Source organism: Suncus etruscus, chromosome 9 (genome assembly GCF_024139225.1).
Source record: "Suncus etruscus isolate mSunEtr1 chromosome 9, mSunEtr1.pri.cur, whole genome shotgun sequence".
Taxonomy (NCBI): Eukaryota; Metazoa; Chordata; class Mammalia; order Eulipotyphla; family Soricidae; genus Suncus; species Suncus etruscus.
Window position 1 is genome coordinate 9,981,687 of NC_064856.1, and position 67,357 is coordinate 10,049,043.

At 47.3% G+C, this 67,357-nt stretch overlaps 2 protein-coding genes across 2 annotated transcripts; both read right to left on the bottom strand.

The window, feature by feature from the left end:
• Positions 1-10,675: 10,675 nt before the first annotated feature.
• BPIFB4 (BPI fold containing family B member 4) lies at positions 10,676-36,676 on the bottom strand. The gene is made up of 16 exons (XM_049779229.1): positions 36,377-36,676; positions 34,863-34,925; positions 33,617-34,121; positions 32,703-32,807; positions 31,881-32,024; positions 29,427-29,490; positions 28,906-28,966; positions 27,874-27,965; positions 25,520-25,723; positions 23,535-23,588; positions 20,183-20,353; positions 18,819-18,886; positions 18,123-18,165; positions 16,882-16,945; positions 15,933-16,009; positions 10,676-10,829 (listed from the first exon to the last, which is right to left on the bottom strand). Exons 1-16 carry the CDS (start codon positions 36,480-36,482, stop codon positions 10,806-10,808), a joined length of 1,845 nt encoding a protein of 614 aa, XP_049635186.1. The 5' UTR covers positions 36,483-36,676; the 3' UTR covers positions 10,676-10,805.
• Positions 36,677-44,514: 7,838 nt separating this feature from the next.
• Positions 44,515-60,564, bottom strand: BPIFB3 (BPI fold containing family B member 3). The gene is made up of 15 exons (XM_049779301.1): positions 60,453-60,564; positions 59,632-59,788; positions 57,246-57,350; positions 56,876-57,016; positions 55,527-55,590; positions 53,847-53,907; positions 53,116-53,207; positions 52,673-52,855; positions 50,725-50,778; positions 49,196-49,366; positions 48,210-48,277; positions 47,108-47,150; positions 46,162-46,225; positions 45,840-45,916; positions 44,515-44,544 (listed from the first exon to the last, which is right to left on the bottom strand). The coding sequence occupies exons 1-15, from the start codon at positions 60,562-60,564 to the stop codon at positions 44,515-44,517; spliced, it is 1,422 nt and encodes a 473-aa protein (XP_049635258.1).
• Between the last annotated feature and the right edge of the window lie 6,793 nt (positions 60,565-67,357).

Here is a 67,357-nt window from a genome sequence, read left to right on the forward strand (position 1 = left end):
AGTGCTGTTATGCCAGCAAAGAGTTAGCCAAGAGTTTTCTAAGAGCTTATCATGATGCCAGACTCTGAGGCCAACAAGTTCTCAATGATGTTCTGATCAATGTGAAAAGTTGGGCAGGGAGATCACTAGATCTAGCCCCATCATTCCCACTGCAACAGTTTTAGAAAGCCAGGCCCTTTGAATGCATGGCTCAATTTCCCTATTTGTGACATGGAAGCCAAATGTTTCGCATTTCCCAAATGTGCCAAATGATATCACATTCACCACAAGCTTCAGAGAGCCCTCCATTGTAAAAAGGCTTCCTAAGTTTGTGAGGGATGGAGCACTGCAGTCTGCTCTTAGCTCCCTGGAAAAGACCAAGAAAAACGCTAGGACCCAACAGTTTAGAAGGTTTGTGGGGGCTAAGGTCCAAGGACTCATACCTTAGCATGGCTTTCCTAGCTTAAACCTAGCTTTCCCTACAGTAAAACTGCCCAACTCAGGACAGGAATGAAGGAGGCTTTCTGATATTCCTTAACCCTGGAACATGCTTGCTGCTCAGAAAGCAATAGTTGACTGAAGGACCAGATGTTCAGCCTAGGAGCAGCAGAGGGAGAGTTGCTGGCCCAAAACCCAGAGGATACGGTCAGAGGAAAGTATGGTTCCAGTATCAGTAGTTTGAAGAACTTATTAGAAGTGGCTGTGGCAGTGGCGATTTGGGACTGAGGTGATAAAGGGCAGAGGAAGGGCTGAAGATTGGGAAAGACACAGAGCAAAGATGAAGCAGCAGGTGAGAGGTCAGCTCAATGCTCAGAACAAAGGCTCCTCAGAGCCTGCCCCACCATGCCCCAGGGTAGCCCTCTGGTTCATTGTTATCAGGCCCTGGCAGAGTCTGGGTCCCCTCTTATCAGAAAGGTGACTGTTACTGGAACTGAGATCTGAGTTTACTGTCGTCACTAGCTTGAATGGAGGCAAGGAACAGGGCAGACTTCCAAGGGTGAAGATTCCCTAAAACACCCCACAAATAAGTCAGGGGTTCAGGGCTGAGAATCCAACACTGGTACTCTAAAACCAACTTTATCCTCTGCCCATAGTGAGGCCATGTATCTCTCCTTGCCTTTGTTTTCTTCACTGCACCCCACAAGGGGGAGAACAAAGCCAATGCCTCAGTCTTGACCTGGACAACTCACATTTCAGGTCCCTAGAAAGGGGTTCTCAGATAGGGGGTGCACACTGGTGTTTCCAATCACTGAGCTATGTGCCATGAATTGGAGGCAATAACAGAAAGTAAGAGGGTTAGACTTACAACCCTACAATATGTGGCCCTGATGAATGTGGGAGGGTCTCTGTGTCCCCTTCACTGAATAAGTAGAATAGAAGAAAACCCTGTGGCTTCCAGAACAAGAGCATCAAAATGCCATTCAATCCTATCTTGTGCCCTTTTGTGTCAAAAAGATGCTCCTATGCACTGTCCAGGTATGCACTGTCGAGGTATAGAGGTAGTGGGTGAAAGCTGACACCTACAATCAGTTGAACCATGAAGCATCTAGATGAATCCAGTCCCCACCATCAAGTCAAGTTTCTTCCTAGCTGAAACCTGAAGCATCAGATATACAAAGATACAAAACTGTCCTGAATCACAGATCTGGAAGATGACACTATTTTAGGCCACCCAATTTTGAGATTATATAGTTCTTAGGATTAGTAGCAGAAACATCTACTATGTAAACTCTTTGAAGGGTTGCTAGAGTCTCTCAACTAAGACCAATCATGTAAGAGGTCCCTAGCATGTCCTGTCATGAAATCTGCTGCTACCCAAGGTTTTCTGGAGCCTTCACTCCACCCCTAACTCAGAGGCAGTGCAAGAACCCCTGCAAATTGAAGGCATCTTCTTGGTTTATCAGGGAAACCTCAGAATCATCTGGAGTTGGTAGGAGAGCTTGGTTAAGGCTAGCCTCACTTCTTTTTTTTAATAATTATTTTTACTTAAACACTGTGATTACAAATATTATTGTAGTTGTATGATTTCACTCATGTAAAGAACACTCCCTTCACCAGTGCAACATTCCCACCACCAATGTCCCAAATCTCTCTCCTCCCCACCCTACCCACACCTGTACTCGAGACAGACTTTCTATTTCCTCATTCATCCACATTGGTAGGATAGTTCTCAATGTAGTTATTTCTCTAACTTCACTCTTCACTCTTTGTGGTGAGCTTCATTTATGAGCTGCACCTTCCAGCCCTCATCTCTTTTGTCTCTGAGAATTATTGCAAAAGTATCTTTCATTTTTCTTAAAACCCATAGATGAGTGAGACTATTCTGCGTTTCTCTCTCTCTCCCTCTGATTTATTTCAATCAGCATAATAGATTCCATGTACATCCATGTATAGGAAAATTTCATGACTTCATCTCTTCTGACAGCTGCATAGTATTCCATTGTGTATATGTACCATAGTTTCTTTAGCCATTCATCTGTTGAAGGACATCTTGGTTGTTTCCAGGGTCTGGCTGTTGTAAATAGCTCTGCAATGAATATAGATGTGAAGAAGGGATTTTTGTATTGTATTTTTGTGTTCCTTGGGTATATCCCTAGGAGTGGTATAGCTGGATCATATGGGAGCTCAATTTCTAGTTTTTGAAGGAATCTCCATATTGCTTTCCATAAAGATTGGACTAGACGGCATTTCCACCAGCAGTGGAAAAGAGTTCCTTTCTCTCCACATCCCTGCCAGCACTGCTTGTTCTCATTCTTTGTGATGTGTGCCAATCTCTGTGGTGTGAGGTAGTACCTCATAGTTGTTTTGATTTGCATCTCCCTGACGATTAATGATGTGGAGCATCTTTTCATGTGCCTTTTGGCCATTTGCATTTCTTCTTTTACAAAGTGTCTGTTCATTTCTTCTCCTCATTTTTTGATGAAATTAGATGTTTTTTTTTTTCTTGTAAAGTTCTGTCAGTACCTTGTATATTTTGGATATTAGTCCTTTACTTGATGGGTATTGGGTGAATAATTTCTCCCTCTCAGTAGGTATTTATCTCTACTTCCACTTGTTTGGAGAGTGCTGTCTCCTCCTTAAAGATGCCTTTAGTCTCAATGTCAGGGAGTGTTTTACCTATGTGTTGTTCTATATACCTTATAGTTTCAGATCTGATATCAAGGTTTTTAATCCATTTGGATTTTACCTTTGTACATGGTGTTAGCTGGGGGGTCTGGGTTCGCTTTTTTGCAAATGGCTAACCAGTTGTGCCAACACCACTTGTTGAAGAGGCTTTCCTTACTCCATTTAGGATTTCTTTTTCCTTTATCAAAAACTAGGTGCTTGTATGTCTGGGGAACATTCTCTGAGTACTCAAGCCTATTCCACTGATCTGAGGGTCTGTCTTTATTCCAATACCATGCTGTTTTGATAACTATTGCTTTGTAATACAGCTTAAAATTGGGGAAAGTAATGCCTCCCATATTCCTTTTCCCAAAGAGTGCTTTAGCTATTCGAGGGTGTTTATTGCTCCAAATGAATTTCAGAAGTGTTTGATTCACTTCTTTGAAGAATGTCATGGGTATCTTTACTGGAATCACTTTAAATCTGTACAATGCTTTTGGAAGTATTGCCATTTTAATTATGTTGATCCTGCCAATCCATGAGCAAGGTATGTGTTTCCATTTTCGCGTGTCCTCTCTTATTTCTTGGAGCAGTGTTTTATAGTTTTTGTTGTATAGATCCTTCACATCTTTAGTCAGGTTGACTTCAAGATATTTGAGTTTGTGTGGCACTAATGTGAATGGGGTTGTTTTCTTTTTTTTGGAGTGAGAGGGAGAGGAGGAGAGGAAGAAGGGGAAGAAGAAAGGAGTAAGAGGGAGAGAGAGGGAGGAGAGAGAGGAAAGAAGAGAGGAGGAGGAGAGGGAGCAGGAGGGAGAGGTAGGGAGAGGGAGAGAGAAAAGAGTGACAGGGAGAGGGAGAGAGAGGGAAGGAGAGGAGGAGAAGGACAGGGAGGGAGAAGGGGAGGGAGAGAGAGGGAGAGAGGAAGAGAGGGAGGGAGAAAGAGAGAGGAAGAGAAGGATTGGAAGGGGAGAGAGAGGGAGAGAAGAGAAGGGAGGGAAGAGGAAGAGGGAGGGAAAGGAGAGAGAGAGGAAGGGGAAAGGGGGGGTTGTTTTCTTAATATCCATTTCTTCCCTGTCATTATTGGTGTATAATAAGGCCATTGATTTTTGTGTGTTAATTTTGTAGCCTGCCGCATTGCTATATAAATCTATTATTTCTAGAAACTTTTTGGTAGAGTCTTTAGGGTTTTCTAAGTAGAGTATCATGTCATCTGCAAACAGTGAGAGCTTGACTTCTTCCTTTCCTATCTGGATTCCCTTGATATATTTTTCTTGCCTAATCACCATAGTAAGTACTTCCAGTACTATATTCCAGTACTATGTTGCTTATCTTGTACCAGAGTTTAGAGGAAAGGCGTTTAGTTTTCCTCCATTGAGGATAATATTTGCCACTGGCTTGTAGTAGATGGCCTTAACTATATTGAGAAAGGTTCTTTTCATTCCCATCTTGCTGAGAGTTTTCATCAAGAATGGGTGTTGGACCTTATCAAATGCTTTCTCTGCGTCTATTGATGTGACCATGTGATTTTTATTTTTCTTGTTGTTGATGTTGTGTATTATGGATTGTGTGTATGGGGATTAAACCATCCATGCATTCCTGTGATGAAACCTACTTGATCATAGTGAATGATCTTCTTGATGAGGCACTGGATCCTGTTCGCCAGGATTTTGTTGAGGATCTTTGCATCTGTGTTCATCAGAGATATTGGTCTGTAATTTTTTTTGGCAGCATCTCTATCTGGTTCTGGTATTAAGGTGATATTGGCTTCATAAAAGCTATTTGGAAGTGTTTTTTTCAATTTCATGAAAGAGCCTGATCAGGTTTGGTAGTAGTTCCTCTTGAAAGGTTTGAAAGAATTCATTAATGAATCCATCAGGGCCTGGGCTTTTGTTTTTGGACAAATTTTTTATTATGGTTTTAATTTCCTCAATAGTGGTGGGGGTGTTTAGATATGCTACATCTTCTTTATTCAACCATGGAAGGTTATATGAATTCAAAAATTTATCCATTTCTTCCAGGTTCTCATATTTAGTAGCATAGAGTTTCTCAAAGTAGTCTCTGAATACCCTTTGAATCTCTGCAGTATCTGTAGTGATCTCCCCCATTTCATTTCTAATACACGTTATCAAGTTTCTCTCCCTCTCTTTCTTTGTGAGTTTTGCCAATGGTCTATCAATCTTGTTTATTTTTTCAAAGAACCAACTTCTGGTTTTGTTGATCTTTCGGATTGTTTTTTGGGTTTCCACTTCATTGATTTCTGCTCTCAGCTTTGTTATTTCCTTCTCTCTCCCTATTTTTGGTTACTTTTGTTGATCATTTTCTTTTTTTTTCCTTTGGGGGGGGCACACCCGATGATGCTCAGGGTTACTCCTAGCTATGAGCTCAGAAATCGCACCTGGCTTGGAGGACCATGTGGGATGCCAGGGGATCAAACCTAGGTCTGTTCCAGGCTAGTGCAGGCAAGGCCTTAGCTCTAGCGCCACCATGCCGGCCCCAATTGTTGATCATTTTCTAATTCTATAAGCTGTGTCATTAAGCTATTCATGTATGCTCCTTCTTCTTTCATGATGTGTGCATGCAAAGCTATAAATTTTTCTCTCAGTACCGCTTTTGCTGTATCCCATAGGTTCTGATAGTTTGTGTTTTCATTGTCATTTGTTTCCAGGAAAGTTTTGATTTCCTCTTTGATTTCATCTCGGACCCACTGGTTGTTCAGTAGTAGACTGTTTAATTTCCAGCTTTTAAAATTTTTCTTGTGTGTCCCTTTGTAGTTCACATCTAAATTCAGAGCCTTGTGGTCAGCAAAGGTAGCCTGCAAAATTTCTATCCTCTTGATTTTATGGAGATATTTTTATGTGCCAGCATGTGATCTATCCTGGAGAATGACCATGTATGTTGGAAAAGAACGTGTATCCAGGTTTCTGAGGATGGAGTGTCATATATATAGTAGGCCTCTTTCTTCCATTTCTCTTTTCAGGTCTAGTATATTTTTGTTGGGTTTCAATCTGGTTGACCTATCTAGTGTTGACAGGCCCGTGTTGAAGTCTCCCACAATTATTGTATTATTATTGATATCCTTTTTCAGATTTGTCAACAATTGTATTAAATACTTTGCTGGTCCCTCATTGGGTGCATATATGTTTAGGAGAGTGATTTCTTCCTGCTGTACATATCCCTTGATTAGTACAAAATGTCCATCTTTGTTCCTTACAACTTTTCTGAGTACAAATTTTGTGTCATCTGATATTAGTATGGCCACTCCAGCTTTTTTAAGGGTGTTGTTTGCTTGGATGATTTTCCTCCAGCCTTTGATTTTGAGTTTATGTTTGTTCTGACTATTCAGGTGTGTTTCTTGTAGACAGCAGAAGGTTGGGTTCAGTTTTTTGATTCATTTCGCCACTCTGTCTCTTAACAGGTGCGTTTAGTCCATTGACATTAAGAGAGATAATTTTTATGGGATTTAGTGCCATCTTTGAGTAGAAGTTTGGTGTGTTTGTTGGTCTGTCTTGTCTTAAAGTAGACCTTTCAATTTTTCTTTTAAGGCTGGTTTTGAGTCTGTAAAGTTTTTGAGTTGTTGTTTATCTGTGAAGCTATGTATACTTCCTTCAAACTTAAAAGTGAGCTTTGCTGGGTGCAGTATTCTAGGTGAAGCATTTATTTCATTGAGTTTTGTCTCTATATCCCACCACTGCCTTCTGGCCTTAAGTGTTTCTGGTGACAGGTCTGCTATAAATTTCAAGAATGCTCCCTTGAATGTAATTTCCCTTTTTGATCTTGCTGCTTTCAGTATTCTGTCTCTATCTGTGGGATTCATCACAGTGACTAGGATGTGTCTTGGGTGTTTTTCCTAGGGTCTCTTTTAGCTGGTACTCTTCGGGCATGCAGGATTTGTTCACATGTATTCTTTAGCTCTGGTAGTTTCTCTGTGGTGATGTTCTTGACTGTTGATTCTTCCTCGAGATTTTCTTCTTGGGTCTCTGGGACTCCAATGATTCTTAAGTTGTTTCTCTTGAGCTTATCAAAGATTTCTATTTTCATCTGTTCATATTCTTTGAGTAATTTTTCCATTGTCTGATCATTTGCTTTAAGGCTTTTTTCCAGTCTCTTTTGCTGTATGGAATTGTTATGCATTTCCTCTTCCAGCACACTAATTCTATCCTTAGCTACTGTTACCCTGTGGGAGAGCTTATCCATTTTGTTCTTCAATTCGTCTACTGAGTTTTTTAGACCTGTTATTTGACCTGATATTTCAGTTTGGAGTTTTCTGATTTCTATCTTCATATTCTCTTGATTCTTATTAGTGTTCTGTTCTATACTTTCTTTGAGTTCTGTGAACATCCTCCATATTTCTTCTCTAAACTCCATATCTGAAAGACTAACTAGGTGGTTCTCCATTGTTGGGTCATCAGTGTTGCCATCTTCATTCTCTACACCTGATGTTGGTCTGCGTAGTTTCCCCATTGTCACGCTTGTATTGTGGGTTTTTCTACGTGTTGTGATGGTATTCATTAGCTAGGTGGAGTGCTCGACCTTGAAGTGAAGCAGAGCGGCCATGCTCCTCTGCTTCGATCCCTTAAGAGTTTGGTTTAAGTGGCCCAGCAGAGTCAGCTTTATCCACAGTCTCCAACCCCAGAAAGACTCGCCTCAGCTGAAGCAAGCCCTCAGGGGATGAATGCAAGAGACGATCAAAGTTCCCAGGCTGAAGTAAGCCAGGGAAAGCCTCAAAATGTCTGCCATGATTAGGGGGCCCAGCAGAGTCCGCTAGCCTCACTTCTAAATCTAAAATGGTCATTTATTTGGTTTTATCAGTATTCATGCAAGATGCAATGATGGTTGATAAAGTTCATAGTAAGCACCAGGAGGAGGGGCGGTGTGACCCAAGGTGTTGTATAGAAGATCTGCTCTTGAGCAGCATCACTCCCTCTCTATAAGCATTTGGTCCAAAGTTCAAATGTTCTACACCACTGATTACCATTCAAAGCTTAGGTCCAAGAGAGGCAGTAGAGGAGCCCTTGGTCGTAAATTTCAAGGAGAAACAAAAAGCCATAAAATTACCAAAATATATTTGGATGCATGTTCATATGTACATGTACATACATACATACAACAATATTAAAAATACCTTAGAAAGGTTTAAAGCAGGAAAGAGAATTGACTGGATATGCATCTCAAAACCTAAAGGAGTTAAGTTCCAGAGCAATAGCACAGTGGGTAAAGCATTTGCCTTTCACACAGTCAAGCTGGGCTCAATCCCTGATACCCCAGATGGTCCCCTAAGTCTTCCAGGAGTGATCTCAGATCACAGAGCCAGGAGAAAGCCTTGACCCTGCTGCTAGGTGTAAATCGACACCCTCCCCACCCCCAAATAAAAAACTAAAAAAAAAAAAAAAAAAAAAAAAAACCTGACCACTTCATGGAGAATGAATAGAAAAAGCAAAAATAGAAGACCCTTTGAGGATGTGAAAGCAATGGCCAATGGGATGTGCTGGCAGGGTATCCTGCCACAATGGAGATAGAGATAAAAGCAAATAGATATATTCTTGTTTCTAGAAACTGAGAACTTGCCCAGAAAGAACTAATTTAGGAACTTCTTGCTTGAGGACAGTTGCTATGTCTTTAGACCTCAACCTCCATCTGAAGGCAGAAGTGCTTAGTATTTTCTACAGAATCTCTATGGCAAATAAAACTTATCCCCACCACTGCCAGTCAGGTATCTAGCCTCAACTGCAAAGAGGAAATGAAAAAGTGTGAAAGCAGGACCTGTACTCATAGATGGTTTTCCTCACCATCCTAGACAGAGAATCACACTTCTCTCCTCCCTCTTGATATTAAACAAGCTCATAGGATTGGGTTTGGCCAATGAAATGTGAGCAGAAATTATAGCCCTTTTTTTGGTAGAAGCTCTACAATGCTGGTGCATCTATGCTTTATATATCTGATATATTTACATATATATTGGTACTCCCAAGTAGTGCTCAAAGGAATTGAAACCACTCCTGGTGCTGGTCAGCTAACTGAGATGGACAGTTCCATGTCAAGGCTGATGAGCCTAGTATGCTGAGAGGGGACCAGAGCCATACCATTCGGTACTCAGGGGACCTACATTTCCCGAGATTAAATTCTGCCCCTTCACATGCAAGCATGTGGCCCTGAACATCACTCCCTGAGGGAACCTCAACATACAGGAACAGAGGGAGTGGACCAGATGAATGTATGCAGAAGGCCTCTTAGGTAGAAGGCAAATAGAAGTCACCTGGTGCTGCAAATCTAACTCATCCTTGCACATGCAAGACGTGAGCCCCTACTCACTGAACTATTTCTCCCAAGTCTTCTATGCTTTCTGTCCTCTACAGATTGCACAACTTTGAAGCCAAGTATAATACAGGGCTTCTGACCAGAGATAAAGTGACAAGTGGTTAAGAGTGCTAGAACTAAATCATAGATTCAGCTCCCCTGCTATGCCACTTTACAACTATGTACTATGGGGCAGGTCTCTGCATTTCTCCACACCTCCCTTTCCCAATAACAACATGGGCGCCATCTCCACCCTGTTGATTTAAGGAGGGGATACAGGCACAATCCCAAAGCCTTGGGGCAGAGCCTAGCATTCAACCAGCATGAACTTAGGGTGCAGGGCGAGGCAGGGTAAAAGAGCATATTGTAATTTCCCCCTTCATCAGTGGTCCCCAGGGTATGCTTGTTAACACTTCTGGACCTGGGGGAAGTCACAGTTGCTGAGTGGTTAATGCTGGAAAAGGGCAACAGAGTCTCTGGCCTTGGTCCCAGGTGCTAGGCTGCAGAAACCTATGGAATCTGCACTGCTCTTGAGCCTGTTTTCCATGTGTGCTGAGAAGTGGCTACGAAACAGGGGTGGTATCAACTAGCCAAGATTGGATTTGAGGAGAAGTAAATTTAACCTCTCACCTTCCCATCTACAAAGAACTTAAAAATATGTGCCATATGCCATTTTTCAGTCATATATATTTTGCAGCAATGTTTAGGAAGCTGGGGGAACACTTCCCTGAAATTCTCAGCCACCCAGGCCAACAGTTCAATGCAATAGTCAGAGGATGTAATGCTGCTCATGTCCTGCAGTTCTGGGGACCACCAAGGCCACCCCAATGTGCTAGACCTGGGTGTGCTCAGTGGCCTCCTGACCTATCCTCACCAACATTGAGGGGCCAGTGTAGTGGCAGGAATGCTACCAGCCTAGGCACAAGTAAGCCATGTATCCTAAGTCCTGGGCTGTCTTCTCAACCCCTGACCGTCTTCAGTCTTGAATTAAGCCACCACAATCCCCAACCTGGTCAGAACTACTTCTTCACATGCCCCAGGTGAAGTTACAGATGGAAGAATTCCTCAATCCCAACCCTGAGGAATTCACCTCAACTGCAGAGAAAGTGGAATCTTTTATTGAAAATATGGTGTTGGTAGTATGGAGTCCATGTTGGGCTGAGGCTTGTGGTCCTCAAGGTAACCATCTCCCCCCTGCTGGGGGAGCTGGCTGGGAGCTGAATATGGGTGAGAATATTTGCCAATGGTGGCCAGAGCTAGATTCTTCCTTGGCCTGGGGACAGGTAAGAAGAGGACGAGGGGCATTGGAAAGCTTATTTCAGGAACTGAAGACATGTGGAGCAAGGGAGCAGGTCCTGGCAAGTCTTTCCAAGGCTCATTGTGGCTGCTTCCAGGGCTGCTTCCAGAAGCATCTGTACCTTCATCATTCAGGTGCTGAGCACCAGAAGGTCCTTGAGAAATAAAAGAGGGATCTGGTTAGGGCTGGTTTGTCATCCAGCTGCAGTTTCCGGAGATGCCTTTGCCAATATTGAGCAAGTCATGCTTCTAAACAGTAATGACAATGGAGTCACAGGGGCCCCACAATCACCTGGGCCTCCTCATTAACTTGACTTGCAAGGAGCACCTGGATCAAGAGCCTTCTGGCCTCTTTTACTTCCTTCTCAAATAAGGAAAACCTAAGATCCTCTCCTCAGTCTTTGAAAATCTGTTTTTTACCATTTTTAAAAAGAACCCAACAAATAATAGATTGCACCTGTGTTGAATTTAAAAATTGAATAATTAGGTGCGGGTGGAGATAGGAAAGTTTTTCCTTCAAGTCAAATTCTAACTAATCAATGTAAAGTAAATTATAGAAACAAAAAATAAACCCTTCAATAGGCATCACATTAATAACTGTTGCAGGCGAGAACCATTCATGAAAATGAATAGTAGTGGCAGGAAATGTGATGAAAACAGGATTTTTCATAGCTCCAAAGTTGTTCCCCATGAGATATTTGCTAATGAAGAAGGGAAAAACAGGAACTTCACAATGGAAACACCTAGAAGGAACCACCTTGGCACCTCCATAGGTTCAAGACAACATCTCAAAATTAAAGTCAGCATCTCTAAGAAGAAATCATCAATATCCCACTCCCTGATTCAGAGGGCATGTTCTTACCTCCATCTACTATGTCTACTACAAAGAACCCATCAGTCAAAACCAAACGAGGGAGCCCTTACAAGAAAGCCAGAGCTGGAAGTGTCAAGGTCAGAAGACTCAAGGATCATCAGAGATGCAAATCAAAACAACAATGAGATATCATTTCACCACAGAGAATCACCAAGCACAAGGATAATCAGTGCTGGCATGCGTACAGGCAGGAAAGGGACTCTTATTTACTACTGGTGGGAATGCCATCTAGTCCAGCCTTTCTGGAAAACAATATGGATCTTCCTCAAAAACTGAAAATTGAGCTTCCTTATGATCCAGTTATACCACTCCTAGGGATATACCCTAATACAGGGGTCCTCAAACTATAGCCGGCAAGCCACAGATGACCCACTGAGGACACTTATCTGGCCCACCAAGTGTATTTGCTACTGCTGCCTGTCCTGCTTAGCAGCCAACTCATCCCGGGCCTTCAGTGCATATATGAGGAATGTGCACCTCCCTCTCCAACTCCCTTACTTCTCTCTGTTTCTCGACTCCTCTCAGTCTCAGGCAGGGGTCCTCAAACTGCAGCCCACCAACAGCAGATCCTAAAATACTAGAAAGTGTGTTGATTTATCTTTCCTTGTTTTTCACTTTAAATACTGTATTTGTCCCCATTTTGGTTTTTTACTTCAAGATAAGGTATGTGCAGTGTTCAAAGAAATTTGTTCATAGTTTTTTTAAACTATGGTCCAGCCCTCCAACAGTCTGAAGAACAGTGAACTGGCCTCCTGTTTTAAAAGTGTGAGGACCCCTGTTCTAGGACCACAAAACACCATGCAAAAATGCCCTCTGCACCCCTATATTCATCGCAGAACTATTTACAATAGCTAGAATCTGGAAGCAACCCAGATGCCCAACAATAGATGAGTAGCTAAAGAAATTGTAGTACATCTACACAATGGAATACTATGGAGCCATTGGGAAAAAATGAAGTCTTGAAATGTGCTTATTTGTGGATGACATGGAGATTATTATGCTGAGTGAAATGAGTCAGATGGAGGGGGATAAACAGAATAATCTCACTCATCTGTGGTACATAAGGAAAATAAAGACAGTGTGGGAATAATATGCAGAGACAATCGAGATGAAGGTCAAAGGACCAGTTCAAGGTAGGAAGCTTGCCACAAAGAGTAGAGAGTGCAGTTAGGGTAAATAAGTGTCTACTTTGAAAGGTAATAATTTTATTAATTATTAACTTAATCATGAACGATTTTATCTGTGAAAAATGACTCTAGTATAAACAATATAGTAACCATGGTATTTAAATTAAAATTTTAATTAAAAAAGGAAAGAAGACTCAAGGAGGAGCACACTGAGAAGGTAGCTCAGTGGCAGAAGTTGTGTCTGATATATGTGAGGCCCCAAGTTTGATCCTCTGCACTACCAAAGAAAGAGCATAGTTTATTCCATCCTCTGGATGGAATATAAAACCAAGATAAATAGTACTAAAATCACATATATTTTGAGACAATATACTTAACTGTAATTATTCAGGAAAGAGGAAAGAGAAGTCTATTCATCCCATTAAAGATGGAGGTAGGGGCGTTGAGCCATACCCAGTTGTGCTCAGAGTTTACTCCTGGCTCTGTGTCCTGAGATTACTTCTAGCTGGACTCAGGGGAGTACATGGGATGCCAAGGATGAAACTGGATTCAAAGTGTTCATGGAAAGTGCCTTACCCACTATACTATCACTCTAGTCCCTCATCTCCAGTAATTCTAAAGGACTCCCCAGTTGAGGTGGATTTTGCAGTACAACTTTGCCTAATAAGCATGGATTTGAATTGCCTCAGAGATTTCAGGGCAAGCCCTACCTTTCACTACCTTTCACTTACTGGGTGACTTTGGACAAGCAGCCTATTCTCTCTGGGACTCCAGTTCTCCACCTGTGATATGATAGTAAGCATCAACCAGGGCTCTGAAGAGGCCCGTGTACATATGAAATCATGCAGGGGACACTGCACATGCTTGGTAAGTGGCAGAAATTGTAATAACAATAATAATCAGGTTTAGGGGCCGAAGAGATAGCATGGAGGCAAGGTGTTTGCCTTTCATGCAGAAGGTCATTGGTTCGAATCCCAGCATCCCAAGCCTACCAGGAGCAATTTCTGAGCGTGGAACCAGGAGTAACCCCTGAGCAATGCTGGGTGTGACCCAAAAACCAAAATAAATAAAATAAAATAATCAGGTTTGTTGGAATTCCATAGAAATTTCCTACCCACTTTTCAAAATTCAATAATAGCAGGTATCATAGAATCTACGCCTCAGTTTCTCACCACATGCTCCACCAAGTAGATAATAGTTATCCCCATTTGAATTTTTGTTTTGCTTTGATTTTAGTTTTGGAGTCACCATCAAATAGTGCTCAGGATTTACTCCTGGATCTGTACTCAGGAAATCACTCCTGAGTGAGACTATATGTGTATTAAATCTGGGTCAGGAACATGTAAGGCAATTGCTATACTATCTCTGTAGACTCAAACCCTCATTTTCTGATGTAGAATCTGAAACTCAGACATTGCTTGCTAGGGTCCTACAGAAGTTTGGAACAACCTTCCTCAGCCAAACCTACATCTGGCCCCACCCTCAATATCTATATAACTTCTCTACTCATGTAGTGGGAGCCACCCCTGGAACTGAGGGCTAAGCTTGGCATGATAGTGAAGCTGGGTTCTCTGCCCACTGCTGTTGCAATGCAATAGGGACCACCTTCAAGACAGGAAGTCATCCACCTGGGGTCTATCCATTTCACTTCTGAAAGTATGTTCTAAGGAACAAACTCCTGAATTCAGAAACAGTTTGGGCATCACCATGTTCACAGTAACATTCCTTATTATAATAACTATTTAGATAGTGATGGGAACTTCTAGAATGTTTACTGTGTGCAAGGGCTATACGAAGCACACGTGTAATTTCACTGTGTCCTAAAATTAGTCTATAGGTACATTCTATGATTAGCCCCTTTCTAAAGCAGAGAAAATGATACTGAATGAAGTTAAGTAAATCAGCCCTTCAAGGGTCACCCAGATGGAAATAGCTGGGCAGGATTTGAATTAGGTCTTTGAGTTCCAATGTCCTTCTTTTTTGTGTGTGAATTAAAAACCATTTTATTTAGAGATTATGACTTTGGAATTTGAGAGTAACACAAGAGTGAACACAAGCTTCTCCAAAGTGTCCCCAACTCCACCAGGAATAATCCCTGAGCACAGAGCCAGGAGTAAGAGCTGAGAATTACTGGGTATATCCCCCCAAAAGAAAAAGTTCATGGTTTTATTTTTACATTGTATGCCTTTCTTACCACCTATTATTTCTGATGTTACTGTTGTTATTATTATTATTATTTTATATCCTATTTAAACACCTTGATTACAAATATGATTAAAGTTGTATGATATCAGTCAAGTAAAAACCACCCCCCTTCACCAGTGCAACATTCCCACCACCAATGTCCCAGATCTCCCTCCTCCCCAGCCCACCCCCACCTGTATTCGAAACAGGCTTTCTACTTCCCTCATTCATTCAACCAATGTCCTTCTTTAACTCTAGGATCCCACTAATTCCTTGCTTGAAAATCTTGGTTTTAAAAAAAAATTTTATCAGGAAGATTGAAATGGGGCTGGAGTAATAGCACAAGGAGGTTATTTGCCTTGCATGCAGCCAACTTGGGTTCAGTCCCCATCATCCCGTATGATCCCCTGAACCTTCCAGGAGTGATTTCTAAGTGCAGTCAGGAGTAACCCCTGATCATCACCAGGTATGTCAAAAACAAAAACAAAAATGAAAAAGAAAAAGGAAAGATTGGAATGAAAAGTTTGTAAATGGTTCTCTTGGGTTTGTAAACATATATTTGTTTATATATATATATTTCCTATATTTTCCAAATTTCAGATAAAGAACACAAGAGGCTTTCTAGAAACAAGATCCCCTTCATTATGGCATTATAAGGCACCTGCCATAGCTATACTTTGCAGTTACTTCTGGAATATTTAATCCAAAGTCCATCTGCCTACATGAGCATGACAAGAGTTAGAATCCAATATGTTCTGTTCACTGCTCTATTCCCAACTCTTGGAATACAGTAGGTGCTTAATTTTCATTTTTATAATAAACCAGACCATGAAACCTCCACTCTCATGAAACCTCTAACTGCTCTGAGTTCAGTATTCCCACCTGTAATATGTGGGCCCTCACATCAGTCAGGAGGACTAAATAAATTCAGGGAGGTAAAAACATACTTTAAGAGCTTTGTATATTTTTCTTTAGCCCCATCCTTCCTTCTTACTCCCACCTTTTTAATTCCCTCCCCCTCTCAACTTCTGGGCATGGAAGAGAAAGCAGAACCAAATTCCATTTCTCCTTACCTCCAAGACATCAATGTCTGCATTGCTGAAGTCAATGTTGAGGATTTTGGGAAGGGGGACACCAGAGCCCAGCATGGCTGTAAAAACAACCAGTCAAGTAAAGTCAGTATGACCAAGAGATATCTGTCTTCATGAAGCCTCTAATATTTGCAAGAAGATTGCTTCAAAGGCCTTTGTCTATGTCATTGGTCCTTCCCAAAACACAGTCTCTCCACCTGCTTGCTGAGTTCTGAGCCTTCCCTGAGACTGGAGTCACCTCCTCAGTGAGGCTTCCTTAACCACAGACCATGAAACTTTGGGCTCCACTTTTTCTCCTGAACCCCTCTGCTTCAGAAAACACAAAATATTAGTGATATGTCCCTGTCTCTGTACCACGCAAGAACTGTTTTCAGCCTCACTTAGTCCTATTCTGAGCACAGAATAAAGGATAGATACTTAGGGAAGGGTACTGAGACACCCCCAATACATGATCACCAGTGGGTGAATTTGGGGGCATTATATAGTCAGAGTCTGTATAGACCTAAAGACTCATGCTCCAGAAAGAAATATACTAGAGAAAAACAAGGCAGATAAGGAGTAAAACATTTCTGAGGACAGATTTCCTGGATCCATTTGGCTTCTTTGAAAGCCAAGGACATTGTGAATCATGCCCCCCCTCCCAAGAAATCTATTCAGCATTTTCAGAACTTCCTTGGCCATGGAACCCTTTTCTACGTGTATCTCATGGAACTGCTTTTCTATAGGATTCACTTTGAGACTTGTGGATCTAATCTAATCTCTCCCTTTCTGAGAATAACAAATAGCATGGTTCTGAGTTCAGACTTGCTAACAAGCTCATGCCTCCTCTCTGTGACCAAACCAGAGACTCTTATTAGTCTCTAAAGTCAGAGTCTCTATTACTCTGAGTCAAGCTTCTATACCATCCTTTCCCACAGGTACCAGATCTCACCGTTCATTGCAGGCATAAATGCCAGGTCAAAAAGCTTTCCAACCAGCATCTCCATGAGGCTAACCTACAAGGAAAGCAGAAGTTAAATAGGCCTTGGGTTGACGCTGATCTCAAGAGCTCCTTGAGTTCTATCCTGAGCAGGGAAAGGCTTGTTGGAGCAGAGAAAAGCTCTGAGAAAATGAGAGAGCTGGTGGTCCGAGCCTCTAGGGCTTTAGCACCCCCCAGCTGAATGGCTCAGAGGCACATCTCTTTCACTTTCTCTGCAGGAGAGTAAACACTGAGGCTAAGGACTGGAGCACTGGTACATGGCTTCTGGTGAGACAGGGACTAAGGGAAGCTCAGTTTCACTTTAAGAGGTCTAGAGCAGCTCATTCTAGAGCCAACAGGGTTACACACAAATCCTGTGACCAGAACTCCAGGTTCTCATACCTTTTTCTCCCTGACCTTCTATTTCCTTTTCTGTGAAATGATCTAGCAAGAGAGGTTGCACGGCTGCAGCAAGGATTGGAGGTTGATGAAATACCTGGCTTTTAGCCATTGCAGGTAATTTCCCTTGTAGCACCCTAAGTTTTGTGTTCTGTATCCAAAACCTGTAAGCCACCAACTGTTCTCTAGCCACAGTCTTCCCACCTATGCAATGAAACCAGTGATGCCATGCCCAAGGGTTGCATCTGTTTGAGTTAGAAAGTTTTGACTTTCTTATCAGAGCCTGTTCCAGAGAGAAAGCATCTATGTAGTGTCCATTTCTAAAAGAAAATAGGGTTTTCCTGAAGTATTATATAGAGCATGGAATCTAAGATGTACAAAGAACATGTTTACAGGACTAAAATCTAGACTTGGAGCTTCTCAGATCAATAAACAACTGAGAAAGCAGAATTCCATATGCAGAGTAACAAGAAATAAAGTCAAGTGTTGATGTGATAGATGAAGAAGTTGAGGCTGGAGTTGGTTGGCATTGCCCAAGGTTATACGGTATGGGTGGTGAAGGTCCTGCCTCTTCACACCCTATGCCCACTGATCTTTCTGGGCAGTCAGTTAAAAGGGGCAGCACCATGGACAGCACAGAGAAAATCCTGAGTTTATGCTTAGGCCCTCCCAGGCTTTATGGGCCTCCTTCCTCTTGGGTGTGCCCAGGCTTGAGAGTGAGACCAGTGCATGGAATTCACACCCTTTCCAGGTCCCCATTTGCACAGGGGCTGCCACTCCCAGATCTTGTCATGGAGCCTGAACTTGGTACTTACATCAAAATTGCCCACATTTGAGGTTCTGAGGTTCAGGCTGGCCCTGAGATCAAGAAAACAATCTGTTAGAATCAGTGGTTGTTTGAGAGCCATAAGGGACTCACATTTCAACAAAATAGTGGAGCTTCACCACCCCAAATTTCATAGGAAGTCTACCTCAATCCAGGAGGATTTAATAAGAGCAACGCTGCCCTCCTTAGAGTATGCTCTAATCATATACCAGGGGCCAAGGCTCCACCATCTACCCAAGAGTCAAATGGGAGCTTTGCCATCTTCTAGTTATGCATTCCTGGCCAAAGTACTTAACTGCTGCCTCCCTTTTCTCCTCTGTAAAATGAGTGACTCTAAGAATTCAGTGAGTCAAAATCAAGTCCTGCCCTTAGAAACAAGCTTGGCACGTGATGGCTGCTAATTCTGGCAAGGAGGAAGCAAAAGCTGGGCTCCATTGTTGGCACTGAAGTGAAAGTGGTTGTCTATAGTCTCTGTGCATTGAGCTCACAGCTTTGCCCACAGTTCATGCCAATGGCCTTGGCAGTGACACACTCATTTCACTTTTACTATGTTTTAGATTTCCCCACCAGGAGGTATCCTCACACACACACACACACACACACACACACACACACACACACACACACACAAAACCTTCTTGAAAAACAGGCGCCCAAGCTGCAAACCACCCCCCCCAATCCTTACTTGTCCAGCTTGGCATCAATCATGAGTTTATCATTCTCCACGGAAAATGTGGCCAAGAGCTCTGTATCCTGGAGTGAGGAGAGATAAGGGACCATCAAGGTTTCGGGGAGTCCCCAAGGTCTTGGCCAATGTTCTTTCTAAAGCAGAGCCCCACATTCTCCAATGCTTAGCTTTCGAGGATAGGCTGAGAGCTACAGTACTGCTGGCATTAGTGAGATAGCTTTCCTGCTGGGCATAGCACAGGCAGAGCTGGCATTTCTTAGGACATTGAGTCCCAGGAAACCAAATAAAGATGTTGGACACTGTCTCAGAGAATGTCCAGTGGGACCCTCTTAGAAGATCCTCTTCAGATGAAAACAGGTGCCACTGCCCCTGTTTATCATAACTCTCCCCCACCCCTGGAGAGGGAATCCAAGGCCCAGACTCACCCTCCTCACAGAGCAAGAAGCTTGCTGCCTGATAAGCCCTCTTTGCTTCTTGATATTCCCCAAAATAAAGTGAGGAAATTGATAGAAAATTCAGGGCAATGATGATAATCAGGATTGGGGCAATGGAGGTACTCTGAGAGCTCAGGGGCTACCTAGACCCAAAGGTATGGGTGGGAGAGAAGGCCAGATCAGGAGGTGCTATCCCACCTGGGCCTGAAGAAAGAGCATTTAAACAAAGCCCTGAGCCTTAAGATAGGCCATGTGACAAGGGAGTGTGGACAGATGGTCAAGGAAGGTTTCTGAGGGCTTGTAGACTAACATTTGACACGAGAGTAATGAGAGAGAAAAATACCATGGAAGGACGTTTCAGATGAGGGAATAGCATATACCAAAACCACATAACCCCAATACATGGGAAAGGCAGGAAGTACCCTGAAATGGTCTGAGGACTTAGGTTAGAAACTGGCCTCTGCTTTGGGATTGAAAGAAAATGTTTGAGATTTTAAGAGTATTCCTCTTTAGGAAATCATTTCAGAAAGTCTTGTTTGTAGTTTACTTCTGTCAGGTGCCAGGGACAAGAGCCATGGCATCATTTCTCCTGCACCCAATTGAAAGCACAACATAGGTGCTTGATAAGCACCGCTGAGTGCAGGACCAATGCCTACTTTTCTGCCAGACATGCTGTACAGCTGGTGAGACTGAGTCAATCCTGAAAATCTACCCACATCATAACAGTCCCAGCCCTGCCTCCATCCCCATCTGGTGGAAGAGGAGGTCAGCCCAGATGTCTCACTGAGCTAGGTTGGGCTAGCAATGAGAAGGCCCTAGTTTCAATTAGACTATCTGGCCCCATCAGTGAGCTCAGTCACCAGATGGTTGGAAGGGGCTCTTCACACTCTACAAAACCACGAAGTCACTCATCCCCCAGGTACTCACCACATCGATGAGGCAGATGGTGGTCTGGACATCATTGGGCTGGTCCACTGTGACCTCGGCTGTGGCAAGCACTTTCACCACTGCCTCATCCTTCTGCAGCGTCACTGTCGGTGGGGTTGGCACCTGGATTCTGATGGTGAGTGGGCGAGATTCGGGGTACTGTTGGAATACCTGGGGGCCAACACCAGATTAGGGTGAGCAAGATACTCGATAATGGGGAGGAGGAAATGACAAGAGGCCTACAGGTTGGGCCGAAGGGATAGCATGGAGGTAGGACGGTTGCCTTGCATGCTGAAGGACAGTGGTTCAAATTCTGGCATCCCATATGGTCTCCCAAGCCTGCCAGGAGCGATTTCTGAGCATAGAGCCAGGAGTGACCCCTGGGTGTGCATAGCACAGGGCTTCATCCATCAGCCAGCGCAGGCAAATAAAACAGTAGGCAGATGGGTACTGCTCCAGGCCACATATATCCGATTACTGTTGAGTTCAGGGTGATGGAACCAGCAACTTTAACCCAACTCGCTGTACATGGAACTGCTCCAAATGCCACACAGTGAAATGGTTCCCCTGGAACCTTGGGGTGTGCTAATGAGTTATAGATGGAGAAACTGAGGCCCAGAGGGAAGCATCAAATCAACTGTCCCAGCCAGCAGCAGAACAGAAGGCCTGGCTCAGGTCTGTGTGAGTCTCAGGCCCATGGCCTCCACTCTCCACTAATTCTGGACACCCACCCTGGAGCAAGAATGTCCAATATCTGGATACCTCAGTGACATCCTGCCCCTCCAACTTAGATTTCCCAGGGTCTCTGGAGACTTCTTGGGGGGAGAGAATGAACCTGAGTCTACCTGCAATAGTGATTCCTCCAAAAGATGATTTACTAAAGGGACAGGTCTGTTACCTGTATTTGCTGATTTAATAATTTAATAATCAACTTGCCCCCAATTTTGCCTTAAAGAATGTTTTTCTTAAATTCATCAAATGAGCAGCAAGCAATATATGAGGAGCCTTACTGTGTTGGTTTTATATTTTTTAGTTTCATTTTTGTTGAAGTTCTGTGATACAATACTGTGAATGATGGCTCCTTAGGCACATAAATCCAACACACGATGTTGATTTTTTTTTTTTTTTTTGGTTTTTGGGTCACACCCAGCAGTGCTCAGGGGTTACTCCTGGCTCTATGCACAGAAATTGCTCCTGGCAGGCTCGGGACACCATAACGATGTTGGTTTTAAAAGAAACACATACCAGACAGTCCTGGGTCCCTCCTGAGATTTCACTTTTTTTTTTAATTTTTTTTTCTTTTTGGTTTTTCAGGCCACACCCATTTGATGCTCAAGGGTTACTCCTGGCTAAGTGCTCAGAAATTGCCCCTGGCTTGGGGGGACCATATGGGACGCCAGGAGATCAAACCGCGGTCGCGATCTTTCCTTGGCTAGCGCTTGCAAGGCAGATATCTTAACTCTAGCACCACCTCGTCGGCCCCTTCTTTCATTTTCTTTTTTTTTTTCTGTCTCATTTTCTTTTCCTTCCTTTCTCTCTTTCTTTCTTTCTTTCTTGCTTTCTTTCTTTCTTTCTTTTTTTTAACAAACTCTTGGTCATTCAGCAAATCTAGTCAATTTATCTGGGTGAACACTCAGTGAACCCACCCTTAGCAAAGTGACTTTCAGCAAATCAGTGGCTTGCTGACCTAACTTTTCCCAGGAAGATTTTCAGGATACTTTTTTGGGGGTCAGTGCTGAATGTCCTAATCACTTCTACCCAAATTCCAGAGTCTTAAAGGATGAACAGCTCTTTTCTTTTGGGAGCATTTCAAATTCTCTACCCATTGAAGCAAAAGACGGGATGACATACCCCCCAGCCTCCTCTGGGTACTCCCCCCCAGCCTACTTCCCAAGGGTATATTTTTCTGTGTCTAGCCTTAGTCCCCTACCATCACCCCTCCAAAGCCGAACCAGCCCCACATCAAGACCCAAGCCTCTGCTCCAGTCCACCTATGCCTCCTGTCCAAGCTATACATGAAGTGCTTGTTCCTTCTGACCCCACAGAGGAGAGATTGATTAGGATGCAAGAGTGGTTTCTAAATTTTAGGTGCAGTATAGGCGGGCAGTGGTCCTGTTCATAAAAGGCCCAGTCTTTTCATAAAAGGCCCAGTCTTTTATGACCAAGACCACCTTGTCTCGGAGCTGTTTCGAACTCCTGCAATGCAGTATTTAGCCACCAGAGGGCAAAAGCGACCGTGCCCAGATGCCACCATCTCTCCAGTCTCTTTTGGGTTCCACTCAGCTCTGAACAAGCCAGGGAAAAAAGAAATGTTTTGGTCTAAGATGGCTGTGGCTAGCAGCCCTCTTAACCGCCTCTCCAACACTACATAAGAAGCTCTGTGATGCTGAGTAAAGGGTCAGACTGGGGTGATAACTAGGATCAGAAAGGCCTCTACTGGAATCAAAGCAAAAGTACCATTCGCCTTGTACACAGTTGGATCCAGGTTCTAAACCCAGCATCCCATATGGTGATCCCTTGAGCAGCACAAGGAGTAATTTCTGAGTGCAGACTCAAGAGTGACTTGACTCTGCATTAGCATTGATGGGTGTCACCCCAAAACAAAACAAAACAAAGCAATAGGTCACTGTCGCAGCCCTGCACTATCCCTAATCAGACAAGAGCACATTTGCTTTGCTCCTATTCACAAGAATAATAATAACATATTTTTTTTGTTTTTGAGCCACCCCCATTGATGCTCAGGGATTACTCCTGATTCTGCTGAGGAAACCATATGAGATGCCAGAGATTGAATCCAGGTCAGCTGAATGCAAGAGCATACAGCCTTACCTGCTGTACTATCTCCCTGGCCCCAAGAATGGAAATAACACTTCTAACTTCTCTGTGCCTTGAGCAGATCCTCAATCTACAGCTACCCTGGAATGTGGGCATCATGACGCATGTTTTCCAGGTGAGAAAAATGAGACTCGGCCAGATGTGCCCATTCCTCTGAGCTATGCTGTGAAGACTCAGAGTCCTGTGTGTGTTGAAAAGGTCCAGGGCTCACCTTCTTAACACCATCACTCAGTCCCAATTACCCTCCCAGGTGAGCCTGTTGGAAGCCTTTGACAATAGAAAGAACTAGAGTCAGACCATCAGAGCCTGGCATGGACAGGAGCAGGCTGTGGGAAAATCCACCACAGGCCTCCAGATCTTTCCATCCCAGGATCCCTATTGTGGCCTGGCTTCTAAGCCGCTGTCAGGGTGGCTTGCAATGAGGAGTTCTCAAAATCCCCCTCCTAAGTGCTAAGCATCAACCCTTCCACTGAATCCCAGACTGAGGCTGCAAGTAGATATATCCCTTTGCACATACCTTGGGAATCAGGGCTCCCAGGGTAGACGTGGTGAGTGGAGGCAGGTCCTCAAACTGCAGAAAAGAAGCACCAGTGAGTCCCCGAGGCATCTGTGATGTGGTCGTCAAACACCGGCACTCTCGGCCCACCACAGAAACCCATTGCCCATCGTGGCTGTGTGTTTCACTGAAGCTGGCAGGCAGACTCCAGGAGCCATGTTGTGGTTATGTGAAGCACACAGCCATGTCTGCTCCCCATCAGTGGCCTGTGTCCTCCTCCAAAATAGTGATACTCCATTAAACAAAGGAAGGCCTAGTTTTGTCCTCCTAACACCCCAGCATCATCTCCCCCATGATTCTGCACCCTGGTTTCCGTACATCCACTAGCTCCCCCACTCACCCTCCCAATATTCTCTTCATAAAGACTAAAATCCATATTAAGTCACAAGTTCCCTCTCTGTATAGTGAGATGCTAATGGCAACGTGTGACTTGTGAGCAAGCCTGGAGTCCCAGCAGGTCTGCCTCCTTTAGACTAGCCCAAGCCCTTTATAAATATTTGACACCAACTAACTTTTTTGGGGGGGTGAGGGTTGGGGTCACACTCAGTGGTACTCAGGGTTTATTCCTTGCTCTGTGTTCAGGAATCACTCCTGGTGGTCTCAAGGACCATGTGGGTTGCTGGGAATCAAACCCAAGTGGACCACATGAAAGGCAAATGAGGGCCGGGCGGTGGCACTAAAGGTAAGGTGCCTGCCTTGCCTGCGCTAGCCTTGGACGGACCGCGGTTCGATCCCCCGGTGTCCCATATGGTCCCCCAAGCCAGGAGCAACTTCTGAGCACATAGCCAGGAGTAACCCCTGAGCGTTACCGGGTGTGGCCCAAAAACCAAAAAAAAAAAAAAAAAAAAAAAGAAAGAAAGGCAAATGAGCTATCCCACTGACCCCAATATATGAACTAACTTTTACCACCACCACCCCAGTTACTATAAATCAGGAAACCAGTGCTAGTTGACAGTAAGAGCCATCCAGGCCAGGCCACTCTGTCCTGCTCATGTACCAACATCTGGAGGAATTGGGTAGTGAGCTGTGTTCTCTCGGAGTTAGAAGGATATTTCCACGTGTGGGAAAGTTAACAATGTGCCGGCATCCAGGCAGGCTTCCCTCCTGAGGGGCTGGAGACTGGAAGTTAATTCAAGAACTTCCTGCTCTGAGACACTGAAGTGGATCAATGAAACATCCTTATCTCCCTAAACACTTGTTCAACAAAAGATGTCAGACAGTGCTCAGGCAGGCAGACAGGCAGGCAGGCAGGCAGGCAGGCAGGCAGACAGACAGACAGACAGACAGACAGACAGACAGACAGACAGACAGACAGACAGACAGACAAGCAGGCAGACAAGCAGGCAGGCAGAGAAGAAGGTAGCTGGATGATTGGGTGGAGGGAAGGAGGAATAGATGGGTGACATATGGAAGGGAAGGAAGTGGGAGGGTGAGCTGAGCAACAGACCTGAAGAAAATAAAGTCCGACATTGGTGCTTCCAGGAAAAGGCTATTTGGGTGCTAATTATGCTCTTTCATGATTTGCAATCTTCTTTAAAAAAAGAAAAAAGGTTTGAAGAGGAATTATTCTGGATCTTATCCCCAAGTGTGGTGCTTTATTGCTTATGAAGCTTTAATTACTTTGGATCCACATTTACAAGATGAAAGTATCTAAATATTCTCAACATTTCTCGCATGATAAATGTATGTAGATAGGCTACACTTTCTAAAAAGGACTGGAATAAAAATAAAATGGGGTTGGGCTAAGGTCACCTTTATCCTCACATGACTGGAGAGGATTTTATGCTGAATTTGTAGATACTGTAATGTCCCCCTATCACCACCCTCCCAGACCACTAATATTACCCACATTGTTTAAGCGAGTTCCTCCTGGTCATGAGGATCAGAAGAAGCCCTGGAGAGCTGTTGGCACCCATAACCGCCTCCATTAAGGAATCCTGACTCACTGTGCCATCGGTAATGTCAATGTTCAGGGCCCCTTGCTTCTGCAGCAGAGTCAGCACCGAGCCCAGGAAGTTGGCAGAGATGGCCAGTTGAGAGTTGGTGTTGTCACCCATGGGGGGCAGTTCTGGCATCTTCTGCCTGGGGTCCACAGCTGGCCGCCCCAGGGGGTAGTCAATGAGCTCTCCTCCAGCCTCCCCAACCAGACTCTGTGGGGAGCAGAAAAGAAAGTGCTCATGGAAGTGATGCTGAGAGAAGCCTGGAGTCAGGGGTAAGGCTTTGACAGCCCCAGACAGCTTCCTAGGTTAAACCCACTGGATTGGGAGCAGGACTCACAGACCCTCCCAAATGCAAAAAATTAGAAGAAGACCCCCTGCTGCTTCCCCACTTGTAATGGCAGTCATGGCTCTCACCTTCCATTTAAAAAATGTGGAACATAAATTTCCTCTTGGCCCTACTGGACTGAGTCAGAACAACTCGCTGGAGTGAGTCAGCATGTCTGTGTGACTACCCAATAGACACTGGCAATTGATCTGCTCTTTAAAGGTCAGAGACCTCTCCTACAAGTCAATGTGTGGTCTGTCATATTTTGCATCACCACCTGTCACCACCTCTGCACCCTCACCTTGCTGCTTCCCACAGCTTTTTCCCTCTCTCCCTCCCAATTCTATAAGGCTTATTCTTTTTTTGGGGGGGGGGCACACCCAGCGGTGCTCAGGGGTTACTCCTGGCTGTCTGCTCAGAAATAGCTCCTGGCAGGCACGGGGGACCATATGGGACACCGGGATTCGAACCAACCACCTTTGGTTCTGGATCGGCTGCTTGCAAGGCAAACGCTGCTGCGCTATCTCTCCGGGCCCGTAAGGCTTATTCTTATAGCCTCTCATCAGGCAGTTTTCATTTCAGGTCACCCCTTCCAGGAAGCATTCTGTAACACCCCTTGTTACTTCTCTCCCTTAAATTCTGATAGCCCAGAACCCTCTTCCACAGGGCTTATGGTCTATAATTATATACTTGATGGAGTGGAGGCATCCTGGGATGGCCTCTTCCTTCCACTAAATTGTAAACTCTGTTAGAGCAGAGAATATACCCTTTGTTTACCACTGCTCCTCAGCCCCAGAGCACAAAAAGTAACCAGCAAATATCTCTGGGCAGGCTAGTGCTTATACATCTATAAGGTGTGACTGTACATGTGTGTGCAGGTGTGCCAAGTACATGAGGAAAGGGGGGTGCATCTATACCCTGATGAGGTAAGGGGGAGGCACATAGCTCATGTAGCCAGGGGAAAAAATGCATTTATGTTGACACCACAGCCAAGGGCCAGATTCAGTGGTGCACTGGAGTCAGTTCACACCAGCTCAGAAAAGCCAATCCCAACTCTGCAATACATAAAATTGAAACTGGCCAGAGTGGGTACGTTTATACTATGAAAATTAGCAAATGGGCCCGGAGAGATAGCACAGCAGCGTTTGCCTTGCAAGCAGCCAATCCAGGACCAAAGGTGGTTGGTTTGAATCCCGGTGTCCCATATGGTCCCCATGCCTGCCAGGAGCTATTTCTGAGCAGACAGCCAGGAGTAACCCCTGAGCACCGCCGGGTGTGGCCCAAAAACCAAAAAAAAAAAAAAAAAAAAAATAGCAAACACTACAGTAAAGGAGCATTTTAAAACATGGAGAGCCATATGTTGATGCTCACAGCACACTACTGGCCAGATGCCCTCCACCAGCCAACCCAAATTCCTAGCAGCAGCTATGCCAGCTAGAAGTTTGTCTGTTTTCAGGCTCTCACTTGGAAGCTGTGTGGCCTTGATAAAGTGGCTTAACTTCTCTGGGGCTTGGTTTCCTTACAAAGTTGACTACCTCATATGGTTCTTGATATGAAGATAAATAAAGCTCATCATAGAACACAGAGGATTTGCCTGGCACAGGCTTAAATCCTCGGGAATTGCTGATGGTGGTTATGTTTTTTGAGGGTTTTGTGGGGTTTTATGTTTGTTTTTGTTTTTTGTTTTTGTTGTTTTTTTGTTTGTTTGTTTTTGGTTTTTGGGTCACACCCAGCAGTGCTCAGGGGTTCCTCCTGGCTCTATGCTCAGAAATCGGTCCTGGCAGGCTCAGGGGACCATATGGGATGCCGGGATTCGAACCACTGTCCTTCTGCATGAAAGGCAAACGCCTTACCTCCATGCTATCTCTCTGGCCCCTATGTTTTTAACACTAGTTCCAGAGGTCTTCATATCATTATAAAGAAGAAGTATTCTTGTTGAAAATTTCTCGGGCTTTCAGCAGAAACACTGGAGGACTCACACTCTTGTCTTTGGGGGGAACAATGACTTTCCCATTTCCCAAAACCCAGCACTCACATTGAGGTCCAACTCCAGGAATTCCCCGGTGACAAGCGGAAGGCTGGAGAACGTATACTGCACACTCCCCAATATTCCCAGAGGAACCAGAGCTGCAAGCAAAGATGGGGAGGTCACAAGGAGGTCCCTGTCATCTTTCCAGCTGCCTTCCCCCCATATAGCCTAACGGTGAGAGTGTAGCAAGGTTCTAGCTCCAGACATCATTAGAAAGAACCCAAGTTCCAAGTTCAAATCCCGCAAGTGTTCCTTCCTCATTGAGTGGTCTCAGCCATGACACTGCCCCTCTCTGAACCTCATTTTCCCTTTTGTCAAATAAAAACTTCATTGAACTCTTGGACAATGATGGGGAGACAGGCCCAGGCAAGAAAGTCCTGGCTACAGATAAGCTCTGTAAACTGTGAAGCAATTTAGGGTTCCACAACACAGTGCTAAACTGAATCTGGTGTCACCCAGGCTGTGGGTGCTGAATGCTCCCCCTTCTGGGCACTTCCTCCCCTGAAGAATTTTCCATGCCTGGGAAATTCATTCAAAAAAAAAAAAAAATAGGAGCACCCTTAGGGAGGACTGCCCCGTACGACTGTGGAAGTTGAGCACATACTCACAACCCTATGGAACAGATTTGCCTTCAAGAAAATTCCCTCTGATCCCAAACTCAGCAGGTGTGGGAGGCCTGGGAAGCCCTGGGCTGTCCCCGTGTTGCTTGTGCTGCTCTCTTTGTGGCAGAGATCAACCCATCATTCTAGCATGAGAAACTCAGGGGAACCTCTTCAGTTTTGGCATCAGAAGGGCCAGGGCTCCAGGGCTGAACCCATCCTCCTGGCCCATAAGTTGACATTGGGGATTTGGGGTTTAAGAGAGAAAGGCAGGTGGGCCCTCTCACATCACATCAGCCAGACAGCACTTCAGAGGCCTGAGAGCCCTTTGTCCCCTTCATCACATGTGGCCCTCTTCCCACACAGTATCCAGTCCCCAGGAAATCTCTAAGACTGGCCCGATTAGTCAGGTTAGATCCTTGCATCACCAAGTACTTACAATCCACAAGACCCAACTGGTCATTGACAAGACCTAGCACCACGTCCACGATGGGGCAGAGCTGGAAGAAAGAGACAACACGAAGTGGGCCCGGTGTGTGGTTGGGGGTGAGGGTGAGAGTGAGGGGTGCATGAGCAGTAATATCCTAATACACCAATGTTAGTGCTTAATCCCTGCTTGTGCTCTGCTTGCCATTGTCCTCCTCACTCAGAGAAGGCCCTCTCAGAACTCCCGTTTTACAGACAGGAAAACTGGGATGTGGAGAAAGGTTAGGACCTTATCATCTGGAGTGCAGTGCTGAGGTGCACAGCATGGTTCTGACACCCATTTTCCTCTCCCTTCACTAGTCTATTCCTCTGTGCCCCTTGGGCTCTTTCCCTGGCCCCTCAAGAACCTACCCCGGTCTGTTTGTTCCCCCAACCCTCCAGGTCGCCTGCATGCCCATAGAAGAGAAGCTGAGTTGGAAACCCTTTATCCAGGGAAAGTCTGGACTCCTATTTCATCCCGAAAGAGGTGCTTACCAAGTCAGGGAGTACATTGGCTAGAACTCTGTTCACTAAGTTGTCCACAAGGTTGGGGAGAAGTCTAAGGAAAGAAGACTGGGGTGAGTGAGGATACATTTTTGTGCCCTCAATTGGGGTCTCAGCCCAAGAACTGTCTGAATTGTGAAGGCCCTTGATTGTTAAAAAAAAAAAAAAAGCTGGAATGATGCTGCAAACTTTTCATTTATCCATTCATTTATCTATTCTCTACCCATCCATCCATTCACTCATATATCTTTCTACCCATCTGTCCATCATCCATCTATCTACTCTTCTATCTATATATCTACTCATCCATCCATCATATATCTACTTATCCATTCATCCATCCCTCTCTCCCTCCATTCAGTTAGCAACCTTTTCTTGAGCTCCATAATGGAAAAGGTCCAGATTGGGATATGTCTTATTCTTAAATGCAGAACTTGGTCCCTGCTGTTCATCTTTCTAGGGTTTTTGGCTCTGCAGCTTTGTGTAATCTCCCCGAAGGGAAACTGACCACATTATCTTACCCACACAACTAACACAGTACCAGGCATATTTTAGAGCTAAAGAGCACAGTGAATGTGTGCATAAGAGAGGGAAGGAGACATAATGGCCAATAAAATGAGCTCATTTGTTCATAAAAGAAAGTCAAGTAGGAAAAGTAGAAATGATGGGGTGAGGTGACCCACTCTAAAAACAAAACAACTGTGGCCCAGAAGTGCCCAAGATTAAATGTATCTGAATCATTAAGAGGGGAGATATCCTTGGTGCACAGACAAGACAGAAAGCTGGACAGAAAGCGAAACTTGTAATCCAAGTATTAGTTCCATATGTTCGTGCAGTAAAGAGGAGATGAGAGAATGTGGGGCTGATCAAACACAAAGCAGAACCTTAAAAAAAAAATTCATTTTCTCAAGACTAGAGAGACCACATGGGGATTAAGATCCTATTCAATCCCCAGCACCACGTGACCTCCTGAGCTTTGCCATCTCCTGATCTGGAAACCCTAAGCACTTCTGTGTGTCCAGGAAATCCACAGCACCAAGGACCCAAGTAGCACCACATCCTCTTTCACTGAACCACCAGCCCAACTGGCCTTACCAGAAGGGTAGCATCACCCCAGCCTCTCAAACACCCCTTGGGAGATGGCCTCCCTCAAAATCTCTTCTCCTACACCCTCATGAATCATTACCCTGTCTATGCTTTATACTACCCACACCTGTTGCTGGTTCAGTTTAAGAAAACAAGATATACCTCTCTCTATTTCTCTCTCTCTTTCTCTCTCAGTGTATGTTGGGGATGGGCACTATATCAGGCAGTGCTTGGGGGACCATTTTTTGGGGGGGTCACACCCTGTGGTGCTCAGGGGTTACTCCAGGCTCTTTGCTCAGAAATAACTCCTGGCAGGCACAGGGGACCATATGGGATGCCGGGATTCGAACCACCATCAGTCCTGAATCAGCTGCATGCAAGGCAAATATCTTACCACTGTGCTATCTCTCTGGCCCCCAGGGGGCCATATTTGACATTCAGGGATAAAGCTCAGGTCAGAATCAATGTGAGTGCCTAATCTTTTGTGCTATCTCTTCAGTACCACAAAGAAAATCTTAAGATTGGGGCTGGGTGGTGGCGCTAGAGGTAATGTGTCTGCCTTGCCAGTGCTAGCCTAGGACGGACCGCAGCTCGATCCCTGGTGTCCCATATGGTCCCTCAAGCCAGAAGCGACTTCTGAGCGCATAGTAGGGAGTAACCCCTGAGTGTCACCGGGTGTGGCCCAAAAACCAAAAAAAAAAAAAAAGAAAAGGAAAGGAAAGGAAAGGAAAGGAAGAAAGAAAAAGAAAGAAAGAAAGAAAGAAAGAAAGAAAGAAAGAAAGAAAGAAAGAAAGAAAGAAAGAAAGAAAGAAAGAAAGAAAGAAAGAAAGAAAGAAAGAAAGAAAGAAAGAAAGAAAGAAAGAAAGAAAGAAAGAAAAGAAAGAAAGAAAGAAAGAAAGAAAGAAAGAAAGAAAGAAAGAAAGAAAGAAAGAAAGAAAGAAAGAAAGAAAGAGAAAGAAAACCTTAAGATTAAGTCCTAATAAGAGCTTTTCTGGGGCCGGAGAGATAGCATGGAGGTAAGGTGTGTTTGCCTTGCATGCAGGTCAGTGGTTCGAATCCTGGCATCCTATATGGTCCCCTGAGCCTGCCAGGAGCAATTTCTGAACCTAGAGTGAGGAGTAGCCCCTGAGTGCTGCCAGGTGTTACCCAAAAACCAAAAATAAAAAAGAGCATTTCTCCTGCATCTATAATCTGGCAAGAGCCAGGGCTCAGAGAGGATGCAGAGGTGCCCCCTTATTGTCCAGCAAGGAAGAGAATTAGAATCAGCCTTGGCTGATTCCAAGGCTTAGGCTCCTAGTGGGGGGTGTTCCAGATCATCCCACCACTCCCCTTTGCCTCCTTCTACCCACTGGTCCTCACCCTCTCAGCAGCTTGACTTTGATGCCCCCCAGAAGAGTGTCACATCGCTCAATCACCAGCCTTGGGTAGCCCGTGCGGTCCATGGTCAGCCGAACCTTGGCTGTGATATTCACCTCCACCGCAATGTCCAGGAAACCTATTAAACTGTGAGAGGTCATGGGGTTAGGAGGATTGAATCAGACCCCCAGGAGGTCATGGAAATAGGGACAGTGAGTCAGACCCAACTCCCTGGCTGCCAGCTTCTCCCAGGTGGACCTGCTGCCTTCTCAGACCTGTCACCCTTCGTGACCCTTGCTCATGACTAACACCCCAAAAACCAGTGGGTTTCCCTGAACCCTGAAGATACCTATTCACCACTCTCTCTTCCCCATCATGAGCCCTACTGAGGCCAGGACAGAAGTCAGTTCTGGCTTCCCAGGGGACCACCCACTGACACACCCAACTCAGAGGAGATGCCCTTGTCTCTCAGGGATAAATTTATGTTCATGTGCCCCCTTCAGGGTTCTTCAAGAGCACCAGCCATATCGGGTGGCTTAGGGTCACGAAGCTCTGCTGTCCTTCCTTGTGCCCACAAGAGTCTGATGACCCTCAGGGAGACCCTATGGCTCAGATAGGTCACTCACTTATAAGAGGGGGTCAGGATGGAATCCAGGATGCATATGGCTCCAGACTCCCAGACTCCCCCAACCTCTAGGGGCTGGTTCTGCCTGCACTGGGACCCCATTAATTCATGGTGGACAAGAAGTTGCAGTGGAAAGAGAAGACCCCATATCTTCCCAAGATCTCCCAGCCAGGACAAGGTTGGAGGCCCAAGGCACTCACCTCTTCCCGTTGATGGCCACGCGTGTATACAGGCTCAGGTAGACACCCACGCCGGGCAGGAGCCTCACGGACACACGGGGCAGGGTCAGCTCCACGATGCGAAGCCTGTGCAGAGGCAGTGGTCAGAGCAGGGCCCCCCACACCAGCCCCCAGATCACTCTCCTATCATGGCCCTGCACCCCACTGGGTTCCCCTGACTTTGTAGAGACCAAAGGCTTGTTAATAGAGCTCGGAAAACAGATTCTGCAAGCAAATAATACCAGTACAGCCTTACTGATTCCCTGAGGAGCTTTGTTTACTTTGTTTCCTCCCTTCTGCCCAGTTCCCTCCAGTGCCCACTCAAGTCCCCCTCCTCCAGGAAGCCTGCCCGCTTCTTGCTATGAACACCCTTATTTCTCCAAGATCAATGCCTGCCTGGATCTATGCTAACTCTCTGGCTTCTTAGTAATGCCCAGATAAGCCTCCCTGTCCCCAGCCTACTGGCCAAGGGAAACAGGCCATGGGGTACATGTCCTCAAGGTGTGGTCCTAAGCACCCAGTGCTGTCCTAGTGGAAACTCAAACCATCTGTTGCATGATTTGGGGAAGAAACCGGTAGGGGTGAAATGGTAAACATGCAGAATTCTAAATTCTCCAGCTTTCTCCACTTAACTATGCCAGCTATGAAGGTTCTGCAGATAAAGGAAACTGAGATGCAGAGAGATGGAAAGAATGTGTCAACGATGCACACATCTAAAAACTCGAGTCAGGACTCAACTCCTGGACGATTTAGGGATGAGATTCCTAAACCATACAACTGGACTGAACCTTAAAAACTGTCTCTCCTCAAACCCCAGGACTTTGAGTCAAGAAGAAGCACCCCTCTTTGGAGGTCTACTTGGGGAGCGTAATGGAGCATCCCGATCCCCTCCTTACCCTGTAATGCCCTGCACGGTGCTGAGGATGCCGCCCTCACCGAGCACGCCCAGGACACCCCCTCCTCCAAGAAGTCCTCCGTCACCAAGAAGACCACCTCCTCCAAGCAGGCCACCTTGGCCTGCCAAGATGCCATCCGCTGCCAGCATGCCGCCGGTGCCCAGCAAGCCACCTGGGCCCAGTGCCCCGGTGGCCACGCCAGGTGGAATCTCTCCGGGCCGTAGCTCTCGCCGGTGGAGCCGGCCCACGTTGTCTGTCCTTTCAGCTGACCTATACCGCCCACGGTCCCTGTGGACGCCATATGCATTCTCGCCACCTCGGAGGTCCCTGACGCTCCCGTCGGACTCTAGGATCTCTCCGTATCGGTATTTGCCCCCCAGCTGGGCTGTGTTGTCGTTGGTCTCGATGTGACCATACTTGTAATTACCACCAAGCTGGTAGCCATTGGTGTATTTGGGAGGGGGGTTGCGGACGTGGAAGTCATTGTAGGGTACACCACCGACACCTCGGGGAAAGTCAGCGCTTCTGTAGTCATGGTAGCGATGCCGGCCACCACCCAGAAGACCGCCACTGCCACCCAAGAGGCCGCCACTGCCACCCAGTAACCCGCCACCACTGCTGCCACCCCCTAGCAATCCACCGCTGCCCCCCAAAAGTCCCCCGCCACCACTGCTGCCGCCCCCTAGCAATCCACCGCTGCCCCCCAAAAGTCCCCCACCACCACTGCTGCTGCCCCCTAGCAATCCACCGCTGCCCCCCAAAAGTCCCCCACCACCACTGCTGCCGCCCCCTAGCAATCCACCGCTGCCCCCTAAAAGTCCCCCGCCACCACTGCTGCCACCCCCTAGCAATCCACCGCTGCTGCTGCTGCTGCCTAACAATCCACCACTGCCCCCCAAAAGTCCTCCTCTACCACCACCGCTGCTACCACCCCCCAACAATCCACCACTGCCCAAAAGCCCACCACCACCACTGCTGCTGCTGCCCCCCAACAATCCACCATTGCCCAAAAGCCCCCTTCCACCGCTGCTGCCACCACCTCCCCACATGTCCTCACTACTGCTGCCTCCACCCAGGAGGCCCCCACCACCACCACCACCCAGTAAATTTCCACCGACCCCACCCAGTAAGTCGTCACCCCCTCCACCACCACCACCAAGCAGGCCCCCCAGAAGCCCGCCTCCCCCTCCACTTCCACCAAGCAGCCCCCCCAGGAGCGGCCCGCCACCGTCTCCACCAGCTTTACCCATGGGCACCTCTCTCAGGGCCGAGCGGAGGGCATCACTCTGCTGCAGGGTGCCTGCGATGGCTGTGGGGAGCAAAGAGGGGGTCGGGGTCAGGGCTGCCACTCCTCTTCCAGCCCCTTCACCCTCAGAGCACAGCGCTGCTCTCCCAGAGTCAGTTGGGAACATGCTGAGGTCTTTGGATGGCACCCCAAAGGCCTAGGTGCCTCAGGTGCCAGCCCTGACCTACTGGTACCTTCACCAACTTTCCAGCCAGGTCGGGAGGGGTTGTCTTCCTCACTCTCCCTACCACTGTTCCATGACTGATCATTGGCCGGAGGGATAGCACAGTGGGTGGGGCATTTGCCTTACATGTGGCCAACCCAGGTTCAATCTCCAGTAACCCATCTGGTCTCCTGAGTCTACCAGGAGTGATTTCTGAGCACAGAGTCAGGAATAACCTGAGCACTTCCAGGTATGGCCCAAAAAATAAATAAATAAATAAATAAATAAATAAATAAATAAATAAATAAATAAATAAATAAACAAAAATAAACACAGTCCCATGCCCCAGATGTCCCTTCATGGACTGGAGTTCATGATCTCCATGCAGGAGGCCCAGTTGAGGTTTCCCAACCACGTACAGTCCCACAGGATGGGTGGGAACAACTCCAGAGCACCGAGCCAGGAGTACACAGGTAGCAACACCAAGCCAAAAATATGCTTTTAGTTGTTGTCATTTGGTTTGGGGCCCACACCCAGCCATACTCAGCATTACTCCTGGCTCTGCACCAGGGCTCTCTCTGGTAGGCTCCTGGGAACTATTTGGAATGCTGGGATCAAACCTGGTTTGGCTGCATGTAACACAAGTGCCTGCCTGCTGTACTATCTCTCCAGCACCCCCAATCTTTTTTAAGTGAGAAAACACTCTTCCTCATGCATTTTCCCTGTCAGGCAATTAGGGCCAGATTATTGCAGCCACTAGATAAAGAGGTTTTGACAACCAGGTAGAAATTCTATTTTATTTTTCATTCTCATAATAACTTCAGTTGAAAGCCAGGCCGAGGCATGAGACTACTTTTGTATATGACGGGAGTGTAGACTCAGGAATAGAAGTCAAGATTAATAACAGCTCCAGTGCCTTCTGTAGTCTAGGAATGGTGCTCAACATTCTCCAACCCTCCCATCCCTCCATGAGATAGATTATAGCTATAGTCACTTCATAGATGAAGACACTGAGACTCAGAGAATTCAAAACATTACTTAAGGTCCATTAGTAATTAAACTTCAGGAAAGCTGACCTCAGTCTCCAAGATCTTAGTCACTAGTCCCTCCTATCTCCAGTGGAAAGTTCCAGACAGGAGTTTAGGAAATGATTGTCCAAAGTAAAAGAGGAAGTGGAGTCCCAGGGAGAATTTCCTTATCCATCTGCCTCACAGAATCTGGGGCAGTGAGGAGGAAGGTGCTGAGGGTACCAGGGTAGGCTGGATTTCTCTGTTACCCCCTACCAGCCCTGCCCCAGCAGCCTGAAACTCACCATCGCTCAACACATTTTTGGTAACCCTGAGGACAGTGTTTGTGTCTTGGCGGACACCATACACAACCGCCACGGTCAAAGCAGCCACTAGCCACGGCGTCCACATGCTGGTACTGCTTCTCTGTGAAGGAGACAGTGAACCCTGTGCCAGGTTGCTATCCCAGGCTAGAGAGTGAAACTGGGGCTCCCTGCTAAGAGTTATGGCAGGATGTCAAGGCCCTGAGGCAGGAGAATGGGGCCCAAAGTCATACCTGGGCTGAGGGCCCCAATTCTGATACACCTCTACCTCTTTTTTCATACTAATGACTAGAAACATAACAAGAAGTAAACTGTTCCAAAACATTATCATTAGTTCCCAAAACGAAATTTCCAATTGGAACTGGAGGGGCAATTAAGCATTGCTCCCTCCAAATAGTGGATTATTGGCTGACAGGCATTGAAGAAATCTCTCCAGCATCTACTCATCTATCTATCCATCCATCTATCTGCCATCCCTCTGTCTATCTATCCACCTCTCCAGCACCTGCACATGGCCCAGTCAACCAACAACCATCCACTGGACAAGACAGTTCTGCATGCTGCATTTCAGACTCGGGACCAAATACAAGAGCTCTCTGGATTCTAATTCTCAGGCCAGAGACCCCCTTTTTGCTCTGCTTTTTAATCATTGGGTCTTTGATATACAACAAATGCCCAATAAGCAGAGGCTGTTGGTGTCATTTATATTATTTAGATTATTTCATATCCCTAAGAAGTGGGAGTGACGTGCTAAGAAATTGGAAGGATGAAGCATGCATTTTGGAGTGAGCTTATCAGGCTCTATGAGACCTTATTTTGCCCACCCTAGGCCCCTGCCCATTTCTCTCTGTCCCATTTCCCCATTGACATCCTCAGAGAATCAGCTCAGGACAAGGCTTTCATATGGGTCAAACTGAAAATGCTGACCTAGGTCCCCACCCCACCCATGCTCCTTCTTCCTTTTCTCTGCCTCTACCTCTCTTTCACAAAGGCCTTAGTTTTCTCTACACCCCAGAAGTGTATAGGGTTCTCATCGAGTATGAAATACTGCTGGTATATGAGAATTCTTTATTCCTGATCCCCTCACATCATCCTAACCACAGTGCTCAGAAAGTTCTAGGTTAGGAAGCCCCTGGTTAAAGTGAGGGGCACTGAAAGGGGGATTTGGCATCAGCAAGCAAGCACTGAGCCAAGGGGAGTAGCAAAAGCCTCAAGACTCCCATGTGCCCAGGGTCCTGCGCTGTTCTCTCCTGTGGGTCCCCAGACAGTTCTCCTATAAAGCCCATTTTACAGGCAGGACAATTGAGGCTTAGACAGGTCTCTTGTCTGGGGCTCCCTGGATGCTGCCTCCTCCCCGCCATCCCTGACAATAAACAGAGAAGGGGTCTTTCTTACCCCCAGGAGGTCCCTGCTGCTGTCCTGAGAGGTCCCGTTCGCGGGCCCTCTGCTTTTGGCCAAGTCTGGTCACCTTTGGGCCTTATATAACAGCTGGCACCTGAGCCCAGATCCAGAGAGGGCCACACCGTGTAATTATAAGACACCAGAATCCAGACTGGCTCCTCGAATCAGGCTTTGAGCTCCCAAACCACAAAGGTTTGCGGTTTGCACCTAATTCCGAGTTACGCTCAGCCCCGGATGGCGTCACATGAGCCGGGCTTTATCAGTCCTGGTCTGGGCACATTCCTGGAGACCCCAAAAAGGCCCCCAACAGGAAAGCTGGAAACATTCTCCCCAAGCACTTTTGTTCTCGCTCCAAAGAGGACTTGCCTGCACCCAGGAGGCCTGGACAGGATCAAACCCATAGACCAGAATCCAAACTAGGCTGAAATAGAACCAAATGCTATTCAGCATCACCACTCACTGCATGACTCCAGCCAGCAGCCACTTCCCTTCTCTGAGCCTCTCTCTTTCCGTCTGTTCAATGGGCATGAGGCTTACCTTCCAACATCTGTTCATGGCTTAAGAAAATAACTCAGACTCTACTCCTCAGAGTGGAGGCCTGGTGGAAAGAGAATGACCAGATGGGCTCTCATCAGTTTGTTCATCTGTTTGGTTTTCTGTTTTTCTGTTTGTTTGTTTGTTTGTTTGTTTACTTGCAGCAGGCTTTTTCCCACTATTTGCAATGAAATGTTGAGAAATATACAGGGAGCACCAATTACTTGCCCCTCAGCTGCTCTCTCTCCATCAATGCTTTCTTCTACCTGCCTTCCTGCACATCTTTGTATCTTTACTCATGCATTTCAAAGTAAGTTGTAGACTTCAGGACATGTCCCTCTGGATACCATAGGAGATACCACAAATTCCTTTCTTCTGTTGCAGAAATCACACATAACTCCCATTATGAATCTTACGCTGAGTTTATTAGCTGAATTTATGCCATTTCATACAGCCCTACAGGCTACAACCAGTCTAGAGCATTTCTATCATCCCAGAACATTTCCTTCTGTCCCTTCAAGTCAGTATTTCTCCCTTCTTGACACCAGACACCAGATAGCAGGGGGCCGGAGAGATAACACTGCATGCAGCCAAACCAGGACAGACTGGAGTTTGATTTCCTGTATCCCATATGGTCTCCCGAGCCTGTTAGGGGCAATTTCTGAGCACAGAGCCAGGAGTAATCTCTGAATGCTGCTGGGTGTGGCCCAATAACTAAATAATAATAATAATAATAATATAGCAGGTAAGGTTGCACTTACATTGTATGAGGTTGGCCTGAGTTTGTTCCCTGGTACCTCATATGGCCACTTGAGGTCTGCCAGGAATGAACCTTGAGAATTTCTGAGTGCCCCCCAAAAATGAAACAAATACTTCTCTCAGCTCTCAGAAGAAGTCACTGCCCTCTCCAAGGCCCCTTCTTTCATTCAAAAGAGATGTGGTATCCATACTAGGTCCTGTTCTCTCTCTCTCTGTCTCTCTCTCTCTCTCACACACACACACACATACACACACACATATACACACACACACACACATCCCTCTTTTGCACAGGCAGTTCTTACATCTGTTCTAGAACACACTTCTCCAGTAAACAGTAATGTCAGTCACGCAGAAAGACAGCAGCTGCATGAAGCAAAATTTTGTGCTGAGTCCCAGCCAGAGTCCCCCCAGAGGGACAAGGACCCTCTGTATCCACGTGAAGGTGGTAAAGTTCTATCAGTCAACCAAGCTTGTGTCCCTTTGCCACAGGAACAGATACCAGTGTGACCTGGAGACAGAGGGCAGCATTCCATCCTCTGGGCAGAGGGCACTCAGAGAATCTTCCAGCCCTCAGCCCCAAACTAGGTACCCACTGCCTCTCACCCTATGGGACTGTGACCCCCCTGATTCCACCTGTGGGCCGAGATTCATTCCATTCTCTCCCCCTCAGAGTCCACAATCAGTGGGGTTCAGCCTAGATGTGTTCCACATACAGACTCTCTCCCCCTGCCTGGGCACCACAGGGCTCCAAAGACAGGCCAGTTGGCATTTGCCCTGCCCTGAGCCAGGCTCTCTCTGGGCTGAGATCTGCCCAGCACAGATTTGCCTTAAAAGCCAGCAAATTCTGGTGTGAACGAGTTTTGCAGTCAGCTCTCTCCAACCCTTTGCAAAGGCTCTGCCTCAAACATTGTCTCGGTTATGCAAAGTGCAGAGAACAGGACCTGGCAGACTCACCAGTAGAGTTTTGCCTAGTTCTGATGTGCTTTGGTTGTTGTTTTATGTGGTAACTGCCAGCAGAACTTGGCTGGTCACTGTGGGCCTTTGTGTGTCTCCCCTATCCTATCTCAGACACACACAAACACACACACACAAACACACACATACACACACCAGGCATCTCTCCAGGCTGCCAGGGCCATACCCTGCAGCACTGAGGGGAACAGCTGGTGTTGTCTTCAGCACTCCAGGGCCCCGCAGGAAGTGCTAACCTGGCCTTTTCTTCAGTGGGGAGCAAGCAGTCTCCAGGATGGAAACTCCCAAAGTCACACACACCTGCATTCTCACCTGCCATCTACCAGCTCCTCCTAGGCCTCGATCTGATCATTTGAAAAATGGGCCTCTGGGCGTTTTCCCAACAGACTATGGAGGATCCCAGGAAGCATCTGCAGGGTGCATGGAGCTTCGTGATCACTCAGTGAACTCAGCCCTCCCCATTGCCTGCACTTCTTGATGGAAATCCTTATTAAATTAAGATGCTCGTTTTTGTTGGTTATTTTTTGTTTTTGTTTTTGTTTTTGTCACACCCAGTGATGCTCAGGGGTTACTCCTGGCTATCTGCTCAGAAATCACTCCTGGCTGGCACGGGGAGGGGGGGAGGAGGGTGCCCATATGGGACACCAGGACTCGAACCAATCACCTTAGGTCCTGGATCGCTGCTTGCAAGGCAAACACCACTGTGCTATCTCTCCGGCCCTGATGTTACTTCTTGGAGACAGTACATCTGGTGTTTCTGAAGTGGCTCCCTCCAGCACGCAAACAGACACTCTCAGCCCTTTGAGCTAACTATGGGGCCTCATGTTATGTTTTGCCACTGAAATTCAAAAGCTACATACTATAGAAATGATCCCTGAAAGTATAAGAGGGAGATATGAGATGCATGCTGGGAACAGGGGTAGAGGGAGGACAATACTGGTGGTGGTAATGTCCCTCATTCATTGTCACTATGTGCCTTAAATATTACTGTGAAAGATTTGTGATTCACTTTGGCCACAATAAAAAAAAAAAAAGGCAACAAAGGTGCCCTTCCTCCAGTGAGAGCGATACACACTACAACCTCTAGGAGGCGATGTTCACACGAAGATGACTATCACCCAACGAGGGGGCTACGTGCTTTTCCTCAGAGCTAAGGCCAACCAAGTCCTGGGTCCTCAAGGTGACCTGCCCCCTGGAGCTGAGAGGATTAGCTTGGCTTTGGCGCCAGGGAGATCACTAGCCTGAGCTTCCAAAGGCTCCATTGTCTGGAGCAATAGGACCAGGTCCTGGGAGGTGACCTACCTGAAGGTCACTTGGCCACACAGGGGATCACATGGGGACTTAGGCAGGGAGCTATAGAACCAGCCTGAATACCAAGCCCTCCACTCAGCCTCCACCACTCTCATGAACAGTCAGTCACTCGGGTCGCAGCAAGCTGTTGAGTACAGCCTTGGGGCTCCTTGAACCCCTGTCTCAATCCCCACCGTAAGGACAGCTCAGAGTATGCACTCTGAAGCCGGGGCTCTGGGGTTATATCCTAATATCACAACATCCTGGCTGCATGGTCTTGAGCAAGTCATTCAATCTTCCTGGGTCTCCTTCCCTCTCTTATGAAATGAGGATAAAACTGCTAGAAAGCAAGTGATTCAAGAGTTGCAGACATCATGTACCCAGTGCACTTGGCACAGTGCCAGGCATGTAGCAAGCATGCAGAAACATAGCAAACTGGGCTTTTGTTTTGTTTTTGTTTTTGTTTTTTTGTTGTTGTTTTTTTTGGGGGGGGTCACACCTGGCAGTGCTCAGGGGTTACTCCTGGCTCTAGACTCAGAAATAGCTCCTGGCAGGCTCAAGGGACCATATGGGATGCCAAGATTCGAACCACTGACCTTCTGCATGCAAGGCAAATGCCTTACCTCCATGCTATCTCTCCAGCCCCAGAAAACTGGGACCTTCATGAGAAGGTCAGGCTTTAGAGTCAGGGACGGAAGAAAGACACTGGTTCAAATTATGGCTCTACTACTTAGAAGCTGTTCAATCTCATTTCTCTGAACTTGGTCTCCTCCTACAGGGAAGTGATGGCCCAGCTGTGATTGTCTTCAGGTTCTTTTGACTCTAACACAATGAGTGCTCTCTGCAGCCATAAGCCCAGCAGTTGAAGCTGAATATGCTCCCTGACCCTGTAAGCAATGAAGGTCAAAGGGGTGGATGGTAAATGCCTTCTCAGATGCCCAAGGCACAGAAAGGCAGAGGTTGGAGTGTCCTATGCTCTGAGCAGTAACAAGACTGTCAGGCATACTCAGGAGAGGCAGATGCCCAGGACAAGGGAGGAGCCAGGCTCAAAACTGGTTCCACATGGCTAGGCATTCATTGCCCATGTGCCAGCCACTCTGTGCAGCTGCTTACAAGGACACTCTCTTGAATCTTCGCACAGCTGACAGGACCCCCATTTCAGAAAAAGAGCCTCTGGCACAGAGAGAGGTTAGTCTGCCTCTTCGTATTCCCAGAGGAATTTGCAGAGACTCGGTCAGAGGCAGCCTTCAGGGTCAAAAATCTGGGGGCCTAAAGGACTTTCTGCTGGCTAGAGAAGTTGGCCACTAAGGACCATCAGAGTGATGAGGGCTCATCAAATGAATCCCGGATGAGCTGGAGAATGGGGAGACAGGAGAAATGAGGTGGGTCACTATGCTCAAAGGAAAGGTCATAGGTGAAGGTGTGGCCAGGAGGAAAAACCATGCAGCAGTAACCCAAGCACTTCTATGTAAATCACCATCCTTGGGCTTAGTTGAAGCCTCAAAACCTTATCACTATCACCTTGAATTGCTTGTGAAGAAATCAAAGCTCCAAAGAGTCCATGACTTGCCAGAGGCTACATCAATAGTCAACAGCAGGGCTATTGAAAACAGGCAGCAGCCACTGCACTGTCCTAGATGGGAATTGAGAGACATTAGAAGCAAGAAAAAAGTCAAAGAACATTGAGTCTGGCGCACAGTATTTGACACTATAGGAGAAGCAGATGCATAGGAAGGAGGGCAGAAGGAGGGAAAGAGAAAGAAGGAAGAAAGGTTGGGTGGAAAATGAATGCTGGATGGATGAATGAATGGATAATATGTGAAAAGATGGATGAATAGATATTCAAAGGATGGGTGGATAATGAGTAGAAAGATGGATGATGGGGAGTGGATGGATTGATGAATGGATGGGTAATGAATGAATGGGTGGATGGATGGGTAACATGTGGGAAAATTAATAAATGAGCAGATAGAAAATATTCAAAATGTCATTCTTTTTGGTAGTTTTCCAAATGGGTCCAATTCTCTGTACCCTTGATCCAAGTCCTCTGAGCAAGTTACCCAAATTTCATGAGCATCTCTTTACTTCAGCTCCCATAGTATTAACTGAGACAATTCCCCAGAATCAAGGATGTTCATCCTGAGTAACTGAGAAGAGTCCAGGATACATAGGCAAGATCACAGTTCCCCATTCTCACTATCCCACCCTAATGTCTTGAACCAGACCAGCCCCTCTATACTTCAATGTCCATGTCTGCATTTTTAGCTCTTAGTGCAGTTGTGTTGTGAGGCCCTTTCTGAGGTGCACCCCTGGTGATGAACAGTCAGGTGGACTCCTTAGAGGGCAAGATGTCCTTACTTGACCTTGCTTCCTGAAGGCCGGCTCCTTGTCTTTCTGGAAATCTCCTAGTCGCCATTCTAGTTATTGTGGATGTCACTTCTTAGAGTATTCCAAAGCCAGAGAGAAACTCAGAGACTCAGAGGTATGGGGAGAATAGAGAGAAAAGTGGGGATGCAGGGCTGGAGAGATAGCATGAAGGTAAGGTGTTTGCCTTTCATGCAGAAGGTCATTGGTTCGAATTCCAGCATCCCATATGGTTCCCTGAGCCTCCCAGGAGCTATTTCTGAGCGTGTAGCCAGGAGTAACCCTGAGCACTGCCAGGTGTGACCCAAAAACCAAAAAAAAAAAAAAATAGTGGGGATGTAGACAGTTGTGATACCACAAGCTAGAGGCAGGACAGAACACAGAAGCTGCCTGGTTCAAATAGACACAAAACTACAATGACTAGGTTCTGAGTCTCCTCACTGCCCAGAAATCCCTGCTTGGAACTAGGGAAGGCACTGAGGATCAGACTACAGTGCCCTTCATGGGACTCAGAAAAAACCAGCCAGAAGGTGCTGAGATAGAGGAGGAGTTTATTGAAAGCTTAGGACATGCCCAACTATCTCCAGTGCACAGTCCCAGAGAAAGTTTACTGCTCCTAACCGAGATGGAGGGGAAAGTGGTGGGGTCATCCATAGCATCTTGGTGAAGGGAGAGGAGAATTGGGTAGGTGAGGGCCACTTAGACTGTCATAAACAAAGGCTAAAGTCTTGGAGAGAAACTGAGGCAGAGTGGGCAAGTAGATTGCAGACAATCAAGTGGAATGACATCTGGTAGCCTCAGGATGCCACGGTCAGCACAACTGCATTCTGCAAGAAACAATGATCTCAATTAGGTCCTTCAAATCATGTGCCCATATCCCTGCCATCTCACCACCCCATACCATGGAGTGAACACTGGGCCTGGAGTCCAGCAGGAACTCGCTAACTAAATTAATGAAGAAATTGATGAATAATCAATACATATGACATAGGTCACTAAGACGGAGATAGCAGAGACCAAGTTCCAGGGCCACTTCCGCCGCACATTTATTGTGTGACCTCAAGCCACAAGTTTACTCTCTGGCTTTGGCCCTCGTCTGAAAAATGGGTCCAGCCCACCTCTAACAGTCATCCCATATTCAAAGTAGAACTGGCCAGACATGTCTTGGAAGGCCATGGTGACCTTCAAGCAATAATGAATGTCAAAATCTACAGATTGTGGCCAAGATATAGTTCAGTGTGTAGGGCTTTTAGTGGGTGGGCACATAGCCGACCCAGGTATCACTCCTGGCATTCCATATCATCTCCTGAGCACCAACCAGGAGTACTTCCTGAGTGCAGACCCAGGAGTAAGCCCTGAGCACTGCTGGGTATGATCCAAAATACCAAAAAAAAAAAAAAAAAAAAAAAAGGGGGTAGAATCATAGTACAGATAGGACATTTGCCTTGCACAAAGCCAACCCAGGTTCTATCCTCAGCATTCCATATGGTCCCCCAAGCACTGCTAGGAGTAATACTTGATTGCAGACAGAACCAGAAATAACCTCTGAGCACCACAAGGTGTGGCCCCCAAACCAAAATATATGTGCCTCCTATAGAACATCTAGACCCAGAAACAAGCCAAAAGAGAGACAGAACATGAGCATAGCCATGTCTCTGAAGGAACCATGTCTCTGAAGGAATCCAAAGACTCAACTTAAAAGCCCGTGTGTGTGTGTGTGTGTGTGTGTGTGTGTGTGTGTGTGTGTGTGTGTGTGTGTGTGTGTGAACTAAACAGGTGGCCGTGTCAGCTCTTTGCCACTCCCAAGGGAAGTAACTTGCAATTTAGAAAACAATGTGTTGGGCCCGGAGAGATAGCACAGCGGCATTTGCCTTGCAAGCAGCCGATCCAGGACCAAAGTTGGTTGGTTCAAAACCCATTGTCCCATATGGTCCCCTGTGCCTGCCAGGAGCTATTTCTGAGAAGACAGCCAGGAGTAACCCCTGAGCACCAGGTGTGGCCCAAAAACCAAAAAAAAAAAAAAAAAAGAAAAGAAAAGAAAAGAAAAAGAAAGAAAACAATGTGATACTTCTCTCATGAATTTGAAGCAGGACGTATGGGCTCCTTCTTCTGGGAAACTAACCTCTATGATATCCAGAACAGCGTTGGCAAAATTGACATTCAGAACTTTAGGCAGGGGAATTCCAACATCTAAGTCCACTGTAAGAAAAAATGGTTGAAAGTACAGTCACATTAAGGGCCAGAGTAGAGTCGAGCCTATTACACCACCTTCAATTTAGACAGTCTGCAAGGCCCTGAGTCTAAAGTGAAATAGGTTTTAATCAATGTCATATGAATAGAAATATCATTGTCTTGGTTCCTGCATCTTACAAGGGGAAATCAGCCCTTCTCCAGCCTCATTGTCTCTATCAGAACAACGGAGAGAACCATGTTGTTCTCCTTACCATTAAGCTTGGGCACATAGGCCACCCGCATGACCTGGCTGAGCCATTCCTCTAAGCGAGATGCCTGTGACAAAGCAGAGGGAGGTAAGGTTTTGGGAAGGGAAATCAGGGTCCAGCTCCCCAACCACCTCCAATCCTCAGGACATAGCTTCTGGTGGACACAGGGTCCACTGTAGTGGATTTAGCCACTAGTGACCACCCTGGACTCTCCATGATTTCATCTGGCTGCATCTTGGGCCTCAATAACTTAGTCAAGCTGAGATGCCTTCCATGAGATGCTGTGGACACAGAGCAGGGCAGAGAAAGCAGAGAAAGTTTCCTGCTCCACTGTGACTCCATGTGGTCTCATCTTAGACTTCCACCAATCTAAAACCCCTGAGAGTGTTCCGGAACCAGAAGTCATCATGAGATTCCATTTCCTCAGAACTCTGTGAAAGGACTCTAGAAGTCTGAGTACGAACACAGAGCTTGGGTAAAGTTCTAGAATTTTCTATCTTTATGAAGTTCGATAGTAGAGATTTCCAAACTTATGTGAACTATGTCTCACTCCAGAAGTAAAAAAAGTATTGAGACCCCTGGAAATGTACCTTCTTTAAACAAATGAAGAGAAAACACCCCCACAATTAATGCCAGACTAATGCTAGACCCTGACATGTTTCCAGTGTCCCCCACCCTAGGGATCAACCACTTTGGGAAATATTTCTCCTGACACATGTAATCTGGTGAGTCTCTAAGACTTTGAAAACACAGAGAGAATGCGATGTAATACACATCACACACACACACACACACACACACACACACACACACAAACCTGTCCAGTTGTCTGCCCATTCTTATGGGGTGAGAACTGAGATATCAGTCCAGTCACATGGCTTATGGCTTATCATACCTCCTTCCCACGAAAATCCTCACCCACAAGTTACTAGTTCCCCCAATAACTTACATCGAAGGAATGAGCAAAAGAGGAAGCCAGCTTGGCACTGAGTCTAGGGGAGAGAAGAAAAATAGTGAAGGCCCAGCTCCCACCCCCATCTGCTTTGCACCCCAAGTCTTGGGGAGCAGAAAGCAAAGGTCCTGTCTGTCTGCTCTCAGTTCTTCTGCCAATGCAGTAAACCTGGGTAGGTGTGGGTCAGTGAACATCACAGACACCTGGGCTATGCTGTCCTGGTCTCATGCCCTGCACACAGCCCAGCTGCTCAAGTGAGAGGTCTCCACTCAGTACAAGGTGCCCTACACTCACAAGTGCTCACAAAAGGCAGCAAGCCCGCACCAGGGTTTACACAGCCTGTGCCCACAGATACACAACAGCCCAGGTAGGGCTCAAGGCTGGAAAGTAGTGCCTAGCAGAGGAAGTGGCTGCTTGTAGGCCCAGAAGAAGATTCTAAAATAAAATCTGGAGAGCCCTGAGTGTCTCCAGCTCAGGACAGGACCAGCACAGGGACACCTGGAAAGGCCAGCCAGTCCCTGACCATGGTGCATATTCAATGGTTGGAGGATGGAGCCCAGAACAGAGCCTGCAGATTTTGAGGCCATCCCACAGTGGGAAGTTGTGGGAGGAAGGGGCTGGTTATGATTAGCCCCACAAGGCCTCAATTCTCCAACCAACCCCTCAGATAACAAGCATCCAGAAATACTAACAGCATGAATGCCCTTGGGTGTGTGATCTTTAAGAAGATTCTAGGCTGATCACCCTGAGTCTGACTGCCAGATGCCCTGCCCAGCTGCAGGCTTCTCTCCGGGATGAATTTGCAACTGTGCCATGAGCTGTGTTTGTTTGTTTGTTTGTTTGTTTGTTTTTTCTGTCACCCAATATCTCTTTCTGCCCCATCCCTAGGATTCTGGGGGCTAGAAGGGAGGCAGGTGCCAATATAAAGGGGACAGAGGTCCTGCTAGTTCTTAATTCTTGCTCCCAAAGACAGGTTGGGGCTGCAGGGTAGCTGCATCAGAGCATTAGAGACTTATATTGTTAGACCCTGGGTGCCACCTAGACCAACATAAAAATGATAGTAACAACAATAAAAATATGAGGTTGGCTACTCTGTTACCTCTCCAAGGACAGGGAAATGTGCAGCTTGGTGGCTGAGGGCGCCAATTGAGCATTCAGAGTCATGACCTATATGGGGAAAAGAGAAAGAGGGCAGAGTTAATCTGCTTCTGCAGAGGCTGCAGAGGTAGGGGGCACCTCCACTCCCTGCGCAAACTCTCTGCTGGGTCTAGACTAGGCTATGATAACTTAAAGATTCTGGTGTTCCAAAACCAAGTAGAAAAATTTAGTGGGGAGAAAGCAATGGGAGTGGGCTTAGGCCACACCTAGCAGTTCTTAGATACTATGTCAGGCTCTGTACTCAGGTGTCATACCTACTGGTATATGAGATGTCAGGGATGGAACCAGGGTTGGTGGCCTGCAAGGCAAGTATCCTGACCCACCCCTTGTTACTATCTCTCCAGACCCTAGGTAAGAAACTTGGGGGCTAGCAGACCTTGTGAAGGAGGAAGCTCAAGGACTGCTGGAACAGGAACATGGAGAGCATGGATAGAGCCCATAGTGTGGTGAGTGAAGGGGAGACCAGTGTTCCCTCTACTAAAGGCAGAGAGATGGAGTCTGGGGCTTAGGGTTCAAGGATGGCAGAGGCAGAGGATGAAATCTGGGGAGTGCTGAACTGCAGTACTGGGCAGAGTGAGCACAGAAATGAGCAGGGGAGAGAGGCCTCTTTCCAAAGGTACATTGGTATAAACTCAAAGGGGAGCAACCTGAAAGTTTGGGAGGCAAAAAAAAAAAAAAAGAGGAGATCATGCAAGAGACTTCTGAGACCCACAAGGCTTGTGTGGGGAATCCTGGGATCCCAGGGAGCAGATGGACAGGACTTAGGCCAGCATAGATGTACAATGGGGGAGTCAGCAGGAACCAAGGCAGATCTTCAGGTATCTTCTCATTAATGGCAATGAGGAAGGGAACTTTCTGTATTGGGTACTACCTGAAATGAATGGATGGTCAGAAGAGGGATAGATGGCCCCTAACCCAGCCACTCACCCCACTCAGATCGAAGAGGGCTTCGGGGGTCCCATTGGCCTGGAGGGCCTGCAGGTGAATTTTGGCTGGGATGGTGACTGTGGCCTTCTTGTTCTGAAGTGTGACTGTGGGTGCTTCCTTCACACGCAGCGAAAGCAGAAGTTTCTGGCCAGGCGGCAACTTCCCCAGAGCCTGAAGAGAGGCCAGGCACAGCAGGGGATGGGGGGAGCAGCTTAGACACCTCGAAAGAGAACCCATTCATGGACCCCCACACAAGCACAGATGTGACCACCTGAACCAGACTGGAACCAGACCAGCCAGCCAGGCTAAGGGGTCCCAATGTGTGGGCAAGTGAATCAGACACAATCATCCTGAAGCCCTAAAGCCCTCTACAGCCCCTCCTCTGGACCCCCTAATCCTTCTCCTGATGCATCGGCCACTCTATCTTCCCCAAAGATCCTTCTTCAGGGCCTCTGCAGTCAGCTCCACTGGCAATCGAGACCAGCCTGATGCCTGTGTCCTCCCTGGCCTCCTGCAGCAGAGGACTCCTAAGGACTCTAAGGGAACCCTTTTTGTCCAAAGAGGCCTCCACAGCAGATCTAAGAACTCTGATCACACTCCTGTCCCTTTCCCTTCCCTCCAACTCTGTCCCCACCCAACTCTCCCATGGTCTGTGTGTCTGCTCTCCACTTTCTGAGTCTCCTGCCCCAGAAGAGGCACCCAGAGGTCAGTATTTGACCAAATGCATCACACAGTTAGGATATCTTATTAGCATGCCACCATGGAATCAGAGGCCAGCTGGGAACCACAGAGTGCCAGAAGCCTTGAGAGTCTAGGGACTGAGTGGCCAGACCCAGATTATGAAAACAAGGAGACATCTCCCAGGCTCACAAACCCCACAGGGACCCTTTGGTGCTCTGACAAACCAAGAACCAAGACCCAACTTTAATCCTTTCCACATCCACCTGGGAGGGTCTTCTGAGTAGCTAGCCCTACTTTTGTCCCTCCCTGAGACTTATCCTTCAGCCAAGGACTCCAAGAAGCAGAGATAACTCAATCCAGCCATTCTGTAGAGGTCAGAACCTCTACATATATGACCCATTGGAGTTTTTTCACATTCAGAGTCACAATGCAGATTCTCTGGTCCACCCCCAGGAATTACGGTAAGGCAGGTAGTGCATGGTCATAGGCTGATGCCTACAAGTTACCCCCTGAATTTTATTTCATCTCTTCCCTCCCCATAGGTAGGTACCCTGACAGAGAAGACTGAGACTGAGAGGAAGGAAGACAGCTGGAGGGAGAATGCTTTCCTGGATAGAGGTAACACCACTCCAGGACAAATCCCAAGAGAAATTCCATCTTTCCTCTTGAATCAAAGTCTGCTAGCAGAAAAGAACTGCTGTGTCAGTCATTCACACTTTAGTGCGAATTTAGACTCAATGCTCAATTGCCCTTTTCTGCAGAGCACTGACTGGATTGAGAACAATTCTCAGAAAGCAACTCTTTGAGAATGAGCTAAGAGGATTGCAGCGTTTGAGACAGTTACTCACGTCAGGGACCAGAGCTGCCAGGTCTGTGGTTGACAACGGGACATTGCTGGGAACCTGGATCCAAGAGCCAGCAGGGAGCAAAGGGTTACTACAGAGACAAGGTGGGGCTGAAACACACACACACACACACACACACACACACACACACACACATTTCCCATCACTAGGCATGCCACACTCAGATATGCACATTGGTAATGTGCTCACCCCAAGCCAGGTACCCGCTAAGAGTCTTTATGATGGCTCACAGGGGATGGTGGTCTCATTACTCATGTCTTACAGAGGGGATGCCCAAGGGTCATGTGGCATGTGGTATCAGCAGGGGCCTTGACCCAGGTAAATCCCAGACTCCAAAACCATTGCCCAGAGCTCACCAGTGAAGGCCCAAGGACCTGACCCCAGACTTTTTTTTTTTTTTTTTTTTGGTTTTTGGGTCACACCCATCAGCACTCAGAGATTACTCCTGGCTCTACATGCAGAAATCTCCCCTGGCAGGCTCGGGGGACCATATGGGATGCCGGAATTCAAACCACCATCCTTCTGCAGGTAAAGCAAACATCTTACCTCCATTCTACCTCTCCAGCCCCGACCACAAATATTTTTTTACCATTTACCTTAACAGTATTTTCCCAAATGATAATATTTCCCCCCAGGACATACACACCAGAAATTCAGATAAAAGTGTGCCAGCCTTTGCTAAACAGCTGGAAGTCCTGGTCAATGGGCCTATTCAGCACAGTCTATTTGGAAGCCTAGTTAGCAGCTCCCAGCCCACTCAGCTAGTACCTTGGCCCCCAGATGAGATGCCCAGGGGGCTCTGGACTAAAAACCAGCTTTCCCTCCAGTGACAGACACCAGGTGAAGGTTTGAGAGCCTGAACTGCACATATGCCATCACAAAAGACCTGTTTACACAGCAAACACACAATCTACCCAAGTTGTAGGGTTCCAAGTCCTCACATAAGATATAGTCTTCCACCCTTGTGCCAGACATGGCCTCTGATGTCCTACTCCATTGTCACATATTCACACACACACACACACACACACACACACACCTATGTCCTCAAGCTGCTCACACACTCATACTCAGAACCTCTATCTATGAATGCCACCCACATCCCACTGTGACCCCACTGTGAGAAGCCTCCCAGCTCAGGTCTCTGTTGCTAAACCTCTTGGCTTCAGAGCATCCTCTAGACACAACTTTTAGGGGCTTGATCAGACCCAGGATCCAACCTGCATGAATGGAGACCAGGTGTCTCAGCACTCATAATCTAGTTGAGAACTGAAACCACATCAGACCTCATCAAGGGATGCCTCTGAATGAGGCTGTTGGGGGTAGAACTCCCCACTTTCAGAAGGACACAAGAGAAACTAGGAGGGAAGCAAAGAGAGTCCAAGGACTTCAGAACCAATATTTGCCTGCCTCTGGGGTCATGCACCCCTAGTTTTCTTCTCCAACTCGAATCTGCTCTTTAGAGAGCTGTGACATGATAGCCACTCTCTCCTTATTTATTTATTTATTTTTTTTGGTTTTGGGGCCACACCCCGTGGTGCTCAGGGCTTACTCTTTTTTTTTGTCTTAAATAATATCTTTATTTAAGCATATAGCTACAAAAATGTTCATAAGTTGGGTTTTAAGTTGGAGCTTACTTTTGGCTCTGCACTCAGGCATCACTCCTGGAGGGCTCCCAGGACCATGGAATACTGGGAATTGAACCCAGGTTGGCCACATGCAAGGCAATAGCTGACCCCCTGCACTTTATTGCTCCTGCCCAAACCACTCACTTTTGGGGGTAAATTGTATGAACTCTAAAAAGGGCTCTTACAACAGAGATTTAAAAAAATAATAAGTTGCCACATTTCACAGGGTACTGCTGACTACTTGAGTAATTTCTAGGAAAGCTGCACAGAGAAAGTCCAGGGGCGAGAAGGACCCTGCTTACCAGTTCTGGAGTGATATCTATGTCGAGTGCCCCGTTGGTCTGCAGAAGCGAGAACACTGTGCTGAAGAGGTACAGCGGCACAGTCACCTGCGACGTGTGGTCTTCCTTGGGGGGCACCTTCACCGGAGGGAGTCGGGGCTTGGGGAAGTCAATGACATCACCGGCAACACTCTTCAGGATGGGCTACAGGAATGGAGGGCAAGGCAAGAGGGGCAGGAGCTCAGAGACCATGCAGGGGCTAAGGCACTTGTCTTGCAATCTGCTAACACTCTTGCAAGCTGCTAGTTCTGGTTTGAGTCCCTTGTACTGCATATGATTCCCCCCCCCCAGCACCACCAGAGGTTATTCCTGAACAAAGAGCCAGGAATAGCCTCTGAGAGCCCCCATCCCAGCCTCCTTGACCCAGGCCCGCCTCATGGCAGGCAGCCCCAGCAAGCACTCACATTGATGTCCAGTTCTATGTACTGGTTAGAGATAATGGGTAGTGTGGCCAGAGTAAACTCCACGGACCCAAGAGCCCCAAGGGGCACCAGACCTGCAGGGAAACGGAAGAGGGGGTAACCCCATGAGTCTGGGTTCCAATACAGTATCCTCTGCTAGCAGGCTCTAAAACTAATGGCTCGTTGCCTTCCTCCCTACTTTCTATTAAGGAGACAGGTTTAGATGGATGAAGGCCATGTCAGGCTAGGAGTCAATCACTGGACTTCTTGTCTTCCACAGCAAGGGTCATGCATGACCCATGTTCTCATAGGGACACACTCCTGCCCCAGTGTTCCCTCCTCACCCTGACTCTGCAAAGCCCTTTGTGAAGACAGAAGAAACTGTGCTCCACAAAGACAGCCCAGTGTCATGGGACCCTGGCTCCTTCCATCTGCTCTCTGAGCCCAGCAGATGGTCCATGAGAGAGCGAGAATATCTGCTCATATTTCTATCATGCTGTGTCCCCCACATCTTGTGCCCCCCACCTGCAGAAGTACCTGCTTGGCAGATAAAGAGGGGGTGGCTTGAGTCTCTAGGCCCCACTGACATATCCTGGCACCCCACCATCAGCCCCTCAAAGTGGGGGTTTTGTCAGATTGAAAAGATATCAGAATTTTGCCCTTCATGCTTCCCTGGGCCACTCCCCTTCGTTTGACATTGGGGTGATAGAAGGAGGGGGTGGGTATCAACTTACTCAGCACAGCTCCCAGAAGCTCATTCACCACACCCAGCACACTGTCTACCACGGGGCACAGCTGTGTCAAGAGGAGACAGGAGTTACCAGGGAATCACGGGGAGCCCAGCCAGGGACTGGAAACAGTGGCATGTCCTTTAAACAATTTGCTGTGTGGCCCTGGGGGGGCCAAGGTAAGGCAGCATGTGGAGGGGATGGAGTGGCAAGAAGGCACACAGGCAAGGGTCCGGAGCTGAGAGTGCTAGGGCAGTAATAGGGAGGGACAGTAATGCAGCTCCATTTGCACCCTCCAAGACACTGGGGAAACAAACACATTCTTGGGGCCCCCTGTGGCAACAGATCAAGACTTTCTCATAAGGTGCCCTTCAGCCTCCCATCCAGGTATTCTGTAGCCCAATACAGACCTTCATACCCACATTTTCTCCCCCATGTTTCCTGTAAGCCTATGTGAACAGGATGCAATAGAACCCCCATTCTGAGAATTCCCCACTCCATGGCTCACACCCCATGAGAACAGGCAGATCAGCTGTGACCCTTCAATCCACAGCTGGGGCTAAAGAAGAGCAATGGTAGGCCCAGAGACAAGCAGGGGAGACCCCCTCATTTAAGCAAGTGGCCTGGACCACTAGGATCTCACTTTCCAGGGGAAGTAAATAACAGAGAGGAGAGGAGAGACTGGAGGTGTTGTGGTTTGGGGACCGCCAGATAGGTGCCAACCTAGCTGCAATGTGCAGGAAGGGGGCTGGTGGAGGTAGCACAGATTGCGTAAGAAAAGCCAGAAATCAGATTGTTTCGAGAAATCTCTAGCCTCTAAGATGCTGCCAATTAACTCTTTTTTTTTTAAAGCTCCTTGGACTCACACAAAACCAGACCTGCATCCAATTGACTTGGAGACCCATGTGGGGGGTAATGATTTAAAGCACCCCAGAACCCTGGTTGAGACCCTGAGGTGGGTCTAGATTGGCATCTTGGGGGCTTAATCTTCTCACACTGAGCTGCCTTTCCTAGGTGACCTCTTCAAACCCAGGGCAGTTTTGCCCCATAGCCCACCATCTTCAAAAAGCACCTCACAAAGACCCCAAGAGAGGTCTTTGAGTGACCCCAGCAAAGACTTTCCCTCTCCTGCTCCAATGAGATAGCCACATTAACCTTTCCCACATGCAAGGCCTCTGGCAAGGACCCTGAAGCCAGTCCTGGGCAGGTCCCTCCTACCGGAATTAATAGTGAATTAATGCACACAGGCAAGACAGCACACACCACACCAGACCCCTGCACCACCCCCATCTGACAGCATGTTTCAAGTTGGAAATCATGCAAGGAACTAGGGCAGAGCAGGGATAACAAAAATATAGGTGCAGGGGGCAGGATCCGGAGAGGGCACAAGCCATCTGGCACCTGGAGGCACCTGGCAGGTGTGCCAGCAGATGTGGGCGGCCAGGATGAGATTAGCTGGTGGGCGGGGAAGGGAAGAGCTGCCTTATCCTGCCTGGCGCCCAGTTGGGCTCAAAATGGGTGCAGGAACCCCACCAGGCCTGGGAGAAGGGACCAGCCCTCTACACCCCACACTCACCAGACCTCAGCACCCCACACTCACCAATACTGCTCACACACACACACACACACACACACACACACACACACACACACACAATTCAACACCACCGCAAACCCCACACTCACCAGTCCTGGAAGAACCTTGAAGAGTGTTTGTTCCACAATTCCAAAAAGCGGTGCAGGCAGCAGCCTAGGCAAAGCAAGATGGGTGAGGGTATGGGCACCACAGGAGCCTCTGACCCTGCCCCCAGATCTCTCCTGGCTCCTCTCCTGGCCAGACTGCTGGGTCTAGGAAACTCAGGTTTCAATCTTGACTCTGCCTCGCTATGGGGCCAGCACACAATGCAGGCTCTCTCTGTGCTGCCTCATCCCAGGTGGAAGCAAGCTCAAATTGAATAGGGTGTGTACTATAAATAAGCAGTGAGTATGAGTTCCACTTGTGTCCCTTTTGTCTGCTCCTAAAACTAAAGGACCCAGAAATTTTTTTAGGCCCAGAAATATCACCTGACTTAGACAGGGAGATCAGTAAATGCTGTTGCATGAATAAGTGCTAAATGAATGACTAAGAAATAGCAAGCACGGTGGGCTCAATGGGGTAGAGGACGGGGCTGCCACTACCTGTTCCCCACCCCCTACCCAGGTCCCCTTTGATGCAAACGTGCAGAATGATGTCCTGGAACTGAAGGCACCCAGAATCCCCTGGAAAAGGTCCTTTAGGAGACCAGAGCTGCCATGCTGATCTCATTCCTGGGAAAGAGATGGCAAGCACTGGGTGAGGATGAGGGACCCGACTGGAATGTAGGACCAAGATGGAACTTGGGCCACATGGGCCATGCTTAGGAAATAGTAAGTGCCAATGGAGGTGGGCACAGAGTGCTGGTGGGAAGCCTGAGACTAGGGCCCCTCTATCCCTGCCTCAGCCAGTGTGTATGACCCTGGAAAATCCCTGGCCCTCTTTGGGTTTCAGGACTCCCCATGGGTGAGGATTTCAACAAGTAACAGTTGGGGGTGGGAAGGGTGAAATGTTAATATGAGGCCCTGAGTTCAGTTTCCGGGGCTGCCCACATGCACCAGGTACCATCCTAGTGGCACTACTTTTGGGTCTCTCAGAGCCCCACAGAAAGTGTGTGGTCCCCAGCATGCCATACCCATGGGTGCTTGCTTGCACACACTACCAAGAGTGGGCGATCCCTGCCATGGCAGAGACACCAAAATACAGATCCAGATGAGGTGGGAGTTCCCCCTGGGTCCCCACAGCCTGCAAGGGGACAAAACAGGACAGGGAGGTAGGAAGCTGAAGCATCGAAGCCTCACTGCTCTAACGGGGAGACCTGACTCAGGATACTAAGGCAGGGCTTTGGGGCCTGCAAGGGGCCCGCCCAGGTGTGGGTAGGACTGACTGTGGCACTGTGGTCCTCAGTCAGAGTTGAATTGGGGAGAGGAGCGCCCCGGGAGTAGCCAGAGCCGACACTCACCCTGAGAGCAGGCTGATGTGGCCCAGGAGTGTGGTGCAGCGCTTGAGGATGAGGATGGGGGTACCCCTTGAGCTCACGCCCAGAGCCACCCGTGAAGACACGTTCACCTCGCAAGCCAGCTGTAGGAGGCCCCCCAGAGGGCTGCGGAGAGAGAGTGACAGGTCCCACTACAGCTACCCTCCCAGATCCTTCCCTCCTCTCCCCTGCCTGCCTGCCCACTAAACACTTGGGCCTAGTGGGTCCCCACTCCAGAGAGTGATCCCGAGTGGGAGGTGGGGGTAGGGAGGAACACTGAGTGGAATAAAGAGAGAAGACCTAGGGAAGTAATGGGGTGGGGGAGAGAAGTGGGAGGTCCCCAGGACACACTCACCCGGAGCCGTGCAGGCCCACCTTGGTGTGCAGGTTCAGCTGCACCCCAACCCCAGGCAACAGCCTCAGAGACACCTGTGGCAGCGTGAGCTCCTCGATCTTCAGCCTGCAGGGAACATGGAGTAGAAACCCCCTCACTCCCTGACCCCACAGTATAGACCTGGCGCTGTAACTGCAGCCCAGAGTCTCCTTTGGTGTCCCCCCCACACCATATTTCTGTTTTTGGAATCCAACACTGGGACCAGCTATTTTACAGGGTCTGCCTTTCTTCATCTGCCAAGTGGGACCAGGCAAGTGGTGCGGCTCAAAAACCAAAAAAACTAAGTACTTCCTTTTTCATTCCATGTCTAAAACTCAACTAGTAAGGACTTTGCAAATCACCATTTTAGGGGAAAAAAATTTAAATAAATAAATAATATGTTCTAGTTTTGGGGCCACACCCAAAACTCAGGGGTGACTCCTTGCTATTGGCTCAGAAATCGCTCCTGGCTCAGCGGTCAGTATAGGACGCCGGGGATCAAACCCAGGTCCGTCCTGGACAGCCGTGTGCAAGGCAAATGCTCTACTGCTGTGCTATCCCTCAGGCCCTAAAAATTAAATTTTAAAAGACATGTGAACACCGTGGTCTGGAAGAGCTCCCCTGCAAACCTGTGTGAGCCCCACATCTGAACCCTGCACTTCTGAAGACCGTGGCCCTTGGGGAGCATGTGGGAGGCCCACAACTGAAGGAAATCGACCTTGGTGGGTGCCTTGGCCTGATGTGCAAACCATAGCAGGCATCACAAAGTGTGCTATGAATCATTGCAATACACACAGTTGCAAAGTTGTTCATAATTGAGTTGTAGTCATACAGTGTTCCAACACATGAGGGGGACTTTTTTTTTTAATTAAAACTTAAGAAATTAATTTGCAGGGCTGGGAGGTAGAGATTGGGGTGCACACTTAAAGGATGCCAAATAAGGTTTGATCCTGAGCATCTTCAGGTATAGATCTGGAGAACCCCAACACTACCAGGGCTGGGCAAGTAATGCCCAGTACTTTAGGACCTGAGGAGCACCTAACCTTAAATTTTGCATTGGCCCTCCAACCTAGTTGACTGAAAAGCACCAGAGGGTCCCCTGGAACTCCTGAGCACCTAGTAGAAACCCCAAATTTTTGGTTTTGAGGAGCCACACACGTGATGACCAGGGCTTACTCCTGCCTTACTACACTCAAGGATCATTCCAGGTAGCCTCAAGTTATCATACAGGTGGGTACCAGGTGCAGGAGATGCCAGGCAAGTGATTTAATTTCTTTCCTATCTCTCATATTCCCTTAAAGAAGTTTTGCTTTGGTTTGTATTTTTCTAGTTTTGTTTTTTGGATTTTTTTGGGGGGGAGGGGGTTTTTGGGCCACACCTGGTGACACTCAGGGGTACTCCTGGCTATGCACTCAGAAATCGCTCCTTGCTTAGGGGACCATATGGGATGCTGGGGGATGGAACTGCTGTTCTTTCTAGGTTGGTGCGTGCAAGGCAAATGCCTTACCACTTGCACCACTGCTCTGGCCCCTGCTTTGGTTTCTTTTTTATTTTTGTTTCTGATTTGGGGTCCCACCTAAGCAGTGCTCAGGGATTACTTCTGACTCTGTACTTAGGAATTACCCTGGCAATGTTTAGGGGACCATATGGGATGGCAGGGGTTAAACCCAGAAATGCCCTACCCTCTGTACTATCACTTCAGCCTCCCTTAGAAATGTTTTTAAGGAGCCAGAGAGATAGTATGGAGGTAAGACGTTTGCCTTTCATGCAGAAAGATGGTGGTTCAAATCCCAGCATGCCATATGGTCCCCTGAGCCTGCCAGGAGCGATTTCTGAGCGTAGAGCCAGGAGTAACCCCTGAGCACTGCCAGGTGTGACCCAAAATTTAAAAAAAAAGAAATGTTTTTAAGAAGCAAACCAGTGATGTACATGAAGACCATACATGTTAACCTTATTATAAGCAAATGACCTTAATTAAAAATAACAAATATTTTTATAGTGTAATAAGGAAACAAACTCATGAAAGGAATGAGCCCCAGTGTGCTACCCTCCTGGAGAATTTAAAGGGAGGGAGGGCTGCCTTAAGTAAAGACAATGGGCTGAGCAGTGAAGAGGGGAGCTTGCAGATGGCTGGAATACATCCTGCCTCACATCCCACAGAGAATAACAGAACCCACCAGAGCTGAGATCCTCAATGCACAGGCAGTTCCCACAGACCCTGTAAGTTTGGCAGTCTATTCTTCCAGTGCCTTTCAAGGAATCAGAGTCTAACTCTGCTCTACCACCTCAAACAGAACAAAGACCAGCCTTCCTGGAACACAGGCAGGAGGCAGCTCACCTGTCAGCAGGCCACATCACAGGGACTTACCCAGAGAGCTCCTCAACCACACCAAAAATTCCTCCATAGCTCAGAAGACCGCCTCCTCCCAGCAGTCCACCAGAGCCCAGGAGGCCCTGGTTCAAGGAAGTGACGGTTCCCAACACATTCTGCAGAATGGGTCCCCCAACGAGTGAGTTCTGGATGGCTGCAGAGAGAGTGAGGGGAGGAAGAATAATTTTACTGGTGAAGAAATTGTGAGAGAGAGAGAGAGAGAGAGAGAGAGAGAGAGAGAGAGAGAGAGAGAGACTTTCCAAGCCACACAACAACATGGGGACAGAAGCATGAAGACGTCTAAGGCTGAGCTATCCATGACATGACAGGAAGGTCAGAAGCAGTGGGAATGGACTCAGACATCAGGGCTGTCTCTGAACAGAGGAGGCAACCCTTGCTTCTCCTGGGCCACTATGGGTATGGATTGTGAGAAGCACAAGGCGGAAGGGAACAAGAGGACCTCATGACCTCCGCTGCTCTCCTCTATCTAAGACTGTCACTCTGGACTGTTGGGTGCTGGGGCCCCTGATACCCCAAAAGTGGGGTGGAAATTCTGACCCAGCCATCACCTTCGCCTCCACCTTCTCTGCTCTACTAGTCTCCATCTGTGAGGCAGGCACAGAGACAGGTCTCTTCCCTCCAGCTGGCCAGCCCCTGGCTGCAGATCCAACAAAACTTTAGCCCCCAAAGAGACTTCCCCTCTCCCAGAATCCCAGGATTCCACTCTGAGCTACAGTCAGGTGCTGTTCGCTCTCCTCTGCTCCACCGCCCCAGCCAGTGACTCAGCATGGCTGCCTCCCCTGTGACTTCCAGCTTACCTTTGCCGAGTTCGTCCTTGTCGATCCGTGCAAGAGTACCCACTGTCTCAAGCAGCCCATGGCTGGGGGTCACTAGACCCCCAAGAAGAAGCAGAGACCACACAGCCAGCATTGTTGGTGCACACCTAACAGGGATCAGAAACAGCACTTCCAGGCTCCCTCGGGCCAGCCTTTCTGCTCCATAGACCCCATCCACCCTCCGGGGACCCTGCTGCCCTCCCAGTGCAAGAGCTAACTGGATTCCCAAGGAAAGCCTGCCCCATCCCAGCAATCCAGTGCCCCGTACACTCTGTCATCTCCTTGGCTTCTGACAGGCCTCACCTTCACTGGGCCCCATTTTACAGGTGGAAAAACCAAGGCCCAGTGCCAGGAGGAAGCTCAGTAGAGCTGCTCCCAGAGCAGCATTCAGACCTCGGCTCATCTGGCTTAAAAGTCTTGGTGCTCTGCTGCCTTGGGAAGTCTGGGCTGGTTTCTGGAGGGAGAGGACAGAGAGGCCTCCCCTTCCGGGCCAGAACGGGAGTTCAATTTCCTGCATCTGCTTCCCCATTGGCCCGTGAGGCCATTTCAGAAGGTGTGGTTGATTGGGCACGTCCAACATTTGGACTTAGCATGTCCTGCTTCCCTGTCCCCGCCCCTCCCCCTCCAGATGTCATGGAAAGGAAGATCATGGAAGGCAAGTGCTTGGTCAACTCATGACCTCCTTGGAATCCAGTTTTCTCTGCAAATATCTGGCTCTGTCCACCCAGTTCCGTTCCATCTCAGCCCCACTCCCACCCTCTTTTAGGCCCCCCCATCTGCCCTGGGAGTTGAATGTACTCCCCTACCCGATCCTTGTCAGCTGTACTTTGCAAAGTCCTTGCCTGACGCTTTGGCCTCCTAGACACAATGACAAGCCCATTCTCATCCCAGGCCCTTTATGCATGCTCTTCCTTCTACCCAGATGCTTCCCTGCTTCTTTATGTGACTGGCTCCATGTCCCTCAGGCTCTGAATGAGTGGTGCCTACTTGCTCTGTGAATTCTGCCTTTCTATAACCAAACACCTCCCACCTCACCAAGAGATCTATTTCAGGGGATGAATCCAAGTACCCATAGTGTGTGTGTGGGTGTGGGGGTGTGTGTGTGTGTACATACTCTGTGGGCCCCTTTGATACCCTCAAGGACAGGTCTGTGTTAGGGGCCCCCACACATGCTGGCACACCAGATAGGACACCTGCTGAGAGACTGCAGGGGCAAGGGCTGAAAAGCCAGACGCATTTCACATGCCAACCATTTGCCTGGCACCACCTGTGCTGACCCAGCGAGGGTGATTTTTCCTCCTTAACACAGAGATACATCCAGGAGTCTTATAAAGCAGCAGCCATCTTGGTGGTATGTCTCCTGGGCCCAAGACACATCCTAAAATGGCTCCCTGTCACTTCCAGCTCTCTCAAGGAAAGAAATATGTATGTTACCATGGGGACCAATCAGTTCCAGGGTATAGAAAAAATGGGGAGGGACCCTTAAGCTAGCCCCTGGGATAGTTCTGCCCTCCACCCACCAGCTCTGTCTCTGTCCATGTCTGGGCCCCAGTTTCCCCTCTGGAAAATGGGTATTTTTCTCCCATCATTCTTCAGATGCTCCCAGGCCCTCCCAACTTGAAGTCCCTCCATGCCTGTTCTTCCTGGGGCAGCAGGATGACCGGATGGTCCACGTTTGGAGGCCTAGTAGAGACTGTGGCTGCAGCAGGCTGCCTTACCAGCTCCTGCAGCTCCACAAGGGCTGGGAAGGGGCTTCCGGCCTCCTGTTGGTTCCTCCACTCCCCAGGGCCTGGGGGTGGCCCTTATATGCCCACATCACTCTGGGGACACAAAGGGGGCACGGCAGCCAGGAACCCGTCAACGTGTCATGTCAGAAGCAAATTGCGGTTTTCCCTGCGGGCCTGGGCTAAGCCTTCCTTCTGGGGGAAGAGTGAGGGTGGGGGACTGGGGTGGGTGCCCAGGGGCGGGAGTGTAGGCACAGGGGCTGCAAAGGAGGCCACCACCCCCAGAGCCAGGGGCAGGGCTGAACATTCCAGATCCCAATACAGCCCATCTCCAGGACTCCCCAGGGCACCTGATGGCTTGGAATCTGCTCTGTCTACACCCCCACCCCAACTAATGCCCAAGTGGGGGTGGGGGCTGAGGGCAGTGAAATCTTCTGACTCTCTACCACCCCAGCCCCACCCAATGCCTGGCAAGAAAACGTGGATGGATCTGGGGTGAGGTGTCCTAGGCCAATGTCAGAGAAGAACCAACTAGATCCCACTGCTTAAAGATCAGGGTCCCCAGAGCTCCAGAGCATACTTCTTTGTCCTTTACTCAAACTAATCCCTGTGACATTGGAGAAAAGTTTCATTTCTTCAGTAGCATTTGCAGCCCTCCTCTTGGAGTAGAGTAGAGGTGCTGGGGTAGAGGTCAACCCACAGGACTCCACTATGATTTCACATTTTTCTAGTAGCTACATTTTTGGGGGGGGGGCTAGGGGTCACAAACGGCAATGCTCAGGGGTTACTCCTGGCTCTGTGCTCAGGAATCGCTTCTGGCAGGCTTGAGGAACCATATGGGATGCCGGGATTGAACCACCATCCATCCTGGATCAGCTGATTGCAAGGCAAATGTCCTATAGCTGTGCTATCTCTCCGGCCCCTAGTAGCTACATTTCTAACAAAAGAGTGAAAATGGCCAGGGAGAAATCACAAAGGAAGGGGTGCAGGTTTTGAGTGCAAGAGGCCCAGGTTCAACCCCATGAGCCATTATACACTACAGGAAGTGACCCCCAAGTTCTGAGCCAGGGGTAACCTTCAAGCATCACCAGGTGTGGCCTCCCAAGTCCCCAAATTTCTTCAAATAAGAAAAAACAACAGTAATAAATTTTAATAGCATATTTTATTTAACCCAATATAATTAAAATAATAGTTAAACATAAAGAAACATAAATATAGTTGCACTAACACAGTGGTTTTCAATTGCTCGTCTACAGAGGTTGAACACTTCTGTTCTGTTGTTCCACGGCAGCGCCTGGGGCCAGGACTCAGACAGGCAGCAGATCTCATATGCAACAGCTCACAGCCACCCTCTCTCCTAGGGCATCTGCAGAATCCCATGGCAGAATTCAGGACACCAGCACACCTGCTCTCACCACATGGCTGGCTCTTGTGCCGGACTTGGAGGGGGGGTGACTTTGGGGGTTATTGAAGATATTTCTTCTTCCCACTGCATGGGAACCTAACTTGTAGGAAGAGAGGGACTGGGCCTCCTAGCTGCCTGCAGAAGAGTCCCACCAGACAGAGGGAAAGGCTCTGCACCCCAAGTGTGCATTCTCTCAGCATTCTTCAACCACACCACATTCTCGTAAAAACTCAGCATCCATTGGAAGTCAGTATAGATCCCAAGGGACAACTCCAAAAACATTTCTAATCCTTTACCAGACCCTTGCTACCCCTCCGGCTCTGTGGTCCCATCATCACCTTTATGGAAGAACCCAGTGTGTACCTGAAAGTTGTGGATGTGGAATGCTACATGTGGACTCACATTGGCTTCCTACACCCCTCAGGAAATTTATTCAAGCCAGACTCTGTGCTAAGATGTGGCTCAGCTTGCCTACCTAAGTTCACTCTGTCTTTCAGGTCTTCAACTAATGAAAAATTGCTATGAATATTCACATCTAGTTTTCAGACATATTTTTGGATGTTTGTTGTGCGAGGATGTATTATGTAGCTGTATGTCATGTGGACATGTGTTGTATGGGGACATATTCTAACATGTATTGAATCTAAACCCTCCCACAAACATGTTTTGTGGATAGAAGTTGTATGGACATGTGTTACGTAAATATGTATCATGTATATATGTTTCATGAAATGCATTGTGTAGACATTGTTGTGTGTACATATATTATGTGGGCACATGTTATGTGAGCATGTGTTGTGTGGACATATGTAGTATGGTCATGTATTGTGTTGGTATGCTTCATGGGATATGTTGTGAGACATGTGTGAAATAGGCATGCATTGTGTAGACACATGTTGTGTAGCCATTGTATGTGAGTATGTTTTGTGGGCATATCTGGACATTTGTTTTGTTGACATGTGTTGTGTAGGGTGTGTTATATTGACATGTGGACATATATTGCCCTCTCGCCAGGGTCCTCCATAGGAGTGGAATTGTGGGATCATATCAGGACCCGTGGGTGTGCCCAACAATCCCCATAAGTATAGCTCTCTACCCTTCCTCTCCCCGTCACCTCCTGCTGTAGGGGGGATTGCCAACAGGTTTAGGATTTATGTTTGAGTAGGGCAAGCTCACAGCCAGCATTCATAGAGTATGCAAGCTAGCCCTGACGTGTATGAAGCCATCCGGTTCCCAGCATGATCTCTGAGGTCAACACTGTCATTATCTCCTCATCTTACACCCTAGGAGCCAAGGGAAAGCTGAGGTCTGGTAGAAGTCCGCCAAGTCTTGGGTCTCTCACGTGCCATCTTAACCACCAACAACCAGCCTGGCCACTAGGAAGAACGCAAAATGCTCCCCACTTTCCGGTATGCTTTATCTCCTCCCCCACCCCGTTCCTTCCAAATCCACCCCCCAAGGATGCTGCCACTCCCATCAGCTCTCCAGGCTCTTTCTGGGCCTGAGAAGAGACTTGTTTAAATGCCTGTTTGTGGACACCCAGACTATGGACAGGGCTCCCAGAGTCCCCTTGGGACCCGGGGAAGGTGATGGGGAGCTGGGAAGAGATTAAAACAGGGGATAAGAATAAATAACTGAGAGGGAAACTGAGGGAAACTGAGAACATTGGTGGTGGGAAACATTTAATAAAACTCAATCATGAGGGCCCGGAGAGATAGCACAGCGGCGTTTGCCTTGCAAGCAGCCGATCCAGGACCAAAGGTGGTTGGTTCAAATCCCGGTGTCCCATATGGTCCCCCATGCCTGCCAGGAGCTATTTCTGAGCAGACAGCCAGGAGTAACCCCTGAGCAACGCTGGTGTGGCCCAAAAAAACTAAAAAAAAAAAAAAAAAAAAAAAAAAACCTCAATCATGAACAACTTTGTAATCACAATGTTTAAATAAAATACAAGTGATATGCTTTTATTATTTTAATATACCTTATTCTTGATATCCATGTATTAAATTTTTTTTAATATAATTTTTATTTTGATCATAGTGGCTTACATATTGTTGACAATAATATTTTAGGTACATATTTACATAAAATCAGGGGGGATTCCCATCCCCAAATTGTCCTCCCTACTCCCCCGTTTCTGTCTTACCTCCCATTTCCTCTTCCCTCACCCCCAGGGCGGCTAGAATATGTGGTCCCCTTTGTCTCTAACCAACTACTTAGTAGTCTTGCATCAGTTTGGTCTTGATGCCTCCCTTATTTCCCCCTCTAAGTAGGGGCAGGGGTAGCTAGTTCAAGTTGCGTGGTTTTGCCTGAAAAAGAGAAAATAAATAAACCGGGGTAAGAGTTTAATACCCCGAAAATGGGCAGAATCCTTCTAGAGGTTCTCATCATCGATTTGGGAAATGAAGGAGAAAAAGAAGTTGAAACACTCCACCAGTACCAAAAGAAGTGTCAAATATCCAGTGAGGACTCCAGCTATAACGATAAGCACCACAAAAAAACAGATAAAAAATAAACCAAAACAAACTAAAAACAAACACAAACAAACAAAAAACACGCCGTGGTCTTGAAATAAGAAACATGGCGTAGCACATAACGAAAGAAAAGAAAGGAAGAGAAAGAAAAGAAAGAAAAAAAAAAAAAAGAATAATTGGGGCCAACAATTTCAATAATCACATCCAAACTGAGGAATCGACCAAAATAGCTAGGTAAATAAAAATAATAATAACAATAATAAATGAAGGTAAGATATATATATATATATATACATAACCAAGGTTTTGTGTTTTTTGTATTTTTTTTTCCCTCCTGCCCTGGCACAGTAAATATTGGGGTCATTCGAAAAGGAATTCACTTGCCCTATAAGATATGGGGTTTCTCCGTCCTTGGAGTATACTGTCATGGAATCAGCTCTAGTCTTTGCTCAGGATCATTACTCTCCAGGTTGTGGTTTTTTTTTTTTTTTTTTTTTTTTTTTGGTGTGTGGAAAGCTTCTGCTCTGTCCAGTGTGATACCGTCAGAGCTCTGTGTTTAGCAGTCCCAGTATCTGTACATATCCTGAGGTGGGACTTATGGTGAAGTCAGTCTTTGTGAATCTGGAGGTTCTGTTACCTCAGTGCCATTTTAATCCATCTTCTGTGGTTGGTGATCTTGGTCTTTGCGCTGAACCTAGGAAGGCATCTAGGATAGCGTCTTTCTTTGTTCTTCCAGAAGCCCCTTTCCGTTACAATTGTCTCTGCCGGACCTTTGGGACTGGGGATCATGCTTATTGTGCAGGTCTTAGTTCAAACCCTAGACTAGGGCTTTTTTATTGGTCCCAAGATGTATACAGTCTGGTCGTGGTTCTAGTATCCAGTCATCTGTAAATCACGATCTTGGCTTTTGGACCTACCAAAGGGTGCCACGTCTTCTGGTTTTGTCTTGTCGTTAGCTGGTGAGGTAGGCTAAACTGCTCTAAGGTCAAGTTGTTCACATTTTCCTCATTGTCGAGATATCATGTTAGAGCTGGCCCTTGTTGTTGACCCTGCAGTAATAAGGCTGTCCCAGATGGAGATTGTTTCTTACAGCTGTTGTGAGGAGCTGTGCCGTTTCTATGTCTGGGATCCAGGGTTCAAGGCTGGTTGAATGGTATCTAATCACCTGAGGTCTAAGTTGATTCCCCATGTATTAAATTTAAATACTATATATATCAAATTAATTTTACTGTAAATTCATTTAATTTCTATTTCCCCCCCCCCAAAAAAAAAGAATAAATAACTTCT

Coding starts and splice junctions, on each gene's coding strand:
- BPIFB4 (XM_049779229.1), bottom strand. CDS start 36,482: ATGTGGACGCCGTGGCTAGTGGCTGCTTTGACCGTGGCGGTTGTGTAT. Junction 34,122..34,862: donor CCTGAGAGAGGTGCCCATGG/GTAAAGCTGGTG, acceptor ACTTTCCCCGAG/GTGTCGGTGGTGTACCCTAC. Junction 18,887..20,182: donor CCATCTGCCTCATCGATGTG/GTGAGTACCTGG, acceptor TCCTCACTCCAG/GATACAGAGCTCTTGGCCAC.
- BPIFB3 (XM_049779301.1), bottom strand. CDS start 60,564: ATGCTGGCTGTGTGGTCTCTGCTTCTTCTTGGGGGTCTAGTGACCCCC. Junction 52,856..53,115: donor ACATAGAACTGGACATCAAT/GTGAGTGCTTGC, acceptor CCATTCCTGTAG/CCCATCCTGAAGAGTGTTGC. Junction 44,545..45,839: donor CTGTTCTGGATATCATAGAG/GTTAGTTTCCCA, acceptor TGTTTCTTGCAG/AATGCAGTTGTGCTGACCGT.